This window comes from Eleutherodactylus coqui, chromosome 2 (genome assembly GCF_035609145.1).
Source record: "Eleutherodactylus coqui strain aEleCoq1 chromosome 2, aEleCoq1.hap1, whole genome shotgun sequence".
NCBI lineage: Eukaryota > Metazoa > Chordata > Amphibia > Anura > Eleutherodactylidae > Eleutherodactylus > Eleutherodactylus coqui.
Window position 1 is genome coordinate 14,046,678 of NC_089838.1, and position 72,089 is coordinate 14,118,766.

Sequence of the window (72,089 nt, forward strand, 5' to 3'; positions counted from 1 at the left end):
GCTGGGGACACAGTGACATTATGCAGGCTTAATGGTACATGAATGTTGATGGCTTATTCATCCTCAGCAGCTCATTTTGGCCAGGTGAGGGCAAACTCCCAGGTAAGTATAGAAAGCTTCTCAGTGTGACAAGACGCCAAGGGAGGGGGGGCTCAGGGATTATGGCTTTATTTACAGCAGCAGATATGGGTGGGAGAGAGAGGATGAGCGAAATCCTTGATGCTGTGGGGTTGCTGCCTGCTGGAGGTTCAAGAATGGAAGGACACAAAGAGAGGGCCCTATTACTACTAGGGCCACTCCTATGATTGAGCCCAATACTGGGGACACTGTTGCTATTGGTAGAGCTACTGGGGGCACTATTACTACTGGGGCCACTACTGGAAGAAATATTGCTATTAGGGTCATTACTGCAGACACTGTTACTATTGGGGACCCTATTACTACTGGGTCCACTAGTGCAGATACTGTTACAGTTGGGCCCGCTACTGGAGCGCTACTAGGTCCGCTAAAGGGGGTACAAACGCTAATTGGGGCCACTAGAATAACAGAGGTCAAAACATAGGTTGTGATAAGCTTCACCCCAAACCATACACCCTTTTACCTTGGTAATTTTTTTGTGACAGAGGTGGTAACCCTCCCTCCAGTGCAGAGAATCTGAGTGCATCTATTTCGCTAATAGGTCAGTTCACCAAAGCATATTATGGGTTCACTTAAGGGCCGGTAATACAGACTCAGGATATCATACATTCCTATGATGCTGTGAGTTTTGTTCGGTGGACCTGAGGTCTGTCATAACAACTGTGCCTATAATGCACTTGTGTGAAACTGGCCACGAAAGGAGCTTGGATTTCCACGTGGCACTTGAAGCACATTTTTATGGCGTTTCTGCAGCATTTTTGATGTGCATGTTAACTGCAAAATGCCTCTGTTTTGCTGTGCAGTTTCTACAAGTAAAGCCCATTGAGACCATTTCCTTAATCTATAGAGAGCACTTGGCTAAAAACTGCATCAAAAAAAAGTGCACCATTTCATGTCACATTGTGGTAAAAACCGATATGGCTTTCAGGCCGAGATATTGACATGCGATTTAAAAAAAAACATCATAGAAATTCCATAAAACCACAATACAAGAGCCGTGTGGAACCGCAGTGGTGGAGACTCCCATCTCTATAAACTTTAGAAACTCCCTTTTCCTTAGAAGGGTCCCCAAATATTAAGCTCATCAGAGTTTATCCCACACTGGAGCCCCAGCTGGACTGATGGATCTTTGTTGTGATCATTAATTAGCTAATAAAAAGGGTGGGAAAGGAGAGATAATGGCTGGAAACTAAGCTGTCAGTCCAGCCTCGCAGGCAAGATCACACGGGACACCTTTACACGGGACGATTATCGTTCTGGTTGTTCTGGCTCCTGCTCCAGGTTTCTGAACGAGCGTCATGCAGAAACTGAAGGACACTTCGTATTGACCGGCCGCTACTTACGGCGGGGGAGAATAGAGAGAGAACTCTCCTCCAGCCGCTCCTCCCTGCCGACCGCGCTGTCAGCGATCCAGCGATACTCACTTCTGTGTAACAGTACCTCAGAGAGGATACACGGGGACGAATGTTGGGCATCGTTTGCCTCACAGCTCGTACCATGTAAAAGTGCCTACAGAAAGCGGTTTTATGCTTCTCACATGCTACTCTTCAACTTTGCAATTACAGGGGCCACAACACAAAATTGAAATCCATTTTCTGGGTCCCCCAAGGGCCTGTGCACCATACCAACATGTAGCACATCCATGCCTTCCTATTCAAGTACACTATTGTTATTTCACTATAGGACACCAGTATTTAGATGTAGCACCGGATCAGTCTTTTTAACTACACCCCATGCGGTGGATATAGTTTACATTTGACAAAGTATCTCATACCATACTTATTGAAAAAATGACCAAATATGGGATTGACGAGGCAACTGTTAGGTGGATTCACAACTGGCTGAGTGATCGTACTCAAAGAGTGGTCATAAATGGGTGCCCATCCAAGTGAAACAATGTATAAAGTGGGGATCACAAGGCTCTGTCCTAGGCCCAGTGTTGTTATAGATCATTTATAAATGATCTGGAGGAGAAACTGATCAAATTTGCAGATAACACAAAGCTAGGAGGGATAGCTAACACCAGGGAAGAGAGAGAGAATTCAAAAAGATCTAGAAAAGCTTGCACAGTGGGCGGCAACTAACAGAATGGTATTTAACAAGGAGAAATGCAAAGTGTTACATTTGGGCAAGAAAAATGGAAAAAGCACATACAGAATGGGAGGGATTGGGCTAAGCAGCAGCACATGTGGAAAAGACTTGGGTATACTAATAGATCATAGAATGAACATGAGTCAACAATGTGATGCAGCATCCAAAAAGGCAAATACAATTCTGGTATGTACTAAGAGAAGCATAGAGTCTAGAGCACGTGAGGTCATTATCCCCCTCTACTCTTCCTTAGTCAGACCTCATCTGGAATATTGTGTCCAGTTCTGGGCACCCCACTATAAAAAAGACATTGACTAACTGGAGCAAGTTCAGAGAAGAGTTACCAAGATGGTGAGCGGTCTGCAAATCATGTCCTATGAGGAACGGTTAAAGGATCTGGGAATGTTAAGCTTGTAAAAAAGAAGGCTGAGAGGAGACTTAATAGCGGTCTACAAATATCTGAAGGGCTGTCACAGTGCAGAGGGATCAGCCCTATTTCATCTCCATAAGGAAAGACTAGAATCAATGGGATAAAACTGAAAGGGAGGAGACACAGATTAGATATTAGACAGTGAGGGGGATCTGTGAGTGGAACAGGTTACCACGGGAGGTGGTGAGTTCTCCTTCAATGGAAGTGTTCAAACAAAGGCTGGACATATATCTGTCTGGGATGATTTAGTGATCCTGCACTGAGCAGGGGGTTGGACCAGATGACCCTGGAGGTCCCTTCCAACTCTACCATTCTAAGATTCTAGGTTACAAGCAACTTGGTTTTGGTAGGTTTTATATTTGGACCTGCTGGATTCTTGGTCAGATTCAAAAATGTTCAAGATTAGTGTAATTTTTTGACAACAGACACATCACAAATTGTCACCCTGTTAGGACTCCCAGCAATCAGTCGTTATCTGTGGAAAAACCTGACACCAAGGGTTCAATATTCCTGCAGCACCTCAAGGGAAATAAGGCATTACGCAGTACCCATTCATATCAAAGAACTGTCTGTGCAATGCCGAACAGGATGGGTCCTCCAGAGCAAAGACACTCTTTGTAAATACTCACCACTCTGGTCAAGAGATGAGGATCCTGAACAGGATAAGGATCTCCTCTATTAACTTGGAATTCCCTAAGAGTGTACATTAAAATGTGCTTTCTAAATTGGAAGCCTCTTTAACTTGTCAGTCTTCTAATGATAATGAAATTACTCTGCTGCTTTTCTCCCGGTCTACACAGCAAAGCTAATAAGCGATCCACAGCATACAGGAAAGAAAACCTGGAAGCACTGTCTGCTCTAGTAGTCAGTGTGAAAGCTGACCTATCTGAAGACTTTATATTAAAAGGTTCTGATCAGAGGACCTCCCTTTATTAACTCAGAGTTCTATAACAGAAGTATATTATCATTGTTTTTCTAAAGTGGACAACCTCATTAAAGTGGTTAGGCCAAAATTGACTTTTATCACCTATCCATCGGATAGGTGATAAAAGTTTGATCAGTGGGGGTCTAACAGCTTAAACGCCCACAGATCCCAAGAATGGGGGTTCCTGCATCCCCCTCCTCCTCATTGTAGGCTCACTAGTAGTCACTACACCTCCCGAGGTGAGGAGGAGATTGAATAGAGAGGCGGTCAAGCGTACATTGTGCCGCTTCCATTCAGTAGGATTGCTGGAGATAGCCAAGCACTTGTACTTGTCAATTTCGATCAGCCCCATTGAAATGAATGAGCGGCATTGTGCATGCTCGACTGCTGCTCCATTCAATCCCCTCCTCATTACAGGGTGTGTAGTGAGCATGCAGAGAACAGGAATGGGTGACATGATCGTTGGGAGTCTCAGACCTTCCCCATTCAGACATTTATCACCTATCTTGTAGATAGGTGATAAAAGTTAATTTTGGGAATACCCCTGTAAGAATGTTGGGTCGTAATAATGCAACATACTTGGAAATAGAGATGAGGGAGCATACTTGATAAGGCAAACTACTCGAGCGAGTAGTGCCTCATTCGAGTACCTGCCCGCTCGTCTCTAAAGATTCGGCTGCCGGCGCGGATGAGCGGTGAGTTGCGGGAGTGAGCAGGGTGTAGCGGGGGGAGGGGGGGGAGAGAGATCACCCCTCCGTTCCTCCCTGCTCTCCCCTGCCGCTCCCTGCCTGCCCCCCGAATCTTTATAGACGAGCGGGCAGCTACTCGAATAAGGCACTACTCGCTCATCTCTACTTGGAAACCATCTTATACATTTTCCCTAATTATTAATTCAGAACTTGTGGCTACAAATGATCATTTTATATGGATCCTAGGGGAATATTACATGTGTAAATACGTTATATCTGCTACCTTAGTGAGCCGAAGACTCTATTCCTCTGCTGCATTCCCTCTCCATAATTGTGTATGCATTGTAGCGATTTGTATTTTTCTTCATTATTCACATAATATTGTACTTCAGCTGACAAATGTTGCATAAATCTAAGCAGACATTGAGCAAAAATGCTACAGATGACTGAATAATCCAGCAATTAGCCCAAATATGGGTGACCAAATGGGACAAGACTCGCCTTTTTGTGCTTTCCGCTCAGTGGTCAGGTCTCTGCTGTACTGGATTACTGTGCAGACGGTTCCATAGTGCCTGTTGTACTTTCCATAAAGAAATGGACTTCAAGCACCTGGGAACTAATGAAAAATATCTGCTGCTTATAATACTGGAGTCGTCGTATATGACAGAGGAGCCTTAGCTCTTCCCAGAAACCAGACCTCAGGTCTGACGGCTACTTCTCTGCCATCTTTGGCCACTGTTGTGTTGCCATATTGTCACTGCCTGTTGTAGTGTTTGCTTAAGGGTGGACACCCACTGGCGATTTTTTCTCCACTGCGATGCGAGAAAAAAATCGGCATGACGCCGGGATATCGGCATCACGCCGACATATCGTCAGTCTTTTCAATGGGGCCAGCGGCAGCAGCGCTAGCCCCATTGAAAAGAGATGGAGAATGCTGGGGACTTCTGCCACAGCTGTGACAGCTGTGGCTGGAGTTTCCTTCATCCCCATAGGGACCGCAGGGATGAAGAAATCCTCTGCCACAGCTGTCACAGCTGTCACAGAAATCCCCGGCATTCTATTACATTGCTTTCAATGGGATCGGCACTGCTGCCGATCCCATTGAAAGCAATGGTTTCAGCCAAGCCCCGCAGAATAATTATCGGGGAAGGGCTTGAAATATAAGCCCTTCCCCGATAATCATTAATAAGTGTGTAAAAAAATAAAAAAAATTATTACTCACTAGAGATGAGCGAGCACCAAAATGCTCGGGTGCTCGTTACTCGGGACGAAATTATCGCGATGCTCGAGGGTTCGTTTCGAGTAACGAACCCCATTGAAGTCAATGGGCGACCTGAGCATTTTTGTATTTCGCCGATGCTCGCTAAGGTTTCCATGTGTGAAAATCTGGGCAATTCAAGAAAGTGATGGGAACGACACAGCAACGGATAGGGCAGGCGAGGGGCTACATGTTGGGCTGCATCTCAAGTTCACAGGTCCCACTATTAAGCCACAATACCGGCAAGAGTGGGCCCCCCCCTCCCAAAAACTTTTACTTCTGAAAAGCCCTCATTAGCAATGCATACCTTAGCTAAGCACCACACTACCTCCAACAAAGCACAATCACTGCCTGGATGACACTCCGCTGCCACTTCTCCTGGGTTACATGCTGACCAACCCCCCCCCCCCCCCCCCCCACAGCGCACACCAAAGTGTCCCTGCGCAGCCTTCAGCTGCCCTCATGCCACACCACCCTCATGTCTATTTATAAGTGCGTCTGCCATGACGAGGAACCGCAGGCACACACTGCAGAGGGTTGGCACGGCTAGGCAGCGACCCTCTTTAAAAGGGGCCGGGCGATAGCCCACAATGCTGTACAGAAGCAATGAGAAATATAATCCTTTGCCACCACCATCAGGAGCTGCACACGTGGGCATAGCAATGGGGAACCTATGTGCCACACACTATTCATTCTGTCAAGGTGTCTGCATGCCCCAGTCAGACCGCGGTTTTTTTTATAAATAGTCACAGGCAGGTACAACTCTGCAATGGGAATTCCGTGTGCACCCACAGCATGGGTGGCTCCCTGGAACCCACCGGCGGTACATAAAAATATCCCATTGCATAGCCCAACACAGCTGAGCGCAGTGTATGCTTCAAAATATGAAAACCAATTGTTACGGCACTCTGCCCCCCCGAGCGCCAGATGGGGTGCCCTGATCTTCCCGCACCCCACTGTCCCTGCCTACTTGCCTCGGCCCTGGCTAACCCCAGGCGGACAACTGGACGACGGTCCCTGCCCTGGCTAGGGACCTGGCGACTGACAAGAAGCAAGCTACCTAATGGGGGGAACAGAGTGCCGACAGGGGAGGCAGATGGAAGCGACCAACAAAACTACCAAGCTGGAGATGGAGCTCACAGGCAAACTGACAGGATACTGGATAGCAACTAGTGCTGACTGGGCCAGACTAATCTAGAGGCTAACAGAACCGGGAAGAGCAGACAGAACAAAAGGGAACCAGAGGGAGCTGACCGGCAACTAGGGACTGGCTGAGGAAACCACAGACAGACTGACTAGGTGCAAGCAGAACCAATAACTGGCAGTGAGCTCACTTCACTGCCAGTCTTTTAACCACAAGGTTCCGCCCAGGGGCGGAGAGTGGGAGGAGGCAACTCCACCCACTGCTGTATAAGAAGAGCGGAGGAGTGCGGGCGGCACCCTACGGGCGGACACGCCCACGCCGCCGCCCACCGGCCGCCCCAAGCTGCCGGGATAACCTCGACACAGGGCTCCAGGCCGCCGGAGCTGACGCCGGAGCGACGCGCGCCGACCGCGGGACCCGTGCTGCGCTGTATGGTAACACCAATCCAGCTACAGCCCAACTGAGGGACCTTAAATACGCTTACTAAAGAATGTAACCCAGCTGACGTGGATTCACCGTGTCACTGACTGATATGGCTTTGGGCTACTCTGGAGAACTGCTCTAAAGACGAGCTCACACGGGCGCATTCCAACTGCGGAATCCGTGATCGGCATCTGCATGGAGGATAAGTAGCAAAACACGTGCATTGAAAAGCATGTAAATTCATTTTTTTGCTCACGCTTGAATTGCGTGTTCCACGAGCGGAGGAAAAATCACTGTATGCTCCATTTTGCTGTGTATTCCACGTGGACGGCCTCCATTGAAGTCAATGGATGCTGTCTGAGCCGCAGCCCATATGCTATTAATATTGTGTATGGGCTGTGGGTACCCGCATCATCACTAAGTGACGGAGCAGGAAGTACAAACATTCAAAAGAAAAACCTGCGCATTGCAGAATAATCAAGTACGCAGCGTTGCCGGCCGGGCTCACACCGGCGGACCGGACTCTGCATGCGGGAGGCCCTCAGTGGACTCCAGCCGTGAGCCCGGCCGATCACCTGTGGGGCCTCTGGTTTTCTTACATACATTTTTGAGGGATCTGTTCTTAACAGCAGGGAACTCCCAGATTGCATCCTCAAGAGTAGTCTCAGTGCAATGATAGCTGACCCAGATGGGTGAAAAGGCACCGGAGCGTAGTACCAGGGCATCAGGCTAGGGCGTAGTCAAGTATCAGAAAGAAGTTGGGACAGTAAATACAGTAAACCAGGCTGGAGGTCAGGGTAGGCAAGAGGTAGTCAGAAAACAGGCCAAGATCAGGACAGGTAGAGTAAAGGAAAGCTGTATAGACCGACAGGACTCAGGCATCTTACCATGCGGGAAGGTACCTTAAATAACTTGGGAAGGGCTGTGATAGGCTGCGGACAGGAAAGCAGGGTAAGCCCCTGGTCTTTTATGAGAGGGACCAAGCATGCAGCCAAGTAGATAACACATAGAGAGCATATAGGTTCATCCTCGTTATTATAGTTAGTATCCATTTCGTAGACCGGGGTGCAATTAATTGACAGGAAAGAGTTAGACTTTTAAGTAGCGCACATTTAGAGTTACTGCCTGGAATCCATCAGACTCTGCGATCAAATCTCACCCCATGAGTTCCACGAGAAGCCGCACCAGCGTATTTGCCAGTGTTCTGACACGCTATCGTAGGTGCCAATGCCCGCCATTGGTGATGGCATGTATTGTAAGGCAAACACTTCACAAACACATACAATTGTAAAGCCCATGTTGGCCAACTGTGATCATCCACAATGGCTGATGGCGTAGTACATGTGGCTGGTGATCCGTCAGGTTGGAAAATTTCAGCCATTGGTGGCTGAAAATAAAGTGCAGGACATTATTGGCCAATCATTTGCCATTTTGCACAAGTCCACTGCATCTTCTAATAATGTTTTTTAAGCCTTTTTGCCATTTGGCTAGTTGACTCTGGCTTGTTGCTAGTGGTATTTTTTGCACGGACAATCGCAAATAAGGGCTAATCAACATCTTATGTGTATAGTAGGTGTAAGGGGAGCCTGTCATCACTTTTGAGCCCCATAAACAATACTAAAGGATTGTTCATAGCATTATTTGTCCCCCATTCACTGTACTCTGGATGTTTTTGGGGTGGGGGTACACTAAGAGTAGTGATGAAACCAGGGGCGTAGCTAAAGGCTCAGGGGCCCTGATGCAAAACGTGAGCTGGGGCCCCCCTCTATCTGTATCTGTACCCGTACCCATACCTAAACCATGCTGCACAGAGACATAACTTGAAGCTCTTGGGCCCCAATGCAAAACCTGTAACAGGGCCCCCAACTGTAATGCTTTATTCATAGTACTGGGCTCCCTGTATGGAGAAGAGAGGCCTTATGGGCCCCCTAAGGCTCCTGGGCCCGGGTGCAACCGCATCCCCTGCATCCTCTATAGTTACGCCCCTGGATGAAACTACTAAGATCCTGCCCACTGAACTCCAATATCCCAGGGTCTGCTGTGCTGTCTAGAGGTAATCTTGAAGATGTGCCAACGGCTAGGAAATGAGCAAACGTATACCCACTGTTATTCGGAACCTAATAGAATACAAACAACACCTCAAGAAGAAAAATCCAGAAAGCTTCTTTAATATTCTTATCGGCATCACATCCCCCATTCACAGGGGGAAGATTTGTTGCCAAAACTGATTATTTTTTTGGGTTGCACAAAAAACACAATCAGTCCAACAATGGGAATCTACTCATTTATTGACTGATCGGTTGCAGCCAACAATCGGGCAGCACGTGTTTCTATAAATGTTCCTAAATTGGGTTTTTTCATGATAGGCCTTACCTGTCATCCAGCAAGTCCAGCCATGGCTTGTCCCAATAGCCAACTCGGCTATCTCTGGTGGTCCTATTAAAGGGAATTGGGCAGCGGTGCCCATGCATGTCGTCCACTGCCCCACACTTCAGGATTGGCCATGGCTGGACTTGCTGGATGACAGCTACAGCCTGCTTTGAGACAACCTTTAAGGCTTAATGTCCACAGGTGACTACGAGCAAGATAAGATAGAACATTGGGAATAAACAGCAAAACATTATAGTACATTCTGTTATTTGACATGAATTTGCCAAAGTTATCATGTACAATTAGCGACTTCCTCTAGAGAGTGGCGCTGGTATTTCAAGGGCGGCATTCACCTGTTGTTCTATGTAGGACTTATCTGGTCACGGTGAACTCTGGAAGGTCTGTAAGTTTAACATAGTAAAAACTTCTCACCGAATGACTTGGATTACGAGGCTTTGGTTTGTTAATTGAGCTTGTAGTATTGTCCTTGAGAAGTTTTTTTTCCTGGAGACACACACACACACACACACTGACACACACCGGGGCTATCTGTTAAGCAATTTGTACTATTTGAATTCACCTAGTGGCTTCCACTTTGATTTTTGCACTTGAGTCTCTTTGAAATGCAAAGCTGTCTTTCAATGCAAATCCTAGGCCTACTGGCCCAATAAAAGGGTTTAGACAGGGAGGTGCCTATCAAAGTGATTACTAGTAGGCTGCCAAGGAAGGTGAAGGGAACAACAGTCAACCAGGAAGAAGTAGAGCAGAGTTGAGAAGAAAACTCTCATGACACAGCTGGGAGGCACATTATGTGCACTGGACTAATCTTGGAAAATGTATGTGGGTTATCTTTTGGATAAGGACAGCAATATGTACTCCAACCCCGTCCGGCACACTAGTCTGAACCTCAATCCCCCAAATTATGTTCCGGCACCTCCGCAGTATTCTGATTTCGCCAGCTATCATCACGTCCCTGGGATTAACAGTGATCCACTTCATGGGCAACCTGGTGGCACCTGGAGCTCCCCGTATGGTCCTAGCCGAGATGATTGGCACTCTTATGGACCAGGACCAACAGCATCTTCGGCCAACCCTGGACAGATTGGATTCAGCCCACCAGATTTTAATCCTGTTCAGCCACCAGGCTGTGGGCTTTTGCCACCGCCTATGAACAGCACTGCGCCTCCTTTGTCCCCTAACGGACAAAGGCGAAATCCTTACGAATGGATGAGGCGTAGTGGAGTTCCACAGAGTAACCCCAGTAATGGTGAGTACGTTGGTTATAAATATTGGTGACCAATGGACCTACATTTTTGAAATGGATGATTGCTATTATTTTACTTATTTTATTAGTTATGGCCCATGTCACACTTTTATGACATGAAGCCGTGAATTATATATTTTTTTAAAATTTGGGAATTATTTTGGAAAAAATGCTTTTAGATGAATTTTTGTAATTTGTTGCCATTTTTTTTCCGTAATTATATTTTTATTTATATTATTTATAGTGTTTTATCTCATTTGATCTTACTCCATAATGGTCTTATTGTTATTGGTTCTGTTTATCTACTCTTCCTGTAGTGTTACAAGTTACATTCACATACAGAAAACTTTTTACGACTTTTTATCCTCTATCGGGATACTCTTGAAGCTTTTGTTTAACCCATTTTCTATTGAACTACAAACTTCAACTTCTAAGCCTCTTCTATAACGCATTGCATTAAATAATATTACTTAGTTGTTTACTTTTTTATGCCCATGAACACATACCCTGTCTCCCCGAAAATAAGACAGTGTCTTATATTAATTTTTGCTCCAAAAGATTTAACTTTTTTACATGTATAGCTGCCTGGACACTATTTAAATAGCTTTTTTTAAATTAACTGTAACTAGGTCTTAATTTTGGAGCAGGGCTTATATTTCAAGCATACTCAAAAAGCCTGAAAAATCATTCCGCATTCTCAAAAAACATTAAAAAAAAAGCCAGGTCTTATTTTGGGGTAGGTCTTATTTTCAGGGAAATGGGGTATGTATCTTTCTCGGGATGTTAACATTTACAGATATGTAATAGAAATGTACTAAAAAGGTCGACAAATATAAAAAAATCAATTTATCATTTGTAAGTGAACATCGCAGTAGTTTTCGTGATGCTTAACATGGGATAATAATAATAATCTTTATTTATATAGCGCCAACTTATTCCGCAGCTCTAAATGGAAGGCAGGAAAGATAAAGGTTAGGCGGTTGATATCACTGCAGTAAATTTAGACCAACCTAGTGAATTAATTAATATGTAGCCGTTATATGAAATTGTGCTGCCCACATCGGTCAAAAATGTGTAATTCTACATGATAGGCTCCATTCACAAAGAGATGGTCTTTTTCTGCGGATTCCAAACCAGAATTTTAGTGCAGATTCTATGCTGAAATCTGTATCAGAATCCAATGTATTCTGCAATCCCATTGGGTTAATGGAGAAAAAAAAAAGAATTGAAATGTCAATTTCCATTGAAATGGATCACATGAACAAAGCCTTAAAGGAGTTCTACTTTTTTAAATAACCTCCTAGCAGAAGCAGGTTCCTTTGATCTTGAGTTTCTTATGGGGGTCCTTCTACCAGGATACCCAGAAAACAGCGTTTTTTTAAGTGGCTGGCAATTCCTCATATCTTTTGAAGTATTGCTTGCAGGGGAAATGACACATTATACGGTGCCCATTGATGTCAATGGGCCATATAGTTAATGTATGTATGAGCTAGGTCCTACGGAGGGAGAACCATTTTTTTTTAATCTCTGGCTCTTATTATTAGGGTAGAGACTTGAGTGGGTGACTCCCCATTATTACCTTTGGATATTCCAATAGGGCACACGGATACGAATTGTCTAAATTCCGTAAATTGGTAATTAATTGATACAATGTGAAGTACAACAAGTACAATAGCAGTGGTGGAGCTGTCTGACTATACCTTATGTCTGCAGATAGTCTTTACATCTATGGGGGAAACAAGGCTCAAACAGGTTGGGGAGTGAAGATGAGCGGCTGCTGGAATGGTTTGGTGGCCACTTCTTCCCCTCTGTCATAATAATCTGCATAGATGGATCCAACTCGCAATAAACGTAGCATGTAAAAGTTTACAAGTTTCCTCTCACACGGGAAAAAGCCCTGTATTTACTCATGTTATCCAGGGCTTTTATGGCTCATGTTGTATACCAGTGTTCAGGACTAGTGTTGAGCGAACTGACCCAGTAGAACTCTGTGTTGAGTAGAACTTTGCTTCATGCCGACCTGAAGTTTTAGCAAACTTTAAACCAAAACAAGTTCTATTGGTTTGGTTCACTCAACTATAATCCCCTTACTTGTGAATGGAGGAGGGCTCCCTCGGTCGCTCAATGCTCAGTGTTATCATTTTGTACCAGCAGACTGCTATAACAATTTTAATGTTACCCATTAGAGATGAGCGAGTAGTGCCTTAGCCGAATATCTCCCCGCTCGTCTCTAAAGATTCGGGGGCCGGCGACAGGTGTGTTGCGGCGGGGGGGAGAGAGGTAGAGAGAGATCTCCCTTCCGTTCCTCCCCGCTCTCCCCCGCCAGCCCCTGAATCTTTAGAGACGAGCGGGGAGATACTCGGCTAAGGCAGTACTCGCTCGAGTAATGTGCCTTAGTGAGTATACTCGCTCATCTCTATTACCCACACACATAAGATAGCTATTGGCCAACAGATATCTTGCTCAACACCACCAGTGTGACCTATCTTCTCAAGAAGAAACCCAACTGCTAGATCCTATATCTTCCACAAAATCTGCATCATGGGAGCATCAGGAGGTTATCAGACATATAAGACGATTGGCCAAACCAGTAGAAATAGAAGGTTTTGACCAATCATAATCTAATCTGTATGACCAGCCGTATTTTGGAACTGTAAACCATTGGGATCTTCAGCCAGCTAAAGACATTCAATTGCTTTTGGCCGAATAAACTATGTTCCACAACCCACCCATAACCTTAAGGTAGCTTTAAACGGGACGACTCCTGGCTGGGTATTCACTCGAAAGAGTGAATTTGATAGATAGTCTTCCAGTGTAAACAGGCGAACCAGGGATAATCTGTTAACTTCGGTTTACTAAAAAAACAATCGCTGGTTGATCAAAAGTCGCCTGGTATGAGGTCATAGTTGTTCGAATTTGAATGACTTGTGAACAGATTTGCATGAAGATCCCCTCTATGATCGATATCTCGTCAAATAACTAACGAACAACCATTTCTTTGTGTGAAAGCAAATGAATGACTGTCATTCCTGCTCTTCGTCAGCTTTTCTGAGCGACTTTCGGAACAATAGTAACTCCATGTAAAGGTACATTTACATGCTTAGATCAGATAAGGGATAAGTGGCCAACATACACCGCTGCTACAGATTGTCTGGGGAACCAAAGATTGGACATGTTTAAATCTGACCTGCCCAGTTCTTGGTTGGGCGTTGGGCCGTATACACAAGATGTACCTCCGACCTCAGTGAAATCAATGGATTCACGGAGACAAACCCAATACGTACAACCAACGTTTGTCATGCTTCATATCGGCACATTCAACCTTTTTATTTTCCCAACTCGTTTGCTTTAGGTACATAGTTAAAAAAAAACACCATTATAGGTTATTTTTATAGTATTTGTATTATTATTGGGATGCATGCTAGTGATTTCATCATATTAAATATTCCAATATGTTGATTTGTCTCGGGCTTGGTCCCTCATTTATGGTGTTGGGCTCTGGAAACAGCAGCACTTCCAGGATCACAACGCTCTTACATTGAAGGCCTCTTTCACACGGGGACCCAGGCACGCCATAATCACGTACGTAAAAAACTCACGGCTATTAGACCGATGGTTTCCTACGGGAACGTTCAGATGTTGCGCGTCTAAAATTCCTTCATCTGAATGTTCTTACAGGAAACCATTGGCTCTAATAGCTGCAATTTTTTACACATGTGATTTTTTTTGCGCATGTAGGCCCCCGTGTGAAAGAGGCCTAAATAGGTTTCTTTTTGGTTGTTTTTTTATTGTTATGGGGCTAATTTGGTCTTAAGTGTATTGTGTCTCTGCCACTGAAGGTAATTCAGGTTTGACAAGGGGAAAGACAATAGTTTGATAAGTTTTTTTAAGATAGAGTAAAGTAGTTAGAAAAAAAAAGTTACCGATGAATTGTTTGAAAACCCAGCATAAAATCTAATTATGATAGATCAACAGTTCTACAATGTCCATCCTGTTCCCTAACAATAGCTTTCACCAGATCACTGGTATCAGAGCGCAGATAAGCAGAAAAGGTCGTTTTAGTAATTAAATGGGAACAATGTAAATCTAATGTAGAAAAAAAAGTTTATATAAAAGCTCCTGGGCCCCAATGCAAAACCTGTAACAGGGCCCCCAACTATAATGCTTTATTCATAGTACTGGGCTCCCTATATGGAGAAGAGAGGCCTTATGGGCCCCCTAAGGCTCCTGGGCCCGGGTGCAACCGCATCCCCTGCACCCCCTATAGTTACGCCATATTCTGCAGGGAGATTGTCAGCACTTATATTGAGCCTCACTACTAGTGTTTGTCTATTAGTGTGATCCTGAAGCGTTGGAGTAAACTCACGCAAACACGGGGAGAACATACAAACTGTATTTACCCAGGTGAGTGCGATATCGGTCTGAGAAACTCAAACCCATATTGTAGTTGCAAACTTTTGATTTTTCTTGCAAGTGCGATGAGCTTTGTGAGAAAAATGTATTCGATCGCTGCGCGTGCGATTCTCCGGCACGTGAAAATCCCACCTTGTTTCAATAGTAGAAATAGAAATTCGCACTCGCATGAAAATTTCATTTACGTGCAAGTGTCATGTGATTTTTTTTAAATTTTTTTTTTCCCCCTCACATGGGGAATACTTGGCGATTTCTGAACAGAATTGCCCAAAAATAGGACATGCTGTAATTTTTCCACACGGGCGGATTTCTACTGCGGAATCCAGAGCGGGCGTCCGCCTTCGGATTCCACAGCTATAGCCCTTCGTTGCATGCCATGGAAAAAATGATTCTTCATGCACACGAGCGGAAAACAATTGCGCACGGATGAAAAATCGCAGGATGCTCCATTTTCCTGCGGTTCCCGCACAGATGGCTTCCACTGAAGTCAATGGAAGTCATGTGACCTTGCGGTCGGGCTGCGCATTCCTGGGGAAAAGCAGGAGTTTTAAAAAAATCTGGACTGTGCGTGTCCAACGGCGAACCGTGCGGACGATCCGTGGGTACAGAAAGGAAGACGTAAATACAGGCCGGCTGGGCACAAATGTGCAGGCAAATAGAGCATGCAGCTTCTTTTTGGTTTGCGCAAATATGCGCATGTGAACGAACTTATTGAAATCAAGGGGTTCTATTTTCTGCGTATTTCTTGCAAATTTTACTGTTAACGTTACTATTAACGCGCCAGAATTCTAATAGTGGAAATGAAACCCTTAGGCCGGCTTCACACGACCGGATTCCTATTGCGGTCGGCGTCCATGCAGAGGATCCGCTGCAAATCGCACGCATTAAAAGGTATGTACTTTCGCTTTTTTCTTCACACTCGGTGGCTGTGCGCTCTATTTTGCCGCGGACTCTATTTAGCTGCTACTGCAAATGTCACAGAATCTCGGTGCAGGGGGTCCGCAGGGAAAGTACATCGGCCTGTGTGAAGCCAGCCTAAACCTTTCAGAACTGAGCAGGTATGCCGTAAAAAGTTTTATAAAACTTTATTACAGTTAATTAGTATTAATTGGTGCATAATGAACTGGGATCATTACTGAACGGTGATGACGAGCATCATAATAATAATAATATTAATTAGTAGCAGTTACTATATTACTATATGGTTGGCAATAAAGATACTAGTACTTGCCCTGCCAGTTGGGGACTTTATATGGCTTTTTTAAGGCGCTGTATATACTTTAGACCAGTTATTTTTCATTGGCCATTAAACATCAATCATAAATCATTACTGTAAAGTTTAAGCGGCGACGCTGACACTTTACAGCTTATTACAGAGCGGTATGACAGTGGGATAATAATAAAGTAAATGGAACTTAAATATATACACGGTATTGTGCAAAAATTGTAGGCAGGCGTGGAAAAAATGCCGCAAAAGAAAGCTTTCAAAAATAGACGTTTTTTGGTCAAATAGCAAAATGCAAAGTGAGTGAAAAAAAAAGAGAAACCTAAATCCCATCAATATTTGGTGTGAACGCACTTTGTCTCCAAAACAGCTAGGTAGACTTGCACACAGTTTTTAAAGGAACTCGGCAAGGAGGTTGTTCCAGACATCTTGGGGAACAGATCTTCTGTGGATGTCGGCTCGCTCCGATTCTTCTGTCTCTTCATGTGATCTTAGACAGACTGGATGATGTAATATCAGGGCGCTATGGGGGCCATATCATCACTTCCAGGACTCCTTGTTCTTCCTTACGCTGAGGATAGTTGTAGACATTGGCTAGATGGTTGGCACAATACATTTGGAACCAATCAGACGCCTTCTATTTTTGAAAAAAGCAAACACAATTTTCCCACACCTGCCTAGAATTTTTACACAGTACTGTACATTTAAATATTTTTTTTTGGGGGGGGGGGGGGGGGGGTAGGCAGGTGGGTGTGTGGGGAGAGTGGGGGGGGGGGGCAAAGAGGGTAAAAAAAACGTGTTCTGTAATGGGTCCTATGAGTTTTGTATGCACCCCTAATTATAGAAGGTCATGAGCAGCCCCTGGACCGCCCATGCATTTTTATAAAGGCATTAGTAGCTTTTTTTCAATTTCACTTGCCTAAAACATTTGCACAGTGCTGGATATAAAATTACACCTATATAATATCTAAATAATATAATGAATGTAGTAAAGGTTATTTTAATAGCAATTATTTACAGGTATTAAGATAGATAGATAGATATGAGATAGATAGATAGATAGGAGATAGATAGATATGAGAGATAGATAGATATGAGATAGATAGATATGAGATAGATAGATAGATAGATAGATATGAGATGGATAGATAGATTGAGATAGATAGGTAGATAGATTGAGATAGATAGGTAGATAGATAGATATGAGATAGATAGATAGATAGATAGATTGAGATAGATATAGATATGAGATAGATAGATATGAGAGATAGATAGATAGATATGAGATAGATAGATATGAGAGATAGATATGAGATAGATAGATAGATATAGATGAGATAGATAGGTAGATAGATAGATATAGATATGAGATAGATAGATATGAGAGATAGATATGAAATAGATAGATAGATAGATATGAAATAGATAGATAGATAGATATGAAATAGATAGATAGATAGATAGATGCATAGATAGATATGAGAGATAGATAGATAGATAGATAGATATGAGATAGATAGATAGATAGATAGATAGGAAGATATGAGATAGATAGATAGATAGATAGATAGATAGATAGATAGATAGGAAGATATGAGATAGATAGATAGCTAGATAGATAGATAGGAAGATATGAGATAGATAGATAGATAGATATGAGATAGATAGATAGGTAGATAGATAGATATGAGATAGATAGATATGAGAGATAGATAGATAGATATGAGATAGATAGATATGAGAGATAGATAGATAGATAGATATGAGATAGATAGATAGATGATAGATAGATATGAGATAGATAGATAGACATGAGATTGATAGATAGATATGAGATGATAGATACATAATGTATTATACCCACCAATTAAAACGGGATTATCTAATTTCTGTGGCCATGTCCTGATTTTCCCCCAACAACAGATTTCAGGTGACAGAAGGGTGGGGCATGTTGGATTTCAAGGGAGATAAGGGGCGCTAGCGGTGCCTGACACTGAGTTATTTCACTTTCCTTATTGAGAACATACGTGTGCTTGGCTGTGCCTCATGCTCACAAGTGGAAACCAATTGCAGATGAAAACTCTCCATTCTCCATTTTCCTATGGTTCCCGCACAGACAGCTTCCATTGAGGTCAATGAAAGCCATCCGACCGCGGCCCATCCGCAATTGACAGGACCCAACCTCGTTACCAACCGGGGAAGATCATTTATTTGTAACCATGGTTACCTGTAGTCCGGTTTGTCACTCATGATGCCAACGTTCCATCCTCTACGGTAAATCTTTCAGAGGGAATAAAGTAGTCCACGCACACAGAGTGGCTTTTCTGAGCAAGAATCGGGAATGTTTACTTAAGCGATGATAATAAATAATAACAAAGCAGTTCTTACAGTGGTGATGCAGGGAGGATTCCCGGGGTATTTGTACATCCACAGTCATGGTTATCTGCAGGAACTCACTCTCCCAGTAACTCTCTCTCCTGTCAGTTACTCACCGGCTCTCTCGCGCTCTGGCGGTTTCTCTATTTTCTCCGGACACACATGGTTCTACCGCTCTTCTCCTCGGGTCCAGGCTCATGCATACTTCATGGCTAGTCATTATGGGGAGTATTTCAGGAAGGACAGGCCCAAGCAGAAACAGCATACCACCTCTGAGCCTCCTCCATGTCTTCCTGCTCTTCTGTTCTTCTCTCTTATCTCACCTACCTCGATCATCTCTAGCTTCTGTCTTGTTCCCTTGTCCTTTCCTCATAGATATGTGACCCCTCTTTTATGAAACACGCAAAACAAAGTGATACATTTTTCAGACATCACCAAACATTAACCCATTCATGCCTGCAGACATCTAATACACATAAATTTGATGCATTCCATGTTACTGGTGTATCTTGTCTCCACCAGAAGAATGGGTGGAGACAAACTGCACACCCACAAACAAAGCCCAAAACTTGATTTGCTGGCCAGGAGAATAAGTGGAGGCAAAGTGTAAGGCCCACAACTTTTTATTGCCTGGCCCGTAGCCCCCATCGCTGCACTGATTGATATATCAGCTCACAGCTCCGGTCTCCCTGCTGCTATCCCCGGGCCACTGAAGCAGCTGCCGGCCCCACTGGCACTATCCTCGCTGCCCTTCGCTTCCATCCATGTCAGCTCCCAGCTCCAGTCTCCCCGCCCCAGCATCAGCAGCTGCCAGCCCTGCTATCACTTTCCTCGCAAGGGAGAGTGGCGCAGGAGGAGGACAGGTACACTGTTTGCAACACAGATGGGACAGCAGCGATGAGACGGACAGCACAAGAGCCGGAAAGGGGAGAGCGGCAGAGGGGTAAATGACAAGAGGCGGGAGGGGAGATGATGGGCACCCATTCTCCTGGCCAGCCAATCAAGTTGTGGGCATTGTTTGTGGGTTTGCAGTTTGTCTCCACTCATTCTTCTGGTGGAGACAAGATGCAGCAGTACCACTTTCCACATACAAGACAGTGCGCAGGACAAACATAAAACATGCATTCTGAGGTGCTGGAGAGGACCCCTAACTCTGGGCTACTACCAGTGCACAAGAGATGGTGTCACCCACCTCCATTCACTATGGACAGGCAATTGTTCAAACTTACTGCTTTTTTTACATGGCTCAATAGCTTCTTGGGTTTTAGGTGAGCGAAAAACAAAACATCTCCAAAAGGTGAACGATTTCTCACTTTAAGCTTCATCGGTGGCCACGTGTAGATGGGACAACTATTGCTAACAATCACTGAAAATTGTTGAATGTTTTCAGTTGCCGATTTTTCACATTGCGTGAAAAGATAGATCTTGACTAGAGATGAGCGAACGTACTCGGCCATGCCCCTTTTTCGCCCGAGCACCACGATTTTCGAGTACTTCCGTACTCGGGTGAAAAGATTCGGGGGGCGCCGTGGGTGAGTGGGGGGTTGCAGCAGGAAGTGGGGGGGAGAGGGAGAGAAAGAGCTGCCCCCTGTTCCCCGCTGCTACCTCCCGCTCCGCCACGCCTCCCCCCGCCCCCCGAATCTTTTCACCCGAGTACGGAAGTACTCGAAAATTGTGATGCTCGATCGAGTAATTACTCGAAACGAGTACATTCGCTCATCTCTAATCTTGACCTATCTTTTAACAAAAACCGCTGGAAGCTCCCATACACTCCTATGGCAGCTGAAAAGAAAAGGAAGTGGGAGGGAGTTTACCTGCGTCCGGCGCTCCGAAAAGAAAACAGCTGCCGCTATTTAAGCTATCAGAAGTCATTCTGCGGATTTCTGCTGACCGAAGGAATTCCGCGCTGCAGAGTATTTTTCCTGTTATACACCCGTGTGATGGACAAGAAAATGCCAATTAAGTTCGGGACTTGATTGCGCCTATTCTTCATTAATGCGGTTTTACGGCACGTGCGGCTGCCCATAAAAACGCATGCGCTCGTGTGAAAAAGCCATAACCTGTCCTAGATTTCAAGGTTCTGGACACGCTTGATAATGTGTTGTGAAAGAATATGATATTAGAGTTTTGTCCTTGATACATCTTTAACCCCTTAACAACACAGGACATACAGTTACGTCCTGTGCGTTCAGGGATCATATGGAGGGGTTTCAGGAGTCTATGTGCTCCATATATTATGGGTGCCAGCTGTTTCTTACAGCCGACACCCACTGCCTACAACTGCATTCGGCACTCATGCTGAGCGCAGCTGTTAACCCTTTAATTCTGACAGCAGCAGTGAAATGCCCCCTTAAAAGTTCAAGGATCCTGAACGGCCCCGTATGATGAGATTGTGTGATTCGGTTGCCATGGCAGATTGCCAATCAAGCCATGCCTGTGGTGTGGCTTGATAGAATGCTTGTCAGACCCCTTGTATTAGCTCTTCACAGCTGCCAGCCATGGCCCACCCATAATTTCAGCTGCATCCCTAGTACCCTTCCCTTTAACACCCTAATGACGCATCCCTTTTTCTTTTCATTTTCGTAACTTCCTCCCCACTTTCAAAAAATTTTAACTCTTTTATTTATCGATGTCTCTGGCTGAGGGTTTGTTGTTAGAGATGAGCGAGCACGCTCGGTAAAGGCAAATACTCGAGCGAGCATCGCTCTTACTGCATACTCGTCCAAGCAAATCTCTCTCTCTCCCACCCGCTCACCCCCCCCCCCCCCCGCATTAGCTTGGATGAGTATGCAGTAAGAGCGATGCTCGCTCGAGTATCTGCCTTTACCGAGCGTGCTCGCTCATCTCTATTTGTTGTTTTTTTGCGGGATGAGATATATTTTTTAAGTACCATATAATGTACCAAAAAACATTTAAGAATTTCTAAGTGGAGTGAAAAAGGAAAGAAAATTAAATTCTGTTATTGAGGGTCTTGTTTCTATGACATGATTTTTTTTTTGCTGTACTATATTAAAAAAATAAAATATCTCTGGAAAAAAATTAAAATAATCTTCTACCACCACAACTTTTTATTTTTCCATTGATATAGTTGTGTGAGGGCTCATTTTTTGTGGGATGTCCTGTAGCTTCGATTTGTACAATTTTGGAGTAAATACAACTTTTTGATAGCTTTTTTTAAGTACTGTTGTATTATGTCACCACTGAAAGTTAGGGGTGGGGACATAATACAGCAGTGTTGACATTTGGTGACGCCCCCAGCTTCTGATTGGCTGTGGGCGCTCTCTGTCAATGGTGATCCGGCCCCCTGCTCCCCTTTCTCCTGAATTCCCCTTGCTATCAGTAAGGGTGAAGTCACACGAATGTATATCGGCTCGGTTTTTACGCCGAGCCGATATACGTTGTCCTCGTGTGCAGGAGGGGGAGGATGGCAGAGCCAAGTGCAGGAACTGAGCTCCCGCCCCCCTCTCTGCCTCCTCTCCGCCCCTCTGCACTATTTGCAATGGGGAGAGGTGGGGCGGGGCTAATTCTCCCCACTTAGCCCCGCCCCCACCCCGCCTCTTTCCATTACAAATAGTGCAGAGGGGCGGAGAGGAGGCAGAGAGGGGTCCGGGAGCTCAGTTCCTGCTCCTGGCTCTTCCATCCTCCCCCCCCCCCTGCACACGAGGACAACGTATATCGGCTCGGCGTAAAAACCGAGCCGATATACGTTTGTGTGACTTCACCCTAAGTCAGACCCTGCCCTCTTGCTGATCCCCTAGGCTCACCTAGGCCTGCCCCCAGCCCCACTCACCCCCAGCCTGGCCCGTCAGTGCTCCTGGCATCACTCACCCCCTGGCCCTCTGCCTGCTCCGGCTAGCGGGGCTACTGTCGGCCACACAGCTATCACTCACCCCACCGCTGTGTCTTCTCCTCGCCTGCTCCTCTCTTCTGTCATGGGTGCAGGGCCTCCCGGATGCTGACACTTGGTCCTGGCGGCAGGGCACTGACGTGGGGGGTTGGGGTGGGGTTCTGAAGGAGTTTGTCCTGGGCTGGAGGCTTAGTTTAACAGTTAGGCTTACATTATTAGGTATAAACAGCTAATAATGTAAACTTAACGCTGAAACTAACCCTAACCCTCCAACCCAGCACAAACTCCTTCCACGCTGCTATCGGTCTCTGACAATCGGGAGCTGGGAGCGTGAAAAGGGCGTTCCTCCATTTAAGCCCTGTCAAACCCCTAGCTTCCGGTGGAGTCAGGGTACAACAGTACCGTTTTTTAATTCCCTTTTTTCTTGGAAACAGGGTGACCAAAAAAGCGCAATTCTGAAGTTGAGTATATTTTTTTCTGATGTTGAGTTCACTATGTGGGATAAATAATGTGTTTTTTTTTAAATAGATTGGACTTTTATGGCCGCAGCTAAAAAAATTTTTTTTTCATTTTCTTAATTAGAAATATAGAAAAAAGGGGTTAAACTTTAATTACTTTATTTAATTTTTTAATCAATTAATAACATTTCTTTAAACTAATTTTTACTTAGCTTTTTAGTCCCCATAGGGATTGTTTGATTGCTCATAGAGTATAATGCAATAACATAGTATTTCATTATACTGATTCTGACAAGTAGTCTATTAAGCCACACCACAGAAGGTAGCAGGCTGCCAAGGCAGCCAAACAGCACCTCGTGATCTCATCGACAGACCTGACAGCGTCATTTAAAGCTGCGATCAGCATTCACAAAGAGAGCTGGCACACACATTGTATGGAGCGGGATCAGCACCCGATCCTGCTCAATACAAACCACATATCCTCAAGAGGTAACTATATATCCTGTGGCGTTAAGGGGTTAAAGGGAACTTATCAGCAACTATAAGCTATGCTACTTAGGGCCCATTTACCTGGAAAGATGATTGCTCAAAAATTTTTGAGTGATCACTTTGCATAAACTCTTAAGTAGCTAATTAGAGATCTCTCTCTCCCTCTCTCCCCCCCTGCTCACTCCCCGCAACTCACCGCCACCCACATCTTTTCTTCCGAGCGGGCAGGTACTCGCTAAGGACAATGCTCGCTCATCTCTAGACCTGGCGTTAGGGCACTGCAGAACTACATCAGATACCCTGTTGCCCTGAAAATAAGACCTTCCTCCGAAAATAAGCCCATGTTCACAACGTATCTACTCAGTGAACTAGTCTTTTTTGCACGTGTAACGGTGTGTATTTCTCTGTTTTTTTTTCAGTTCGCAGTAGCGCTTGCATAAAAACACGCTAGTAATGCGTCATACTGTCACCATTGACCCCGCCCACTGTAATTACCCATAATTAGTCCACATGTGTGGCATGACTCCATCCTGCGGGGCTTCTGGTACTTTCTGGGTTGGTGAGGGAGCAGCTGAGGTTGGAGGCGAATTCTGATGACGAGGAGGTTCTTTTGCGTTGGTTGCGGTCACACAGATTTGGGCGGTCATGTAGAGGCTGTTCCTAGGAGGCGGCTTCAGCGGTTCGGGGCTCATCCTCTGGTGTCCCGCAGTGCCGCCTCTCATCTACTAAACTGATGAGCATCTCCGCTCGGTGGAGCTTACAAAATGAGAGGATTCTAAAAAAAACCCTGAACGGCTGCGGTGCGTTCCCTGCAATTAGCTGCACACTTTGCGCACCTGGTGACAAATGCGCGCAAAAATAGAACGTTGCATATTTTTTGGCCTGTTGGAAATATGCGCGCAAAAGCGCGTAATATGAGTGAATCCGCGGAGATCAATGGGTTCTATACTCTGCGGTTTGCATATGTCCGCGCTCAAAATCGTGCGCAAATACGCCCGTGTAAAAGAGCTCTAAAACCGGATATAAGGCTTAAACACACGACCGTGACTTCAGATGGTTTAGTTTTCACAACCGTGTTTATTGCGCGATTACTGCGCACAAGAAAAAATAGGCCTTGCCCCTTGTTTCCTCACACGTGTTTTTTTTTTGTGCAAGAAAAGGTGGATCCTGTGTTAGGCCGCCTGCAGACAGCCGGGTCGGATCCTGCTGAAAGAATTCTCGCAGCGGGACCCGACCCAAGCCCCTGCAGGGACCAGCGCGGCACTCACCTGCTCCGTAATTGTGCAGGAAGAAGAACACATCTTGTACTCATTAGACTCATTAGACATGTCAATGGCTGGGAGTTTTGGTGCTTCCTTTTTAGCGTGCGCAAATGTAGATGCCTTGAAAGCGCGAAAAACTACAGTAAAATATGCAAAGAAACAACGTTCCTTCCATTAGAAAACGTACTCCGGTGCGCACACACATACACGTCCGCTCCTGTGAAGCCCGCCTAAGTGTCTGACGGTCATCCCAATCGCTACTGTGCTTCCACCCAACAGTGATGATTGTCCCACCTGCCCACCTTCATCGTGGTGAGTGGCAGGTGCTCGTCATCGGCTCATTCACATGGGCCGCACCTTGGTTGGTTTTTAACCCTTTCCAAGCCACTGTCTGACCTCTGAAGACATTATGATTTAAGGCTGTACAGCTCCAATGTTGGAAGACGTCCGTCAGGGTTCTCTTACTGTATATTGCCGGCCTCACTGCTGTCGGAGCCTATCCAACGTGTCACCTCATGCAGTACTGGCTTTAGCCAGCAGATAGCGCTGTGGCTCATCCACGGCACGCGGTAATACAGAATATTATTATAAATAGTTATGTTTTGAAGAAATACAGAGTTTAAGAAATAAACAGTGGGTTTTTTTTTACGCATATGTATTGGTGAAACTTTTTTGAAACTAATTATAAAAGTGGTGACAATTAACCCCCAAGTGCCCAAACCAATTATTATCATTCAGTCGCTGGCCGGGCGTGTGGGCTCACTGTGTGAAAACTGTAAGATGTAAAAAAAATATAGATTGTGACTAAGGCTGCATTCAGACGACCGTATATCGGCCGGGTTTTCACGCCCAGCTGATAAACGTCGTCTCTCTCTGCAGGGGGAGGAGGCTGGAAGAGCCAGGAGCAGTGTTCTGAGCTCCCGCCCCCTCTCTGCCTCCACTCCACCCCCCTGCACTATTTTCAATGAGGAGAGGCGGGACGGGGCGGAGCTAATTCCCAAAACTTAGCCCCGCCCGTCCCGCCTCCTCTCATTGCAAATAGTGCAAAGGGGCAGAGAGGGGGCGGGAGCTCAGAGCACTGCTCTTGGCTCTGCCAGCCTCCTCCCCCCTGCAGAGAGAGACGCCGTATATCGGCCGGGCGTGAAAACCCAGTGATATACGGTCGTCTGAATGCAGCCTAAATGAAATAAAAAAATTCTTCAAAAATGTTTACCGTAAAAATGTAATTTCTGTGATTAGCCATTTTCTGTTTTTACACGGTATACCTGGGTCAGGTACGTGTTGTGCTCGCTGCTCCTGCAGACTCCCCGCCTTCTGATAATGTACTATCTGCTTATCCAAGGGTGCGGATCGGGATATCAGGAGTTTATAGAATTGATTTTTTTTAAACTTTGGTTTTCCAATTCCAGTCATTGGAATTCCACATTCCTGGTTGTCGGGACCAAAAACTTTGTGATTACATGTAATTTCTGTTGTTCCATAGAAAATCTTGTATTGATCCCAGGCAAGGGGGAGGAGCACGGACAAGGTAAGACGCAAGCTTTTTTTTTTCTTAGAAAGTAGAAGCAAGTCCCCATGAAAAACCAAATAAGCATGTTTTGCAAACTGTAGTTCAAAGGCTCCTGGGCAGCCGGGGAGAGGAGGTGGGAGTTTAACCCTGTAGCTTCAATAGATCTATTGTCTTTGTTGGTCATTAACATTAACTTTGTAGTGTCAAAGGTTAGAAACTGCTCTTACTTTTTATTCTACCCTTTACATTCTTAGCCGATGGTTCATGCACTTTCAGGCTTCGGTCACACAGGCGATTTTTCCCGCGATTTGCGCATGCGATCTGCGATCTTTTAGAACCATTGCTTTGCAATGGTATCGGACACATGGGCGCTTTTTATGCGCTCGTCCGATAAATTATAGGACACAAGAAATCGCAGATCGCGCCTATCTGCGATCTGCGATTCCTTGTGTTCTTTATATGCGCTGAATTCATGAATGGGTGAGTGAGATCTGTCTCTGATTGGTGAGGGCTGTGACCAATCAGAGGCTGCCCATTCAGCAGGCGGGGATTTTAAATCCCTGCCTGCTGAATACTACAGAGAGCAGTTCAGGAGGACTGCCGGCCGGCCGCGGCTGAACTCCATCTGCCGGGACAAGGTGAGTATAGATTTTTTTTTTATTTTTACACATTTTTGGATGATTTTCAGGGAAGGGCTTATATTTTTAAGCCCTTCCCGAAAATTCATCCCGCGCTCTCCGGCAGCCCATTGCTTTCAATGGAGCCGGCTGTATTGCCGGCTCCATTGAATTGCAATGGGTTGTACAGCGCTCCTGTAATCGGCCCGTTTCAACGAAAACGCAGCTAGGAGCAGATTTTTACAGCGATTTTTCAGCCCCAGTCACGCGATTTGCGATGCGCATCCGTCATGCAATCCGCAAATTGCGTCAAAAAACGCTCATCTGACCGAGGCCTTAGTAGGGGTCGCTTTCATCACCAAGGATAAATTCCCGTCCATCTGCCTTTGCATTTCTCCTACAGAAAAAAACCACTGGGTGGGCAATCTACATGGGATTAAGGCCTCATTCACACGGGCGTTAAGAAAAGGCGCGTGAAAAAATTGCATCTATTACCGGGTTTCCCCGAAAATAAGACAGTGTCTTATATTAATTTTTGTTCAAAAAGGTTTACATTTTTTACATGTACAGCTGCCTGGACACTATTTAAATTCACTTTTTTAATTAACTGTTAGCAGGGCTTAATTTTGGAGTAGGGCTTATATTTCAAGCATCCTCAAAAAGCCTGAAAAATCATTTTGCATCCTCAAAAAATCTGGAAAATCGTGCTATGTCTTATTTTCAGGGTATGTCTTATTTTCAGGGAAACAGGGTAGAACCAATAGATTCCTATAGAAACGAGCAAATAAAGGAATTTTAGAAGCGCAAAAAACTCAAACTTTTAAAAGATAGGACATGCGTGGCTACAATGCCCGCATCCAAGGTCCGTGCTGCAAGACAAGATAGGACCTGTTCTATCTTTGGTGCATGCTGTGCAGAATTGTCCATAGACTCCTATGGGAGCAGGAGTTTAGCCGTGTCCGACCCTCCGGAAAGAAGATTAGAAGTCATTAGGAGGATTTCTGGCGACTGAGGGAATTTCAAGCAGCAGCGGTACCGCTACACCAGAAGCACATTTAAAATGTTGCGCTGTAAACTCCTGTTAGTCCCTGCAGGGAAGAGAGGAAGCCCCGAGGGTTCCGTTCATCTCCGTGGGGATTAACAGGAGTTCGGAGCGGGACATTTGAAATGTGCTTCTGGGCAGCAAGTTTTAAATGTCCCGCTGTAAGCAGTGGGAATTCCTCCAACTCTGCTGCTGGGCAATTCCCCAGCAGCGGGGGAGAGTAGGGGAATCCATCTACCTCTCTCCCCAGCATTGGGTTCCCCAATGGATTTCCCCATAGTAGGGAGAGAGAGGGGCAAGGTTAGAGGGATCCACCCTCTAGCCCGGCCACTCTAGCTCACCACCTCACCACTTGCAATGGGGAAAACCCAGGGTGGAGACCTCTAGCCCTGCCCTCTCTCTAGTCCCACCCCTCCCTCTGCACTATGAGGGTTATCCCTCGGGGATCCCCATAGTAGGGAGAGAGAGAGACCAGGGCTATGGGGTATTAACCCATAGCAAGAAGAGAGAGGGTGGTGCTAGAGGTCTCCTCCCTGGGATTTCCCAATTGCAAGTGGTTAGGGGGCGGGCTAGAATGGTGGGATTAACCCATAGCCCTGCCCTCTCTCTCCCTGCTATGAGGGATTAACCTATAGCCCTGCTCTCTCTCTCCCTGCTATGGGGGATTAACCGATAGCAGGGAGAGAGCGAGCGGGGCTATGGGGGATTAACCCAAAGCAGGGAGAGACTGAGTGGGGCTATGGGTTAATCACTCATACCCCAACTCTCTCTTCCTGCTATGGGGAAATCCCGAAGCCCCGCGGGGCTTCATCTCTCTCTCCTCCTGGAGCTACTGCGCTTTTTTAAAGCAACACATTGTTTCAGTAAATGGGCGATTTTCACACGCATGAAGCTCAGGTCTTCTGCACGTGAAAAATCACCTATTCATGCAATATTTAGTGCAGTATAACCGCAATTTCTTTTTGACGCGCCTATACTGCACTAAAATGTCGCCTCTACACCAAACGATATATTGTTTGAGTGAACAAACCATATCAGTGTTCGCTCATGCAGCCTGGTAATACAGCAGATACATCGTTGGCTCGTTCACAGGAGGAATCACTTGCCTGAATTATTTTTTGAACAATAGTCGTTCCGTGTAAAAGGGCCTTGATGCTTTGAAGGGTCTTTATACTCGAAAGGCCCATTTAGACACAACACTCATCGCTCAATTGGTCCATTCTTCTGAATACCCTGCAACTCGAAGCGCTCAGCTGCAGACCAGCTGTGCGCTCCGAGGAGAAAACAGCTGTACGCAGAAGAGAAGCGGCCCCGCTTATCTTCTGTATACCCTGCTCGGAGCACTCAGCTGTATAAGGCCGCCTGCAGACGGCTGTTTGAAGTGCCAGCTTGCCGAGCAGCCGGCGCATGCGCAGACCGGAGTCGGCGGCGGGTGAGTGACATTTCTGTGTAGGGCTCTTCGCGCCCCGCACAGAAATAGAGCTTGCCCCGATTTGTTTGCCGTGCGAGATTTCACGCGGCCGTCTGCATAGGATTGCATTTGTTGACGCAATCCTATGCAGGCTTCCCGCTGCGGAATTTCCGCTCATGTGCAGGCGCCCTAACAGCTGAGCACTCCGAGAAGATAACAGCTGTATACAAAAAATAGTGTTTCCTACTCATCTTCTATATACAGCGTGAGCTTCATTTACACACTAATAAACTGTTAAAGGGGTTGTCCCGCGCCGAAACGGGTTTTTTTTTTTTTTCAATAGCCCCCCCCGTTCGGCGCGAGACAAACCCAATGCAGGGGTTTAAAAAAAAAAAACCGGATAGTACTTACCCGAATCCCCGCGCTCCGGTGACTTCTTACTTACCTTGCTAAGATGGCCGCCGGGATCTTTACCCTCGGTGGACCGCAGGTCTTCTGTGCGGTCCATTGCCGATTCCAGCCTCCTGATTGGCTGGAATCGGCACACGTGACGGGGCGGAGCTACGAGGAGCAGCTCTCCGGCACGAGCGGCCCCATTCAGAAGGGAGAGGACCGGACTGCGCAAGCGCGTCTAATCAGGCGATTAGACGCTGAAATTAGACGGCACCATGGAGACGAGGACGCCAGCAATGGAACAGGTAAGTGAATAACTTCTGTATGGCTCATAATTAATGCACAATGTACATTACAAAGTGCATTAATATGGCCATACAGAAGTGTATACCCCCACTTGCTTTCGCGGGACAACCCCTTTAAGTAGCTGGAAGATGAGCGAATTTTGAGCGATAATCTTCATGTCTACATGGGCCTTTATGCTGGACATGCAAATTAGATCAACGTTGGCCAATACCACCAATATTGTTTAGACCGGCCAACTACCTACAGGTTCCTTTACACGAGGAAAATGGCTCAAATAATCCCCTGCAGCAGCCGTTTTCAGTGACAATCGCCCCGTGTGCACACAATGACAGGGCGCTTAGCGAGAAATCGCTCAGTAGTAGCTAGTCGGTTCTCTGCAACGAAGCAACTAGCGAGCGACGTCTCACTCAGTGCAAACAGGAGTCATTCAGTCTTTCAACAACTGCCTGTCTGCAGTGAATGGAGGCAGCCGGAGGAGATCTCCAGCCTGCTATGCTTCCATTCATTGAATGACTATGCTCCATGAAAGCACAATAGTGATAGTTGTTGGAACGACTATAGCTATCATCCCTTGGATGAGGGCTTCCCAATTGTCCTTCGATGTTCGATGTTGAAGGAGAGAAGGATTAGGTAGTTCGATTTCAACATGCTGGATCTTTTGTTCTTAAGAGAGCTAAACCGCTGTCAGAATAATCTGGCACTGATTTAAGTGCCTTTAAAAGCCCTTAAACATGGGGTAATGATCAGACCTGAATGTCCGTTTCCCTGGTCATCAACGTGTAAAAGTACCAATGATCAGTCAATGAATGAGCAAATCCTCATTCATTTCTCAGTGAGCGAGTGCTGATTGACATGAGTTGTTGATCTGTTCTTGTTACAACAGTATCATAGTAGAACCCTTATGCTGGTCATGCAACTTAGATTAATGTTGTCCAAACCTGCCAATTTTGGTGAGATTGGCCAATTGCCTAATGTGGATGACGCTTCCCAACTCTCCTCTGATGGTTCATGTCGGAGGAAAGAAGGACCAGGCAGTTGAATTTTAACACTTTTCATTTTTTGTTCTCAAGAGAGATAAGCCACTGCCAGAGAAATCTGCTAGTGGCTTTTTGGGCTTTTAAAAGACCCTTAACATGGTCCACTGATTGGTCATAAAGATTCGCTCCAATGTTCGTCTCCCTGGTCATCGGCCTGTGTAAAAAGGTGAATTAACAGTCAATGAATAATGCTTTGTTTTTCTTGTCTTTGGCACATCTCCGCTCCTCTGAAAAAATCCATTCCGAATGATGATGAATGATTGTAGAAACAATCACCTGTCCACCATACTGCAGATTATATACTTTGTATGAACGGAAAGTGAACGAGCGCCAATACTTTGTCGATGAGTGCCTATTACAACGGGCCAATTGTTGGCCTGTCTAAAAAGATCCTATTGCTCACCGTGCACGGTAGATTCAGGTAGGCAAAACCCAAGGATTTTGATGAGATTGACCAACCATCCAATGTGTATGAGGGCTTCCAAACTCTCCCCCAAATGGTAGATGCTCAAGAAGAGAAGGATCAAGCAGTTGGATTCCAACATGCTCGATTCTTTTGTTCTCAAGGAAGACAAGGCCCTTTTACAATGACCAGTGATTGAGCACATATGTTCACTTCAAGGTTCATTTTCCCAATCATCGGCCCTGGTCAAAAACCCGATCATAAATGAGCAAAGGCTGATTGTGCTTTTGTGTGAACATAAAAATAGTCACTCGTCTGTGGCACATCTTCATACATTGAGAACAAAAAATGAAAGGTGTTAAAATTCAACTGCCTGGTCCTTCTTTCCTCCGACATGAACCATCAGAGGAGAGTTGGGAAGCGTCATCCACATTAGGCAATTGGCCAATCTCACCAAAATTGGCAGGTTTGGACAAACGGATGGATATCCTGCCAATGAATGCATTCTGTATGGGGATAATAGTAATGATCGTTCATCCACGTACTACAGATAATCTGCCCATGTATACAAAAGGAACGAATGTTGACCAGCATGCTGATTGACGGTCAGCACCCATTGCTTGTTTTGTCGAGTGATTGCATCTTTAATTCAGCAGCACATCTGCCCACATAACCAGGGGTGTGCCGCCTGATTATAGTATATGGCGGACGAACAATCATATTAATACTGCATTAACGTATTGTTAAGTAGCATGTAAGGCCAGCTTAGAAGGGCCCATACACACCAGGCTACAGCTGATGACTACTGGATGATGTCTACCACAACAACGTTTCGTAGGGTGAAATGTAACAAGCCAACCAATGACACGCCATCATTACCTGAAAAGAAGTCGGCCATCTTTGAAATCTGTCCCATAGTTGCTAGTATTTGATTAGATATGAGTCACATGGCCAATGTAAAAACTATTTGCCTTTCTATATCATTCCTTCCAACAAGACATCAGCTTTTACTATTTGTACTTGAACATATATGGCCACTTTACACAACAGTAATGGCTAATATCAAGTAAATGGAACAGTCATTTATCAAACGAACGTCGATTCAATAGTTGTTCAGCCATCAACCAACTTCTATCTAACATATATGGCCCCTTTAAAAAGGTTGTACCAGAATTACAAGTACCGCTGATTGGTGGGACTCTTACTAATGAGGTCCCCATCGATTCTGAGAATGGGGCTCCATGTCCCCCTCTTTTTCATCACTGTAGGGATGCTTCTCCCAACAATAGTGATGTCACTGCAGCTTGGCTATCTCTGAAGTCACACTGAAAATGAATATAGCGCCAGTACGCTTGCACGACCGTCACTCCATTCAGTCTCCTCCTCACTGCAGTAAGCCTGCAGTGGGAAGGATAGTGACCCTCATTTTCGGGATCGGTGGGATTCTAAGCACCTCACTGATTACCAAGATATCCCCTAGCCTTTGGATAGGGGATAACTTGTAATTCTGGTAGAACCCCTTAAATTGTAGATTCCAATTAAGGACTAAGTATTAGGAGATGTTGGATATTTTATGGAGCCTAGGTTGTTGTAGGACCATCTAAACTCTAGAAATTGTCATTAGACAAAACCTGCCAATACAAACCAACATCCAGATCTTTCTTGTTCCAGCTGATGGAACAAATGTCCATTGGTTGGAAACAGAGAAATCAGAAAGATTATTGTCTATGGTCACCTCAACTTCAATCAATGTTTTGAGCTCTGCATGTATTGTAGGTACCCACAATGCATCCTTTTTTGGTACACACTGATACTCATAGTGTCATTTTCATTAAAATGGACAACCATAGGCAAACCATCAAAAATGACATCATGTGGGGTCAACATTTCTTATTTTGTGGAGATCTTGAGGGAAGGGTTAATAGCCGAAACTGGAAATTATTCTCAAAATGCTACAAGCTTCTGGTTTTCTGATGCAAATGGAAGACAGCGAGATCTTAGAGACTTGTGTGCAGGAAGTGGGAGGAGAGAGACAGAAGTCTTCATACACACCATTGTTCTCCAGCTTTGTTACCAGGCTGTTCTGGGTGGAGATCCAGAAGGAGAAGGCTTTGATCTTGGACACAATTCTTACATTTTCTTGCTCATGGAAAATACAGAAAAAGCAAAAAAAGTTGTATGAGAAAGTCCACAGAGCTCCATCGTACCGGCCGCGGCTACAAGGCTTCCTCTTGATGCAAAAGAGCAAATTTCTCATAGACTGTAGAACATACCAATGCTTGAGCTCGCAGGTAGTGTGGAAGATTCTGGCATCCTCCATAGTACAACCATTTTGGAAAGTTGAACTTTTTAAGAATTGATTTTGAAATGTTATGGAGATTTAACCCCCCACCCAATCCAAAAATATAGTTCATGTAACTTTTCTTAATTTCTAACTTTTGTTTAGTCGTTGCTTACCTACTACCTGTCTCATCTGTGTTCTACAGAGTGAATTACAGATCCTTTAAGATATATTTAATAATAGGACCTGCTCTATTTTTGTGGACATTTGCACACCAAGGACCCCACAGAAGTCTATGATACACTCAATACGCACACAAATGCGCAATACACTGCACAATGCCATGGATGTGAACCACATCTAGACCTCATTAGGTTAAATAGCCTTTTAAATCAAGGTGGGGGAGGGGAGGGGGTGTTGCATGTGAACAGGCCCTGCATTTGCAAAAAGTACAGTACTATGCAGCGATATGCGTAAAAATGTGCATTTGCGCATACCCCTGTGTGAAGGAGCCCCTATTTGCCAACAAAAGATTTTGAGAAATATAGACAAAGGCAGAATAACGATTACTTCACATGGGCGTGTGCGTTTTTGCGCATGCCTTAGAGTAATTAATTGGCGTTATGAATGAGGCTTTTTGCTCACATATTGGCATATGTTACTGTATTTTTTGCACATGTAGGGTATCTGCAGTTGTGGGCGGCAGGTGAACACACCCTGATTTACATGGCTATTGAGTTCTAGATGTGTCCTCTCTTCACAGAATTGTGCAGCGTATTGCGTATCCGTGCATGCACCTCCCATAGACTTCTGTAGGGACTTTTAGTGCTCAAATGCATACGAACTAGAGCAGGTCTGATTTTTGTTGCACGCATGAGAAATGGACGTGCAAAAACAGCAAATGTGTATGAACCCATTGATACACCCATGCAAAGGAGCCCTAACTATTCAGTCAGGTGACTCACATGTGATGTGTTCTCTCATTCACTTTAATCAGCCCAGATCGCCATTATGATTTCTCCCTAACACTGTAGAGCTTGTTGTTGCGACTTCTTTGGCCAGGGGTGCAGCTATAAGGAGTGCAGACGTAGCATTCACACTCCAGCAGTTAAACCTGTGGGGCTTGAAGGTCTCTCTGCTACAAATAAGACACCAGCATTATAAATGGCGCATGATAGATGGCACGCCTGCTACAGAGTTTGCATTGAGCCCAAGAGCTTCAGATTGCACCTTTGACTTTGGCTCACTGTTCCTGCTGCCGATCCGTTCTCTCTATAATATCATGAACTCCTTATTCTACTGTCACCTTTGCAGGGCCACCTTGCTGCTACTACCAATACTGTGCTTGCTAGTGCCCCATTTGCCCCCCTTACTGTACCTACGATGCTGCCCAATGCCCTGAACTGCACACCAGACCCCAAAATCAAATCAGACCTCAGTTCAAGCATAAAAATTTATACAGACCCCAATCCCCTAAATTCAGACCTGAGACTAGACTAAAGAAAAAAAAATGTCCTCCCTTCTGCTGCCCTGGGCGCTGCCTCCATTGCACGGTCTCTGCTGTTGGGCAGGGGTATTGAGTAGTGCTTTGTGTGGTTCTACCACCCCTGTACTCTACCTCCTGACTCTGGGCAACACAACCCTTTGAAGCATCCACTGCCGAAACAGAAGCGGACTAAGAAGCGACCACTGTTGTCAGGGCCGCATATATAAATGAGCGCGTCCATCACTGACCACTAGTCTGGGTTTCCATCAGCAGATTGTCATTAAATTCCAAGGTAGATTTGCCTAATGCAACTCTTAGACCAAATGCCCACGAATGGATTTGTACCGCGGTTCCTGCAGCTTAAATCCGCGGTGGAATTCCGTAGCTATTAGGTTCTATTGAACCTAATAGCTTTTCTGCCAGCCAATGCCGACATGCGGAATTTTACCAAAGATTCACGCAAGCGGTAAAAAAACGCGGCATGTTCTATTTTCCCCGGATTTATGCCGTGGGAGGTCTCCATGAATATACTATTAATGGAGACCGCAAAAAAAACCGCACGTTTTTCCTCGATCACCAGCGTTTTGTTTACCACCGTGGTATTCCCTAGCGTAAATCTGTCGGTGTATCCTGCGACGGTCGTGGGCATGAGCACTTAAAGTGGTTGTCCGAGTTATGACAGCTGTCTCACTGTGTTCCTCAAAATAAGAAAGCAGCTGATACTCACCTCTACCTGCTGATCCCCTGCCAATTCCTGTCCCAAAGTGCTCCATCCACCACCATCAGTCATACCGTACCGCTAAAGTAAAAGTAAATTCGCTAGTGACCTGACAAAACATACCCTATTTTGTTGGGAATATTAAACAACCAAAGAATCTTCACTGAAGTGTTGGGCACTTACCTCCAAACTACCTACTTCCCTCGTGGAGTGTCCGTATGTCAGCATGATGATGTCCAAATAAAACCGGAAACACACGTTTAGTAATTTGCAAGAACCAAATGTACCTCTCTAGGTGAGATGGTAGGATCCCTGTCCCCTAATAACCAGGGAAGGTGGGGCATCTCTGCCTAAAAGCAGGGTGATTGTCCCAATAAGGTCGGCCCCGGACCTGGCTATCATCTGGGACCTGGCTAGGAACCTGGAGAGATGCACTAAACACACAGAGCACGACACTGTTCACACACACTGAACACGGAACAGGACAGTTCACACCTCATGTCTGGCAATCTGCACAAACAGAACACCAACACACATGGTTACACATACCACATAGAATAGGACTGCACATAAAGCACATATCTGGCCACTTGCACAGGCATAACATACGTCACTGTACACACCAACAAACATGGTTGTGCATACAACATATAACAGGAACCCCACCCAGAGCTCACATGCATACAGATGGTAAACCATAACCAGTCCAAGTGTCCTCATACCAGGGGAAAAGATAGTCAGCCGCCATGGTGACATAGGGAACAGTGTCAGGCATCACCCATCTGACACACACATATAACATTAGACGTCTGGAGGCCGCACCTGCTAAGGGATAAAGAGAAACCTGCGGGTGCATGCACCCCAGAAACCACAAGGAAGGGAGGAATAGCAGGTGTCCAGACCATCTTCAGGGAAGGGGAGAGACACTACAGACAAGCATGCTAACACCAGCTCTGAGTGGGATTAACACAGAGATAAACAGTGATACATAAAATGACCAGCAATCTCTTCACAAAAGTTGCTGGTATTTATCTGTGGCAGACGAGATGATTGGCTGGTGAAGAATACCACACCCAGCCAGCTCAATTAACCCCTACCTGTGAAGGTGTGCATGAGGAAACCTGTAGAACCACAGGTCCCAGATGCACAACCTTAACATCAGCTGGTGATCCCCTAATTGGTGAATACGGATAATGTTATCTTATTGGAATACCCCTTTAGTCCTCCTGTTGCCACAGTAGCAGCCGGCGCATGCACAGAGCGGAGCCGGCGGCCGGGGAGTGACGTTTCTGTGTGGGGCTAGAGCATGCCGCGGTTTGTTTTCTGCGCGTGATTTCGCGGGGACAGACCGCGGCCGTCTGCATAGGATTGCGTATAGTAATGCAATCCTATGCAGGCATGTACGGGCGGAAATTCTGCGGGGAATCCCGCCGCGGAATTTCTGCCCGTCTGCAGGCGTCCTAAGGAAGAGGCACAGCATGCTTTACTAAAGTTCCCCCTAGAAGTCGATAGGGGTGCACAAATATGCAAGCAGATGCATGAAAAATAGCGCAAGTCAGCTGGAAAAAGAACATATCTGGAACTCATTAGCCTAAATAGCCTATTAAAATCGAGGCGTGTTTTTCTGCCACGTGCAAATGAACGTGTCCTGCGGGCGCAAGAAGTACAATCAAATATGTCGACACACGCAAAAAACCCTCATTCATAGCGCAAAAGGGTGACCAAGGGCAGCTTCCCTTGAGCGTATGCGCAAAAACGCTTGCCCTAGCATGACATATTTGTGCTGCAAACGAGGTTGGACCAGGTAGATTTGCGCGTGTATCGGCGCGTAGCACTGTACTTTTTGTGCACACAGGGCCAGCTCACACGTGCGACACGTCCCTTCCTTGGTTTAAAAGGCAATTTAGCCTAAGGAGATCCAGATGTGTTCTGTTCCCTGCAGTTTTGCGCAGCGTATTGCTCATTTGCGAATGTATCGAGTGCGCATTTGGGGCCTTTGGTTTGCAAATGTGCACAATAATGTATTTTCCCACCTGTCGTGCAGCAAAAGTGCCATAGAGAGTCTATGGCAGGGGCAAAATATGTAATGGGAACGGTGTGCAAAAACCTCAGACCAGAAAGACAGTTGGACCTTATGAGGGCTAGGGCTTATTCACAGGACCTCGGAAAACAAAATCGTGGCATGTCTTTTCTTTGGGTGTTGAAGACCCTAACAGACATAGCCCGACACTTGCATGCCGTCGATGTGATGTTTCCCAGCAGTAAACCTTTGCAGCCCCGAGCCCCTATTTCATAGAAGTGATGCACAAAAACCGCCTTGCATCAGTGTGAAAAACGCGGCCTGCGTGAAACTGGGAAAATAGTTATCACATTCCACGGAGAGGGTTTTTAACGTGTGCGAACTGGCGCTGCGCGCACCAAGATTACAGTAATATACGCAGACACCATCGCTACATGCTGACTCCGGTTCTCTACACGTACGCATATTTGTCCAGACACTCGCGTGACGCCCCCCTAAGGGCTCGCTGACACGAGCGCAGTGCGCAGGGAGTGGAACCCATTCTTTTCAATGAGTTCATTCTCACCGCGATGAACTCTAGTTTGATGCATTCGCTCACCTAAGGCACCATAAGTGTCTATTGAGTGCGCAAATGTGCTTACAACGGCGCAATTTTGCAGCGAAATCGATAACACAATCACTATTTAAAGGCTGCACAACCTTTTAAATCGCAGCGTCGGTGAGTCCCGCGCCAATGTGAATAGTCCCTGTCAGCGCAGAAGGTACAGTTATAAACACTGATACATGCGCAATAGTGCGACCTGCACGGTGCAAAAAGTCGCATTATGGTGAGCATTTCTGCACCTGCGCTCGTCTGAAGGAGCCCGAAGGGTCCGATCCCAATTATTGCGCATGTTGTGACTTTCCGCTCTGGGGTTCTGTCAGAATCACTGAAAAATATTGGCTTTGACCGACTGCGATTCTCTCCTCCAGTACTAATACAAATGAATGGAAACATTGGGGCTTAAACACGCGGGCGCACGCGTTAGGCTGCCTGTTTAAGGCGGGTTTGAATTGCGTTCCCCGTGGCGATATTCCGGCTGCGGGGAACGCAGTGAAAGCTCTCCATAGCGTTGCTATGGAGAGCGCGGCCCCCCTGTCCATGAGCGGAGAATCATTGCTGACAGCGGAGATCCGTCTGCCGGCTCCTGCTCCTATGGCGGAGATTTGCCGCGGGATACCGCAACACCCGTGGACAGGCAGCCTTAATACGCTCACCGCTGCGGAGCGCGGTAGTGCATGAACCAGGGGTATTATTATTATTTTTCCCTATTCAAACTCTGCGCTATAAAGCGAGTTTGAGAAAAAACGAAAAAACGCAGGAAAATGGCTCCTGCCCTATATATCTCCCACGGAGCATGAATGAGCGAGAATCCCCGGAGTGAAAACAAAACTATTGAAATCACTGGTTTTGTTTCACCCCGTTTTGCGGCTGTGAAAATCACGTCCGCATAACGGGACAAAAACATCCGTTTACGCCCCGAGTTACTAATACTGTATGCAGTATGCTGTAGTTTAGGGTGCATTTGTGCACCAAAGGGTTTCCGTAGATTTCTATAGGAGGTGCGCAAATGTGCAATAGGCTGCGTAATTCCATCTGGACCTCATTAGCCTTTTCCATTGCCCTGCATGCACAAAAACGACAGTAAAACGGGTCATTATGACCCCAAATCCACCTTGTTCTTGGTGCAAATACATCGCGCTGAAGCATGTGCAATGGCATATACGCCCCTGTGAAGCTCTTACACGGGACAATCACCGTTCAGATGCCAGCGATACAGCGAGAGTCTCAACGGTTGTCATTCAGTGTAAATCTGTGCCCTAACTGTACAATGAATGACAATTCATTCGCTTCTCATTCATTGTTCAGTTTCTGCATGCGTAAAGACTAAAGGCCGGATCGGCCAGTGGAAACAGGCAGCGTTCACATATGTGCCCGTTTACTGTGAATGGTGGCGGGCGGGTGTGAAAGACAGGGGGGATCATCACTAGGGTGAACTGTCGGGCATCTGCACCTCATATTCTGCAGGCCGTCTTAGGGCTCATGTCCACAGGCTTAAAATCCGCAGCGTTTCTCCCGCACGCGGATCCGCGCCCCATAGGGATGCATTGGACACCCGCAGGTAGTTAAATACCTGTGGATGTCATTTTTCCCGTCAGGCGCAGATCCGCGTGTGGTAAAAAAAAGGGACATGCTCCATTTTTGTGCGGGTCTCCCGCGAGGACGGCTCCCGCAGGCTTCTATTGAAGCCTATGGAAGCCGTCCGGATCCGCAGGAGACCCGCGCCTGAATTAAACTCACCTGCTCTGGACGATGTGGATCTTCCTTCCTTCCCGGTCGGATCTTCTTTCTTCGGCTAGGCGGATGTGCCCGGCGCCGGGAAGGAAGGAAGATCCACATCGTCCGGAGCAGGTGAGTTTATTCTTATTTTCAGACCTCATGTCCGCGGGGCAGGAGGGACCCGCTATGGATTCTACATGAAGAATCCATGGCGCGCCTGATTTTCCCCGTGGACATGAGGCCTTAGGGCTCCTTTACACAAATACATGCGCAACTGCGTATGCTTCACTGCGACGCATCTGCTCCATAAATGAGACTTTTTTTCTGTGTGCAAAACAGAGAAGTGAGGACGTACCCACTGAAATCAATGGGTTCTATTCTCTGCATAATGCGCAACTTTTACTCGCGCAAATACGTGAAAGAGCCCTTAAGACTAGACAGCCTTACAATGCGCTGGATCTATTGCAGTAGCCCTGCTGAATGATGCGTCTGTCTGGTCTGACTTTATATTACTTTTTAGTTGGCTTACTTTGCAACATTTTTGGCATAGGTTTTGGCATATGGTGAATTTTCGGCACAGTTGTTGGCCATGCCCCCTTTTCAACAAAGGACCGCCCCTTCATTGGAAACAGGGGAAAAAGTGTTTTAAAGCACCCAAAAACTTAGTAAATGTGATGCAAAGCAAACAAGACAATTTCCTGGGGCAATTTGCCCCAATGTTTCCATGAGGGGTTCAGTGTGAATACAGTTTTCGGCAGTTCAGATGGATCCCCAAGACTCAAAGCCGCAGCAATAGCAATAACACTGCGTGACGGGAGCCTCTAGGTGCCGGTACACCTTTAACTCAGCCGTCAGCTGGGCGCTCATGTGTTTTAGGCTCCATTCACACGGGGCAATAAAAACCGCACCAAAAAGCGCATTAGTAAAAAATTCTGTGCAGATTTCTTGCCACATTTTGCTACAAACACAGTAGAAACACTCCGGGTTTCACCGATGCATTTTTTTGGTGCGTTTTTTGATTGCAGCCAATCTGCCCCGTGTGAATGGAGCCTTACATGGGAGAAGGCTGACCCTGTGGACGGCAATTAATTGTATTACGCATGACCGTGGAGGTTCGCAGGCGGTCATGTTTGTATTTCCCGGGGTTACGTGGATACCCGCAGGCCAGGATTTTTCTTATGCATGCTGAATGCGCAATTCGTGTCCGCAAGTGTGAAGGAAAATGCATACCTTTCAATGCTTTTTACCGCGCAGATGCCAATCGCGGAATCCACAATTCAGATACGGTCGTATGAGACCAGCTTCATTCAATCCCCTGAAGGCCCAATGCCCAAGTTCAGATTATCTCTGCAGCATTCGCAGCAATTATATGTAATCCGATCCGGCCGTGGTCATGAGGCCTAAGGCCGGGTCAGATTCACGAACAAGGCCAGGTCGGATTCCGACTGCGAAATCTCGCAGCGGAATCAGACCCAGCGCCAGCCAGAGACCGTATACTTACCTGTCCAGATCCACAGCGAGTGTCTCGGCCGGCGTGTTGGCACACATGCGCAGTGCAGGGCATGATGCTGCCGGCGATGACGTGGATCTGTGGCGACTCGCCGAGGGATGGACTGCTTCCATTGACTGCAATGAAATCCGTCCTTGCGATTTTCCGCACAGAATAGAACATGCTGAGCTTCTTCCCCGCAAGCAGAAAATTGCTGTTGATTTCCGCTCCTGGGCGGGGGAGAATCTTTTAACATGGCATGTCTATGGACGGACACTGACTGCTATGGAATTCCTGGCGGGCGTCTGGCCCCAAATTCTGCAGCGATAATCGGTCCGTGGGCATTGGGTGTTGGGCTTTGCTGACTGTGATGTTTGATGGCACGGGGTCCAAAAAGTTTTCACAAAAAAGAAAAGGATAGAAAATGATGGCCAAGGCTATCCTAGAGCTGGGAGCGCGGTCCGCAAGTTACAGAAACTCTGGCTACACTATCTGAGCATAGCAGAGGAAGAAGCTATCAATGGCTGCCAACCGAGTCCTGAAGGGGCCGCTAGTCAGAAACTCTCAAGTGGCCGCAGGAACGCTATCAGAAACCACTACATCACATCCGCAGCCGGTCAGGACTGCAGGAGGGACTCCACCAGGGGCGTAACTATAGAGGATGCAGGGGATGCGGCTGCACCCGGGCCCAGGAGCCTTAGGGGGCCCATAAGGCCTCTCTTCTCCATACAGGGAGCCCAGTACTATGAATAAAGCATTATAGTTGGGGGCCCTGTTACAGGTTTTGCATTGGGGCCCGGGAGCTTCAAGTTATGCCTCTGGACTCCACTAAGTACTGATGGAGGGGGGAATAATTCTGAGACTGCAGTAGTTAGAAGTTTTGTGGTGAGTTTGGAGAAACCGCTTGTTATATTAGTTGTGTTGAACTCTTCACATTTGTTATTTAGTGATTGTTTTTGCAATCAGCTGAAAGTTTATAAATTTGGCAAATAAACGTCATTTCGGAGGGGGGGGGGGTGAATAATTGTGATTGCACTGTAGCTACAGATAAAGCGGACTATCTCCTCCTCTCAATGTTCTCACTTGACATAATTAGTAATGGGGTTAATGTGCCACAGATTATTACTTTAGCTTCTGTAGAAATCAATAAGGTGGGTCTCAGAGGGCCGCCCAGATTAGACAGATGCCTGCAGCGGAGGGTGGCTTATCACAGGGACAGCTCTAAACCATTAGACATCAGAGGAGCAGAGGTGCCCCATTATTGCTGATAAATAAACAGAAGGCCAGCGACCATTCCAACGTGAAAGTGGTCCGGTGGCGCTGCCCCTCTTACCTACAGGAGTTCAGAGGAAACAACCCGTCTCTGTTGCGGTTTGTAGATTTGTAAGGCAGATGTGGTATTAATGGTGCGGCAATAAACGGATAGAGGCAGTAAGCTGCAGCAAAAAAAAACTCTTTAGGCTGCAGTAACACGGGACGGAAATCTCGCAGAATGACCACAGCTGGACCGCACGGAAATACCGCAAGATTTCCGTGGCAGAAATGCTGCTTCAAAACTCACGCCGTTCAGCGCAGGTTTTTAAGCGGCTTCTCCGCCTGTATTTGGCTGCGGCCGTCTCTCCGTATAGAGAGGACACAGGCCGCAGCAGAGACGGCGATAAAATTGACATGCCGTGGCTTTAAATTTCGTGTGGCATGTCAGTTTCATTGTGGCATGGCCGCAGTGCCTTCTCCGAAGCGTGTAGACAAGATTTTTCCAAATCTCATCCATTTTGCTGCTTTATGCCGGGATAAAAAAATTTTTGCGGAGTTTTGGTGCAGAAAGTCTGCATGGAAATTCCACAGCAATTCTGCCCCGTAAGAACCCAGCCTTACTGTACATATGATACATGTGGATATTCCATGGGTGGACACTCTACAAACATAGTCTTGGACAACTGGACTTTATGCCCCCACAGCGACCGAGGCAAAGCACTGAGGAGATGGAGGGGTTACTGTTAGGGATGTCATGATGGCACTACCAACTCCTCCCCTGAGGGATGTGTGCGGCCCTTGCCCAAGGCACTGATGGGCCTCTCCAGGCAATGCTAGCGTAGCGGTTACCTGAATAAATGGTGTAATGGACTTGAAGAATTCTGTCACGGGTGACGCCACCATTTCTTACTTCGAGGGATATCCGAAGGGAAATAAGAAAGTCCACACGCGGTTAACTTGATAAACTCAGTTGCTGGGAACGGTAAACAACTGGATCGTTACTTGAAGATAGACAGCTTGATACCAGCTCATAATTTTCTGTGGGAAATTTCACACACCAGTGCAGGGAAGACAATAACGGAGGTCAGAGAGGAAAACCCAGGATGACAGTCTAGTTATCTGTATGACTCCACTCCTGGACACACACACTCCAGAGGAGGACAAGAACACTCCACTGACACTCCCTTTTGCGAAGCTTCTAGACACTGCACAGCGGACTTACTCTCCTTCTTCTATTCTCCACACTCACTTTCACTCTCTCTTCCGGGTAGGGGTCTTGGGCATGAACCTCCAGGGTACGGCTCCTCTGCTTCCATTCTTTACCACATGAGGGTTGAAGGTATCCCCATGTGACCGGCACCCACTCTCTGGCTAACTAGAATGGAACTCCTCTACTTGCAGCTTGCGCTCGTATATCTTGCATGCTCACGTGACAACACAAATTGTTACATTTTCCTGACATTAACCTCTTAAATGCTGCAGCTGTGCAATACACATAACTAGTAACAAGAGAATTTGTACAGAGCATCCACACTAAACACATGACATTTACAGCAGTTATTGACAATTATGGAGGAGCCAGATATATGTACTTCAGTCCACTACACCCCCAACACATGGACAATCTCTAACAGTCCTTACAGAGGCCTTATGGTCTCAAGAAGGACAACTATATAAATGATACCATCCCAATTATACATGGATCATGACAGTCTCTTACTGCCCATATTTTAGATAGACCCAGTCACTACGGGGAGTCTCCCATGCACTAATGCTCTATGTCGTGAGCCAAATGGCTCATCTGTGGCCTGGTGTTTGATCTTCTCCCACTGGCCATCTGCAGTACTGCGTTCTCCTTCTTTCATTTTTCGGGCACACTTCTTCTGGTTCCCCTGGAACGTGCTGGCACTCTTCTGGGGATATCACAGTTCAGAACTCCACACATATCATCATCTTCTTTATTATCTTTACTGGAAGACCTTTCGTGGCTATCTGGGCCTTCTGACCCTACATGGCCTTGATATCTCTTGGGCCTTCCAGTACTGGACCCCCTACTGGTACCTGGGCCTCCCACTTGAGCTTCTCCACTGCACTAGGCCCTTCTTGAACAGCCTAGACCACACTGGGCTTTTTGTTTTCTTCTGGGTCTTTACAGTGGTTCCTGGCTTAGCATATGTCGCATCCCTCGGCCAGGGATGTGGCTGTACATATGGCACATGCCACACTGGACGCTGTATCTGACATCTACTACTTAATCTCAACTTGGCTGTTTTACTATCTCTTCAAAATGGCAGGTGCATTTTTGTTAGTTGGTGCCACCTCCTTAATTATTCACTCATAACACCAGTCATGTCACCAACCAAAGGGGGTGAGGCTTAACAGTGATGTGACTAGCATCTTCAAAAGGGACGGAGCCTCTAATACATACAATATAATCAGGAACTTAAAATAAATTACTAACCAGGCCACAAGAAGTTATAGTTGTTTGTAACTACCATCATGATTTCACATACGCTTGTGTGGCGTTCAGACGGAAGGCTGGCCATTGTGGGTGAGACCACGGGGCTCTCAAGATGGTTGTCATGAGTGGCTCTGTGATCTCTCCCCAACAATGGTGTAACGTGGCCCAGTTCGGTCGCGCGTAGTGCAAAATGCACAGACAGATGAAATGATGGTGATTAGTCTTAACGGTGTTGTTACATAACGCCAGTACCTCTGTTCAAGCAAACAGTTGAACACGGTTTTCTTTACTCCCAGAGTCCAACTTTCATTTTCCAAGTATAAAGCAAGATGGCAGACACAACACCTCTGGCAGGCTTCCTTCTGATTCAGCTCTGTTACACACACACACACGTTCTTCTAAGAGACATTTTCTTCCCGTAATCTGGGTGTCCTCAGTCTAAGTTATCTGATACATGATGCCCAGGGGGTACACTCCTGACACGGTGGGTTAACACACAACTCTTGCCTTTCCTTGCTTGTTAGTTACTCCTCCCAACTTGTCATAGCAGGAACCATTACTCTAAGCTTCAGTCCACGGAGGGGAAATATCCCACAGCAAATGAGATAGGTCAACGGCTCTGCACAGGCAGAAGCTAAAGCGAGCTTCAGACTCCCACTGACACGTCCTCCTCCACCGACTACATCTCTGCACCTTCTCCCTCTCACTATTCTAGGCTCCACATCCTAATTTGTCCTAAATTCCCGCAATGCCACACACAACAAACAAGTTAGGTAAGACAGATTTGCCACGACAAAGCTTGTTAGCACTTATATAGAACACAGATCAACACAATTACACAAGACTGTTTACCCAAAGCGGACATACACCTACTCTAAAGACACTTCGACATCTTTCTGCGTCTTATGTCTTCCTGCATTCTCCAGGCTTCTGCCATCGACTGCAGGCCCCAATAATATGCACACATGACACCATTCTGTAAACAATGCAACTACGAAATAACGATATTACACATACACTATGTTAACAAAAATGTTGGAAGACACATAAAAAGTAATGAAATTCAATTTCACACTGTGTTAGGCCGCCTTTGGCCACAATGACTGCAGTAACCCTCCTAGGCCGCTTTCCACCAAATTACAATAGCTGCATGGAGAGATTTCCCTCCGATCCTTGATGAGAGCTTCAGATTGTGATACACAAAATGATGGGGTGTGTTGGGTGTGCACAGATACTGTGTTCTAGTTCGTCAAAGAAGCTAGATGGAATTGAGATCTGGACTTTGGGCTGGCCAATGAAGTTAGCAGATGTTCTGCTTCTCAAACCAAGCCTCAACACTGCATGCGCGGTCATGTTAGTAGAGAGACAGAGATGTATAATTGCCACTGAGTAGGGGATCCCACATTGTCTGGAATGTCTCTGGTGTTAAGGGTGGACTATACTATAAACAATGGCCCTAGTCCTTTCCAGCAGAAACACCCCCACATCATAACAGAACCTACTCCAAATTTCACAGTTGAGACAATGCAGCAGCATAGAAACTGCTCTACAGCTGCGCCCATCTAATCGGAAGATGGTGTACTGTGATTCAACTGTCCACAACACTTACTTCCACTCATTTACAGTCCAAGAACATTGCTCCAAGCACCAGCACAGGCTCCTCTATACATTCACTGCTGTGATGTTGGGTCTGTGTGCAGCCACTTGTCCATAGCAATCCTTTGCGTGCCGTTCCCTACGGATGGTCCTAATGCTAATGAAAGTTCCACTGGCCTGTAAAATCTCCTGAGTGAGGGCAGACAATACGTGTGATACCTTCACAGCTCATGCAAGACTTTACTGTCCACATTTTGTCAGTTTACAAACGTGGCTTTACCGCACAACCAGATGGCCGGTATTAGTGTACCTTGACACCACCAGGAAGCTAGGGGTTTGACAGGGGGAACGCCCCTCTCACACCTCTAGTCCCCGATTGGGTGACGTCAGAAAGGTCCTAGCAGCACTCTGTGTATTGCTTGTTGCCTGCCGTGGACGGTTAGTGTTAGGGACGATGTTCCTTTTAGCCTTACATTATTTGTTGTAAATAATTGCATCTTACAAGATGGAAATATTAACAACTAATAATGTAAGCCTAAAAATAACATCATCCCTAACCCTAACCGTCCACGGCAGCCTGCAAGCAATACACAGGATGCAACTATACATCTACCACTGGCGTGAATATCCAGCCGGCGGCGTGCAGGACATAGCGGAGGTCCGGGATCCGCGGAGAGGAGGTGGGATGGCAGCTGTCAAGTCGGCTGTGAGCGGGGAGATGGAACCGCAGCCTGGACCGGGAAGCGGGGAGAGCAGGCTTAAGTTGGAAAGAGCAGCATGTGGGTGCTTAGCGGCGGACAGCAAACAGCAGGAGGGGGGATTACAGAGGCGGCCACCAAAGTCCAGGCATGGGGAGCTGTTTTAAGAGCCGGGAGGCCAGATGCTGCGTGGGGGAGCTGTATTAACATGCGGGGAACCGGCTGCGAGGGCCACTGTTCACAGCAGGGGAGCCGAGTGTGGAGACCAGTATTAACACCTGGGGAGCCAGCAGGGGAGAACGTCAGTGGTGGGACGGGATAGGAGCACTATTAACACCCAGGAAAGGGGGGCGGGAACAGGATAATTTAACTGAGCTCCAAGGACCTGATGTCGAGCCTTCTCTGCAGCCAATGAGCTTCTGGGGGCGTTACTAGGCAGTCAGTCTTGTCTCCACCAGGACTTCCTGGTGGCATTAAGATACACTAATACCAACATGGCCAACAGTAGAAGCACCTCACCCAGACTATAAGTTATAAGGGGTACTAAAGTCCACCTTTTTAAGAGTCCCATTTATCAATGAGAAGGCAAGGTGAGGAGACCAACTAGCCCAGCTGGTGGCATGTTAACCTTTGCTGGACCCCAGTATTAAAAGGAGCTTGCAGTCAAATGCTCCCCGCCTTATACACCCAATGGGCATACATTCTAACAATGGCTCACCGATCGTCAGCACTTCCCCCTAGAAGCACCGCTTCTGGAGTGCAGTTCCCCACTTCACTCCAAAAAGTCTCATCTACTTTTGTCCTGCTGATTGGGGGATCCACAGGTGCCTCCAAGCAGGCTGCCAAGCAATAGTTGTCATGATCAGCTCAGCTTTTATATGGCATTGTACAGACATTGGCTTAGTATAGTCCAAGTAACATATTGATGGCTTTTTTGAAGCAAAGTGACACAAGTAGGGCAGTGGATCTTAAGCTATTGATTTCAGCAAATGTAATTTAGATATGTATGTAGAAATCAGGCTTTCATGTTTAAAAATGGTAAACTAATATCTGTTGATAGTGAGCAAAAATCAATAATTAAGTGCTAGACAAACTTTACATGGTCTTTTGATCTTGAAGAATGACAATTAACCTCGCTCAACCTTCAGGTGTCACTGTGGAAGTCCAAGCTAGCCAAGTAGAGTCAGTAAGTTGGCTGAATCATTGTACCAGGTATCAATGAGGGCTTCTTCTTACCTGTGGAATACATATTGTACTTGTATGGGTGCTTCTAGATTGACATGTCCCCTTAGCCCAATTGGAAAATGCAAAAAGAGAAAATGCATAAATGGTTAGATACCACAATGCAGAGAAGGATGCCACCTGAGGCGTAGTACTCACCTTACCTCATGGATGATGCACAGTAATGTCTTACGTGTTGAAAGGAGTTCAACAGGACTTGTACTATTGATGACCTATCCTGAGGATAAGTCATTAATAGTTGATTAGTAAGGGTTCTACTCTGGATCCCTGCTGATCCGCTGATCACTGGGTCAACTGTCAATTTGGACAGCACTGGAAGCACATAGAGCTGTCAACACTGCAGTGACCCAGTTTGGTACACCAGGCTCAGCTCATACTGGATTCTGTGCTTGCAGTACCAAACTGGGCATTTTCAATATGGACAGCACTATCTGCTTAAGCACTGTTCGAGAGGCAGAAACCTGGGAATCAACTATTGAGGAGTTATCCTGATGAAGGTCATCAAGACTAAAGCTACTGCAGAACCCCAGATGGACATACACATTAGATAGAATAAGGTTGATGGTTGAGCAACCTTTGAATGAACAATTGTCTTGGGAATGATCTCTTCGCCGATACAGCATAAGACTTTTTAGTCAATATCATAGGATGGTAGAGTTAGAAGGAACCTCCAGGGTCTTCTCATTCAACACCCTGCTCAGTGCAGGATTCAACCATTCAAACTGGCCACATATGTTCAATGATATCGGGTGATGGAAGAACAATATTTCTATAAAGTTTCTTTCAAGGAAAGATTGTTCATGAAATAAAGATCTTGTCATATACATTTTAGCAGGACCTTCTGATCGTCTGCTATGTATGTGGGCCACCCAGTGGATTTCAACTTGCCCAAACCATTTGTTCTCAGGGAGATAAGCCACCTCCAGATGTGTCTGACAGCGACATGCTCCCTTCTTACCATTCACAACACATTGACAATCGAATGAACCCAGCATGCATGTCTCTGGAGGAATAGGGAGGTTGCTGTCAGCCGATCATGTATATGGCCAGCTTAAAAGCCAAAGATCAGTAGTTTATAGCATGAAACATTCGAACACAGCTGACTTCTTTTTGGACAATTACAATATTGTCCAGAGGCGTAACTTGAAGCTTCTGGGCCCCAATGCAAAACCTGGAACGTGGCCCCCAATTATAATGCTTTATTCATAGTACTGGGCTTCCTATATGGAGAAGAGAGGCCTTATGGGCCCCCCAAGGCTCCTGGGCCCGGGTGCCACAGCATCCCCTGCATCTTCTATAGTTAGGCCCCTGAATGTGTCATTGATCCGCTAACATTATTGTTCATTGCTAAAAAGATTTTCCTGGAACTGAAAAAAATTCTAATGGTCAGGGAATGTACTGAAATAGAAAAATAAGTCATACTTACCTAAGATTTTGGGACTAAATTATGACTTGGGCCCTGAAGGGTGTAGGTTACCTGCAGTGGTTCCTTTCTGCCATCCCTCCAATTTGCAGCTTCTAGGTCCTGTTGTTGGCCATCTAAGATTGCCTATGCAATCCTCAGACTACCTATTTCCCAATAGTGCATTAGTAGTTTTAGACTGGCAATGCCCTGTAACTGCTCTCAGATTGGCCAGAGCTGCTCACGTCATCAGCAATGACCAATCATAGAGCAGTACACTATGTGCATTAAGTAGTTAGAAAACTGCTGCAAACACTTTGAACGGCCAAAAACAGAGTCTGGTGGATCAGAGGGGTGGTAGCGAACAACAACTGGGGCAGAACTTTTCCCAAAACTGGGGGATCACTTTCAGTGGCCTCCCGGTACAACTAACGTTGATTACAATGAGTGATTTCAACCATAAGAAATATTCATTGGGTGAAATTTAGATGGGTTTTACAGGATTGAGAAGAAAACTCCGTTCATTGTGCACATGACCAATCAGCCAGTCGAAGCTTTCTAGGGTCATGTGCCGTTCATGCCATTATCACTGCTGAAGCCTGCGATTGGCTGAGTGGCCATGTGTGCAATGAATGGCACAGACCACAGCAACTTCTTACAGGATTGAAGGGTCAGGGATCGAGGCTCCTAAACTGGACCAGGAGACAATTTAAAGGTAACATCCATGTTTTTACAATGCAATCCATGATAAACCTAATGAGATTTCCTTACCACCAACTGGTTCTGTAATTCGTGTCCCGGTACTTTTACAATCTGCTTTTGCAGTTTTCCTGCACTGTATTAAAATGAGTTGAGTCAGATATCTCCCTGATGGCCGCCCATGCTGATTTCCCATCTAAGCTGTAATCCCGCGCCGTAGTAAACCCTCCCCGCCCCTCAGCTCTCCCTTACTTGCTGGGACTTCAGCGGCGTACTGCGCATGCGCCTTGAGGATCGTTACTCCATAGTCACCTGACATCGGAGCAGTGGGAGTAACGATCCTCAAGGCACAACTGGTAAAGGAGGGCTGAGGGTTTGCTACAGCGCCTGTGCGGGATTACAGCAAAGAAAGGAAATCAGTGTGCATGCCAATAAAGAATCGGGGTGCCTTGTGTGGCTGGGAAAGAAAAATCTGAGTCTTTGTAGCTCATTCGAATACAGTGCGGAAAAACGTCAAAAGCAGATTGTAAGGGCATCGGGACACGAATCACAAATCCAAATAGCGATATGGAAATCTCATTAGCAGCCGTTAAAGGTTTATCATGGATTATGTTATAATAACGTGATGACAGGTTCCCTTTAAGGAGGTGAGTAGGGCTTGTTTTTGTTAAATTCCCCGCCCATTAGACTTTTTTTGGTCCTGAAAATCCCATTTAAATTCCCCCCCAAAGCGTTCTTTATTACCAAAATCATCCATTTTCATGAACTTTAGTCTACTCTAAATGAGCATCTTTTAGGTTGGCCAATAGGGCAAACTCCATGAAATAATGAACTTGATTAATAAGTTGATGAACATTGAATATTCTTCTAAGCAGACCAACTTTAGTAGCGAAGGGGACCGATTTAGGATATTGAGTTAATATAGCATACAATATGGAGGTGATATGGGAAAACTATGTCTGCACAACTCCGTTTTGTATGAAATGTCTGACAATTCGACCATTAATACCCTGTAAAAGTGAAAAATGATTCCTTCATAACACGTAAGATGCTTGTAAAATGGCCTCTATCAACTTGTGTAGGCAATGAAAATAAGACAATTGTACAACAAAACCCAATGTGAACTATGCAGTCGTGCAAAGTGTCGATAGTGAAGCCATATCCTTGAGTGCAAAATGCTATACTATGCCTGTAAATGTTATATTGCCCATAATTCACTATTGCCTGGCTGAGTGAGCCGGACATACCCAGGATCCTGGTGGCTCCATGCTCTGCTGGAAAAATAAGAGCTGTCAGTGAAAGCCTACTACAGGGTTGTACAACCTTTTGCCATCTCTGGGTCACATTGGAAGAAGAAGAGTTTTCTTAGGCCAATCCTATAATACACAAACGTATGATTTCTAACGGTGGTTTGTCACGTGACGCCAACACTTCATTCGGGACTCAAATAGTGGGTGATGGAATAATGGTAGCTTTGTTTAAGTAAACTGGAAGTGCACAGATTTACTTAAGCTTTGAATTCCACAGAAACACAACAGTAGTCGTGCAGTAATTTTGGCAGAGATTAAGATGTGGTAATGAGATGACAATCAGCGGCGGCAAGCTCTGATTGGCTGAGACAGTAAATGAAGGGCTGTGATTGGGCATCAAGCCAGCACCGACAACCAATCACAGCACTCTATTGCTGGAGGCGGGATTCTCAAACCTGGCCTATGGCAATAGACTTGTGAGCACAGGGGAAGCCCGCATCAGCGGCAGAGACCAGCGGCCGCAACCTGGACCGCAGCGGCTAGGTGAGTATTACTTTCTTTATTTCTCTATCTAGCCTAGCTGGAACTGAATTACGGGGTAGGGCTTCTATTGCAAGCCCTCCCCCTGAAAATCGGTGAGCGGTAAACGCTGCTAACAAAGCGGCACCAAGTGTTGCTGAAACCGCTGCCCATTCATTTCAATGGGCGACGCAGGGCTGAAAACGCACAAAAATAGAACATGCATCGCTGTCAAAGCGCAGCGTTGGAAGGCGCTGCGTTTTCAGCCTTGTGTGAGCAGCCACATTGAAATGAATGGGAGCCTTGTACAGCGTTTAGTGCTGGGCTGAAAAGGCAGCGCTAAATGCTGTACAAAACGCCCTGTGTGAGGGAGGCCTTAGCTGGTTGGAAAATGCAATTCCCATAAAAAGGGGTTAATTTACTTAGCACAAGGAGACCACATCATTGATAAATATGAAGTATCCCATAAACTGATGAATTGGGCAGTTGAATGAGCAGTTATGTAATCTTGACACCATGATGATTGGCACCAGGGTCATGTGATGGTCATTTTTGCTTATAATGGTGGTCAAGGCAGCTATGGGCCCCAAAATTGAAAACTGTTTATAGCTTTTGTGATAATATAACTTTGTGAGATTCCTGCACTGCAGTAGAAATCATTGGCAGATTTCATGCGACCTTTATATTGATTTCAGTTACTCATGTGACTCACATAGCATGACCATTGTTATGGGAGGAGGATGCTAAGCTGACCTGTTACACCAGGGCCCATGAGTCTTTAGCTATGCATATGGAATCTGCTCTGCTATTACAATCTCTCATAATTAAGAAAAGCAGCAGCAGTATGGAAGACATTTTACAGCAGTACTGAGCAGTGTAGATGTGATTTCAGCAGCTGTGAGACATCAAAACACTATTAGCTGCAGCACTATCACTCGGTGTGTCTCTCTGCTTCAACCTTACTGAATTTCCTCTCTCCCTCTCCATAAATGTCCATGGGCAACATGTAATCTGATCTGTTAGTGAGTTGATAGGCTATCTCAACTCTCAAGACCCATTTTGCAGTGAATTCAGAGTGAGCGAGCAGCTTAAGTGGAAGGGACAAATAAAGAAGATGGATAAGTGGAGAAAGAAGCTTTTGCTAATGAGATATATTACAAGGTTTCTTATATTCACCTATACTACTAGTTTATGCTAAGTTTGTTGAAAGCTCAGGGAAAGTTTAAAGAGGGCAGATAATCCCAACTGAAGAGGTATTAGAATAGAGTAGGCGGCTTTTGAGGCCTTGTGAATTGATTTTTTTTAAGCTTGTGCTTCCATTTAGGCCTAATTATAGGGTTAGGTCACCAAGCCTGTTCACATTAGCCTATTGAGGGGTATATTGACTAATGCTGGTGCCGAATCACTGAATCAAAATGAAAACCACTCCCTGCTTCCTTCAGCCAATCCATGAGATCCCACAGCATTGCACAATTTGATCAACACTTTTATAAGAAGAGAATCAGTATAACTTGTAATTCATTAATTAATGTGTCGGAGTCCAATGGTTGATCCTTCCCCGTATCAGCATGCATAGAAATAGGTGTCAATCACTGATAAAACTGCCCACTGGACCCTTAACCCTTTCCAATCCAATTTGCATGCTGGTTTTCCTAGGGGTCTTACTCTTTTTCTGCCATTATACAATGGCGCTATCTGCTGGCTAAAGCCAGTACTGCAAGAGGTGACACATTGGATAGGCTCCGACAGCAGAGAGGCTGGCAATATACAATAAGAGTACCCCAACGGACGTCTTCCAACATCAAAGCTGTACACCCTTAAATCAGAATGTCTTCAGACGTCAGACAGTGGATTGGAAAGGGTTAAAGGGGTTTACTAGAATTTTAAGTTTTCCCCTATCTACTGGATAGTGGATAGTTTGCTGATCTGTGGGGTCTCACCGCTGAGACCCCCAACGTTCTTGAGAATGGGACTCCCGATTCTCACTCTCCTGTTGCTGCTGGAGTTGCTTCTTACCCCGCAGTGACGTCACTCTGAATGGAGCGCTGCTCATACAGGCACGATCAACTCTCCATTAGTTCAATAGGGCTGATGGAAATACCCAAGTGGGTGCTGCTTGGGTATCTCGGCAGTCCCATTAAAGGTAAATGGAGTGTTGGGGCGCTTACGTGACCAGAACATCATTCAGTCCCCTCCTTGCCATTGAGGCTGCAGTAACTCTGCCGCAAGGAGGACGGTGGACGTGAAATCCCCATTTTTGAGATTGGCAGGGGTCTCAGCAGTGAGACCCCACAATCAGTATATCCTGTGTTTGGTGGATAACTTGAATTTCTGGTACAACCCCATTAGGCCCAGAATTAGTATACGGGACAGTGCCGGCAGCACTGTGACTTCTGGGTTCTTGGATGGGTTATTTAAGTATGATTTGGGGTGAAATTGTAGACCTAATGTTACATGTCTCTATTGTTCTCTTTTAGGTAAGACAAGAACAAAAGACAAATACCGTGTTGTATACACAGATCATCAGCGTCTTGAGTTGGAGAAAGAATTTCACTACAGCCGCTACATTACAATACGCAGGAAAGCAGAGTTGGCAGCCACATTGTCACTAACGGAGCGACAGGTAAGACACTTCCTCCATAGCCTTTATGAAGAACACTTTGCAATCTCTCCAGTGTTCGCAGCATGTAGCATGTTTTAAAGGGGTTTTCCATTTAATATTTTGTACCTCTGTCTAACCATTGGAGCCCCTATCAATCATGAGAACAGGGGTTCCAAGTTGCCCCAGTAGGTAGTGGTGGTGAGGCATGAACCCCACCACTCTATTCATCTTCATGGCACTAGCGAAGAGAAGCCAAGTAAAGCGCTCAACGATTTCACTGGCATTCCCAAAGAGGCAAATGGAACAGCAGTTCATATGTTTGACCACTAGTCCATTGATATGGAGGGACATGGGGCCTACGTTCTTGTGATCAGTGGAAGTCCTAGAAGTCAGATCCTCCATATCAGACACTTATTCCTTATCCTGTGGATAGGGAATAAGTTTTTATATTGGGACAAGCTCTTTAAAAACTATCCTCAGAATATGTCATCAATATGTGGTCGGTGAGGGTCCACTGCTTGGGACCCTATCAATCAATTGATTAAAATGCCTTTGGTACTCAGTAGAGCAGCGCTGCCCCTTTACTGCATACCAGACACAGCTCCGTACATTTCATAGTGGCTGGGCTTGGTATAACAGCTCAATCCCATTCACTTGCCATGGGACCAATAAAAGTGACATCACAGGCCTAAGAAGAGGCTACCACAGTCACGGCGCCATGGCCTCTTTAATCCGTTGATCGGCAGGGGTCCTGGGTGGTTGGCCCCCACTGATTGGATATTGATGACCTATTCTGAATATCTTAATTCAAAAAACTAATTTAAGGGCAAGAGTTATGAGCATTGTACTTATATCTGTCATCTACTGACCATCTGGATGTGTCTTACCCTAAAGGTAAAAATTTGGTTCCAGAACCGAAGAGCAAAAGAAAGAAAAGTAAATAAGAAGAAGATGCAGCAGCAGAGTCAACAGGCCACCACCACCACACCTACACCCCCCATTGTGGGCACCACCGCAGGGATGGCAGGCATTTGTAGCAGCAGTAGTAGCAACAGTAACATGGTTTCACCAACAGCACTAACTATCAAAGAAGAATATCTCTCATGAAGTCTTCAGACCTTCAGGCACTAGGACCACAGAAAAGGCCCTTATCTAAGTGTGATCCGGAAATATGGGCTTCTAAGGAAATACATAAATGGCCCTCACGCGTTTCGCTGCCTGGACTTTTTCCTTTCATCGGGAACTGGTGATAGAAGTTTCTCCCCAACACAAAGGAGATGTGATCTGTGCCCGCTGCTGGACTAGATCTGCCATGTGGTTGTCCTATTGTGTATTTAAAGAAGAAGGAACATGCGATCTACAGCTGGAGTTTTTTATCATGTACATTTGTTTTTAGGTTTTTTTTTCTGCAAATATATTGTAAATTTTCTTAAATTTTCTTCCTACTTTAGAGCCTGTGATAAAAGTCACAGGACCTAATTGTTCAGGACAGGCTCTATAAATGTAGGGTCAGTGTCACAATATGTATGTTTTATCATTTAGTACATTTCTTATTGCTCTTTTATGCAGGTAAAAGTTTGCACAAAATTTATTCATTATTCTTAATGATAGAATAAAAAGTAACAGACGTAACTTCTGCACTCACTTTTGATACACTTCTGCTGGGAAGGGTTTATGTGCGTTCAATTACGGCCATTTAGCTTCAAAGCTAGATAGAGTTAGGTCCATATATCTCCTGAAAACATGGATTTACCTGGACTATGACGACTTTTGTTGCCAAGGTCTGAAGAAGACAGTGAAAAAGATTTAGGGGAAATAGGCCTATAGATTTGATATACAGGGGGCTTATAAAAAAAGATACTGCCCTCTCTATATGTCTCTGCACAGTGACAGTGATTACTGGTGATATTGTCTTTGATTGGCGTTGTTCACTTTCCTTTTTCTGCCCCCTCTGTGACCACACTTAGTAATAGTGCCTCCTCTGTGGCCCCACTTACTAATAGTGCCCCCTCTGTGGCCCCACTTAGTAATAGTGCCTTCTCTGTGGCCCCGCTTAGTAATAGTGCCCCCTCTGTGGCCCCACTTAGTAATAGTGCCCCCTCTGTGGCCTCACTTAGTAATAGTTCCCCCTCTGTGGCCTCACTTAGTAATAGTTCCCCCTCTGTGGCCTCACTTAGTAATAGTGCCTCCTCTGTGGCCCACTTTGTAATAGTGCCTCCTCTGTGGCCTCACTTAGTAATAGTGCCTCCTCTGTGCCCCCACTTAGTAATAGTGCCTCCTCTGTGGCCCCACTTAGTAATAGTGCCTCCTCTGTGGCCCCACTTAGTAATAGTGCCCCCTCTGTGGCCACAATTAATAATAGTGCCCCCTCTCACTTAGTAATAGTGCCCCCTCTGTGGCCTCACTTAGTAATAGTGCCCCCTCTGTGGCCCCACTTAGTAATAGTGCCTCCTCTGTGGCCCCACTTAGTAATAGTGCCCCCTCTGTGGCCACAATTAATAATAGTGCCCCCTCTCACTTAGTAATAGTGCCCCCTCTGTGGCCTCACTTAGTAATAGTGCCTTCTCTGTGGCCCCGCTTAGTAATAGTGCCCCCTCTGTGGCCCCACTTAGTAATAGTGCCCCCTCTGTGGCCTCACTTAGTAATAGTTCCCCCTCTGTGGCCTCACTTAGTAATAGTTCCCCCTCTGTGGCCTCACTTAGTAATAGTGCCTCCTCTGTGGCCCACTTTGTAATAGTGCCTCCTCTGTGGCCTCACTTAGTAATAGTGCCTCCTCTGTGCCCCCACTTAGTAATAGTGCCTCCTCTGTGGCCCCACTTAGTAATAGTGCCTCCTCTGTGGCCCCACTTAGTAATAGTGCCCCCTCTGTGGCCACAATTAATAATAGTGCCCCCTCTCACTTAGTAATAGTGCCCCCTCTGTGGCCTCACTTAGTAATAGTGCCCCCTCTGTGGCCTCACTTAGTAATAGTGCTATAGAGTTAGGTCTATATATCTCCTGAAAACATGGATTTACCTGGACTATGACGACATTTGTTGCCAAGGTCTGAAGAAGACAGTGAAAAAGATTTAAGGGAAATAGTCCTATAGATTTGATATACAGAGGGCTTATAAAAAAGATACTGCCCTCTCTACATGTCTCTGCACAGTGACAGTGATTACAGCTGATATCTTCTCTGATTGGCATTGCTCACTTTCCCTTTTCTGCCCACCTCTGTGGCCTCACTTAGTAATAGTGCCTCCTCTGTGGCCCACTTACTAATAGTGCCCCCTCTGTGGCCCCACTTAGTAATAGTGCCTTCTCTGTGGCCCCGCTTAGTAATAGTGCCCCCTCTGTGGCCCCACTTAGTAATAGTGCCCCCTCTGTAGCCACAATTAATAATAGTGCCCCCTCTGTGGCCTCACTTAGTAATAGTGCCCCCTCTGTGGCCTCACTTAGTAATAGTTCCCCCTCTGTGGCCTCACTTAGTAATAGTTCCCCCTCTGTGGCCCACTTTGTAATAGTGCCTCCTCTGTGGCCTCACTTAGTAATAGTGCCTCCTCTGTGCCCCCACTTAGTAATAGTGCCTCCTCTGTGGCCCCACTTAGTAATAGTGCCTCCTCTGTGGCCCCACTTAGTAATAGTGCCCCCTCTGTGGCCACAATTAATAATAGTGCCCCCTCTCACTTAGTAATAGTGCCCCCTCTGTGGCCTCACTTAGTAATAGTGCCCCCTCTGTGGCCTCACTTAGTAATAGTGCTCCCTCTGTGGCCTCACTTAGTAATAGTGCCTCCTCTGTGGCCCCGCTTTGTAATAGTGCCTCCTCTGTGGCCTCACTTAGTAATAGTGCCCCCTCTGTGGCCTCACTTAGTAATAGTGCCCCCTCTGTGGCCTCACTTAGTAATAGTGCTCCCTCTGTGGCCTCACTTAGTAATAGTGCCTCCTCTGTGGCCCCGCTTTGTAATAGTGCCTCCTCTGTGGCCTCACTTAGTAATAGTGCCCCCTCTGTGGCCTCACTTACTAATAGTGCCCCTTCTGTGGCCTCACTTAGTAATAGTGTCCCCTCTGTGGCCCCACTTAGTAATAGTGCCCCCTCTGTTGCCCCACGTAGTAATAGTGCCTCCTGTGTGGCCCCACTTAGTAATAGTGCCCCCTCTGTGGCCCCACTTAGTAATAGTGCCCCCTCTGTGGCCCCAATTAATAATAGCGCCCCCTCTGTGGCCTCACTTAGTAATAGTGCCTCCTCTGTGGCCCCACTTAGTAATAGTGCCCCCTCTGTGGCCTCACTTAGTAATAGTGCCTCCTCTGTGGCCCCACTTAGTAATAGTACCTCCTCTGTGGCCTCACTTAGTAATAGTGCCCCCTCTGTGGCCCCACTTAGTAATAGTGCCCCCTCTGTGGCCCCAATTAATAATAGTGCCTCCTCTGTGCCCCCACTTAGAAATACTGCCTCCTCTGTGGTCCCACTTAGTAATAGTGCCTCCTCTGTGGCCCCACTTAGTAATAGTGCCTCCTCTGTGGCCCCACTTAGTAATAGTGCCTCCTCTGAGGCCCCACTTAGTAATAGTGCTCCAACATGCTAATACCAATACATTTGGTTACTTTAACTATACAGTACTTTCATGGATTATGTGTTTATGGATTTCTTCCATAGCAGTAATGTTATGCTAAGGCTTAGTAACATAGTATGTTAGGCTAAAAAAAGACAATGTCCATCTATTTCAGCCTGTTACACCCCAATATTGTTCCATAGAAAGGCAAAAAATCTCAACAAGGTAGAAGCCAATTTTTCTAATTTAAGGGAAAAAATCCTTCCCCGAATCAACAACCCTTCTGAAGTAGCCTATGCTGGTGCAGTCAGCAGCTGCTTACACATTCTCATGCTGCCATTTACTCAAACATATGTATGGCCCATCAGAGGATTCAATGATTGACTGGTCTACCGTCGTCAGCGGGTTCAGACGATCTCTAATTAATGGGTATGGCCAGCCAAATAAATCCTAGTGTGACCCGTGTTACAGGCTGCTATTACCATACTCTTCTCCACATCCATCACATAACCAACCAATAACTCATCACCTCGGAGTCTTCCTATTGTTCTCATGAATCATAACTTCTGTTCAGGGAAAACACAACAAGATGTGAGAACATGATGCTACTTTTGTCTCTAGTCTGTACAGTAGACCCTTTATGCTGGATTCCCATATGCACTCTGCTTCCTATTCACATCTCCATCAGGGCTTCCGGTGCAGATCTGGCATGAAACGCCAGACACAAAAGTCGTGTATGCAGGACTTTTGTGTCTGGTAAAAATTCTGGACAGGTGCAGGAACAGAACAGACCCCATTGACTTCAATGGAAGCTGTCCGAGCCACGGCCCTTCCGCAATTAACATTGCGGAAAGGCCGTGGATCCCTTGTCATCGCCTAGCAATGGTGCAGGAGAAGTAGGAATAAAAGGAAAAATCTGTAGTGCGCATGTCCGACAGCGAGCCATGCGGACCACCCGCAGTACAGATAATTCAGTTACACGCGGACGCTGGCCGGGGACAGGGTTAGATTCCGCTGCAGGCTCCCACATGCGGAATTTGACCCGTTCCTGTGCAGCCGGCCTCAGAACGATGGAGAGGGATGGGAGAACGGCTGCTGCATGTCCCTGCTGCTGGAATCCCTGCACAAACTGTAAGTGTATCTAAGGTGTATAAGGTGTACACAGTATATATATATATATATATATATATATATATATATATATATGCGCAATGTATGTGTATTTAATGTGTATGTGTATTACATGTGCGCATATACTGTCTTTCTATCTGTCTTGCGAACTCAGACTGTAAAAGGTCAGCTTCATTTTTGGCGAAATTGCCGCAGCCATTCCGCAGCAGTATACCCGTAGCAATTATGCTATGAACCCGCAGGGGTGTAATCTTCACCAATGAGGCGTGGGTTTGGCCACGTTTTTAATTGCAGGATTTAACTCCTCAGCATAAATAGACATGCTGCGCAAAATGTCTGCACCATAGCAATTTCTTAAATTCCCTCCACACTGTAAATGCTGCAGTTGCAATCAAAATGATCCAACCCCCCCCCCCCCCCATCACATTAAATGTGTATGAGTTACTGTATGGCTGCAGCCATGGATTATGATCACCTTTGCAGTAATTTATTTGTTGCAAGTGCATTTGTGTGGAAGTGGCTGCCTGTTCGTTTGTCATGCACTCTATTCAAACATCTGTCACAGGTGTTTCATTGAGAGTATATAGTCACGTATCCTGCTTTCCCTTAATTCATTTGGAGGCCCTTAGGCTAAAAATAGGTGTTTTTTAGAGTCAGAAAGCCATCCAATAAGGCTCACCTGGATGTGGCAGATGGGCCCACGTGTTTTGATCAAAATATGAGCTAAGAACTTAGCATTTTTATGCAGATAGTATAAACCACTGTTGGGCAATTTTACTCAGATATTAAATGTGTATGTCAGACAGGCGGATGTGGATCTGTCTTGCCACACACTGGGTTGGCTTTAGGCTAACTGGGGTGGCAGCACCTGTAGAACCATACTTGAACCTGGGATACTGGTTTTGCTGCGGGCTCCCCAAGCCATTACATGCCAGCTGATGCTACACTGAGCCTAGGTGCAGTACCTGCAGGTCTAAACAGATAGGTAGTGGTGAGACAGGCTTGAGTCAAGGCTGGCAGGGGCATAAACAAGGTCCAGGTTGGGGCAGGTGGCAAACAAAGCAGAGTTTAAGAAACAGAGCCAAGGTCAGGCAGCACAGAAGTCTGGAATAGCATGGGTTAGAACCAGGAACACACAAATGGAGGCTTTGTCACAATGGTATGAGACTTGTTGCTCAGGCATCCTCCATGGGGGGGGGGGGGACTAATATAGCAGTGGAGTGCAGGTGATTGGCTGCAGAAGGACTAGGGGGGTAAGCCCTAGCCCTTTAGGAAGGGTGACGGGAGTGTGCACGAGCTTACAGGCAGCAGCCTGGGAATGAGCAGAGAGGCGCACACCTCTCAGCCGGTGACGGTGACTGACCGCGCACCCCACAACCGGTGACCGATGCTGCCATGCTGTGACAACGTATGGGTGCCAAGCACGTTTCTATCTCACAAACGCTTGCCTTCAAATACCGCAGCGCACATAGGCGGATCTGGTGAAATAGACAATGAGCAGTGCTACATATACAGCCACTTCTATCCAAAGACAAGCATCCTATAACAAGGTGCAAGGAAGCTTAGCTGGATTACTAACTAGTGAAAGGTGTAGAAGGCATGGGGCAGGTGTGATGACAGAGTAGATAGCAAAAACAACAGGAGGTCAAAGAACAAGGCCAAGCCCTTGTAAAATCTTTGGATTCTGACTAGCGTCCCAGAATCTGGTCTAATCAGTGTTTATGACTTACAACAGACTGAATATCCCGCTGCCATAAACTTGAAACATTCTGAGATATCGGAGGCAGCAGCTGGCAGAGGGGGGAGCGGACAACAGGTAAGTGGTGACGGACTAAAGTTGAAAAAGTCAATGCCCTAGCGAAGAATAAGACTGAAATTAATTATTTACGTGCTGGAAATGGGTAAAACAAGAAACTCATTCATGTGAGATCATTTATGGAAAGGATCTAAACGTCTCGGCTGGTTTATCACTACAGATCCCAAATAGTGAAACATTTTCCAGTTTTCTAATCTGTTTTCATCTTCCGATTATAGATTTTTTAAATTCCATTCTTTCCATATGACTTTCTTGCTTGGACTGCAATTAGATGGGCCATAGACGAAATGGACAGCAGGGGACCCATTGACGTCTGTTGGAGAGTGTTGTGGGCATGCTCTGTGACATGTGCAGGGTAATGGGAGGAGGCGAGCTGTGACCATCACCTATTCTGAATGTTGGATTCTGTGTTATCTACACTCTTTGTCAAAAAATAAAATTCAAGGGCCTAAAATTTTTGGTTTTGCTGTAAAACCCGGCATGCAGTTACACCTCAGGCAGATGTACAAATGATTGGAGCTGTGGTGTGATTAGATGAACGGTCTTGTCACCTAAGACTCAGAAGTGGTTCCCACCTTGGCCGGCAAAAAGGCTCTTGGAGGCTCCTTGTGTGTAGTGACCTCTTCTTCCGCTTGTGTAGAGCTTGTTGACCACCAGATGCCTCTACGACGCAATTGACAAGATTTTGCCCCATTACTAGAGTTTGAGAAGGAAGGGGGGGAAGAATGAAAAACTGGATAACTGTATTAATGAAATGCCCGCCAGCTGGGCCATTCTGAGCAGACTGTTAGGAGGTGTTGAGACCGGTGGATGTGTGAGGGCTCACAAGGCATTCGGGCTCAGGACTACTCTACAGACCACCAGTAAAGAGGAGCGTATGACAAGACTGTTAGGAGGTGTTGGGAAAAGTGGATGTGTGAGGGCACACAGGGTGACCAGGCTCAGGACCCCCCTGACAGACCATCAGTAGAGAGGAGTGTCTGACCAGACTGTTAGGAGGTGTTGGGAAAAGTGGATGTGTGAGGGCTCGCAAGGCATTCGGGCTTAGGACTACCCTACAGACCACCAGTAAAGAGGAGCATCTGACAAGACTGTTAGGAGGTGTTGGGACCAGTGGATGTGTGAGGGCACACAAGGTGACCAGGCTCAGGATCCCCCAACAGACCACCAGTAGAGAGGAGCGTCTGACTAGACTGTTAGGAGGTGTTGGGAACAGTGGATGTGTGAGGGCACACAAGGTGACCGGGCTCAGGATGTCCCCTACAGACCACCAGTAGAGAGGAGCGTCTGACCAGACTGTTAGTGGGTGTTGGGAACAGTGGATGTGTGAGGGCACACAAGGTGACCGGGCTCAGGATGTCCCCTACAGACAACCAGTAGAGAGGAGCGTCTGACCAGACTGTTAGTGGGTGTTGGGAACAGTGGATGTGTCAGGGCACACAAGGTGACCGGGCTCAGGATGTCCCCTACAGACCACCAGTAGAGAGGAGCGTCTGATTGTCCTGCAAGCATGAATAACTCCAACTTGTTTCACCATTGTTCACCATCCAGAGACAGGGGACGCCATTGCTACAGACAACTGTATCCAAGCTAGAGCCGGTACAACAGGGTACTAGAGCCTCCATTCCCACCCATATCACATCTTGTATCCAAGCTAGAGGCGGTACAACAGGGTACTAGAGCCTCCATGCCTGCCAGTATCACATCTTGTATCCAAGCAAGGAACGATACAACAGGGTACTAGAGCCTCCATGCCCACCTGTATCACATCTTGTATCCAAGCAAGGGGAGGTACAACAGGGTACTAGAGCCTCCATGCCCACCTGTATCACATCTTGTATCCAAGCAAGGGACAGTACAACAGGGTACTAGTGCCTCCATGCCCACCTATATCACATCTTGTATCCAAGCAAGGGGAGGTACAACAGGGTACTAGAGCCTCCATGCCTCCCCGTATCACATCTTGTATGCAAGCAAGGGGAGGTACAACAGGGTACTAGAGCCTCCATACAATGGGTCAGTTTTCTGCATAAATTATATATTGCTTACTTCTATCAGCGTTACAATCACACAGAAAAAGTTTCATTTTATTCCGACAACTTCTAGAGGAGGGATGTTTTTTTCACAATGAGCATATATATAGGTAAAGAAAAAAGAAAAACGATACAGCTCACCGTTGGACGTTCACACATGAGAACCAAATGTCTTTGCAAAATGTTCCACTGGTGCACAGATGTAGCAGGCCGAGCCCAGTCCCAGAGTAAAGGTCCCAGACATTTGCATTTGTTATGGAACATGATTATGGTGATCTGTCCAGCATTACAAGCAACCAAGATAATGAAAAAATAATAATAAAAAATAAAAAAATTGGCATTTGTCAAAAAAAATGATTTATATAAAAATACAAGTAACCAAAATAATAAAAAAATTATATAACATTTTTTTTATAATAAATCAAGAAATAACATTTCTCACATATATAGGTGCCACCTTTCATTGTAATCCTGCCTGTGAGAATAATGAGATGACTGCTAAAAGGGATACATCATCACTAGCTAACAATGGGCCAAGCCCTATAAAGGTCCCTTTACACGGGATGACTGTCATTCCTGGGCTTTTACAGAGAAGCGATCGTCATTCTTTGAATGGAGGCGGAGAGGGCTGGAGATCATTCCAGCTGCCCACCTCATTCACAGTCGCTCATCAAATAAGCAATTACTTGGCCCGATAGTCGTTTGTTATTTAGGTGAGCTAAAAACCAAGTGACTGACAAATGAGTGATTTGTGGGGCACAGAGGGGGCACTACTATATTAGAGCAAGAGTGAGGAAATGATTACTGTACCCTAAACTAGGCACAAAGGGGGCATTATTAACTTTTGGGATGCTACTATCCAGAGGCGTAACTTGAAGCTCCTGGGCCCCAATGCAAAACCTGTAACAGGGCCCCCAACTATAATGCTTTATTCATAGTACTGGGCTCCCTATATGGAGAAGAGAAGCTTTACGGGCCCCCCAAGGCTCCTGGGCCCGGGTGCAACCGCATCCCCTGCACCCTCTATAGTTACGCCCCTGCTATTATCTTATGGAGATAGAAAGACAGCACTAATATATTGTGGGGGGTACTATTACTATATCAGCAGCCTTATTACCAAAATGGAGCTCTATTCCCTAATGGGGGCACAAAAGGCTACTGTTACTTGGTGGGGACACCAAAGGGGCATTATTCCCTTATTCGGCACTACCCTGTTTCCCTGAAAATAAGACATAGCATGATTTTCCAGAATTTCTGAGGATGCAAAATGATTTTTCAGGCTTTTTGAGGATGCTTGAAATATAAGCCCTACTCCAAAATTAAGCCCTGCTAACAGTTAATTAAAAAAAGTCAATTTAAATAGTGTCCAGGCAGCTATACATGTAAAAATATTAAACCTTTTTGAACAAAAATTAATATAAGACACTGCCTTATTTTCGGGGAAACACGGTAGTACCTTACGGGAAAACTTTAGGAGCGCTATTTTATTGTGGAAGGGGGGGGGGGGGGGGACAACAGAGGCACTAATACCATATGGGAGCACCAAGAAAGCCTTATTGTCAAAAGGGAGCACTATGACCGTTGGTAGCCCCTGCTGAAATGGTTGGGATTGACTGACAATAGAGGGTGAGCTTTGATGAAGAAGGTAAGAAAAAGAGAGAGAAGTTGCTGCTGATACAATATCTTGGTTGTTTAAACAGTCAGGGCAAAGGTCCTCCCCTATGTGCGATCCTCACGAGGTGCGGACTGCAGCAGGTGCTGTCGGGAAAAGGCAATAAACACGAGCCCTCTAGTCTTCACCCTGCCATCTCATACATAAACACATGATGTTGTCTGGGGGAAGGGTGCTGCTGACCTTACCCTTCCCATAAGGGAACATGTGACCCTGAATCTTTATCACCGGCGGAGGTAAACTGTGGCAGTGAAGAAACACAGAAATGCGTTGTGAAAGGCGAACTCTGAGCGCCGGGCAGAAGAAGGAAATGTAGGCTCTAAATCAGCATCGCTTATTGCGTCACGCTGAATCTCACAGATGCACTTAGACCCGGCGTATAAATCAATTATTGAATTCCACTTCATTAAGTTGTTCGTGTCACGGCCCTAATCAGACCGGTTACACTGCGAGAGGGGAAGAAAAATGTCAGAGATTAAAGGACAAATATACAGAACAGTCAATAGTGGTTACTGTCTGCGAAACCTTCATACCAACAGCCTGGTCATATGATAACATCCCCTGAGCCACATATACTGAGCAGCTAGTTTATTAGAGATCCACACTTTTACAAGGAGGAAACCGAGACCCTCTACTAGTGCATTGAACCACCTTTGACCTTCAGAATCATAGCAATTTGTTGTGATATAGAGTTTTTTATGATAGGCCACACCCCTTTTATGATAAACCACGCCCTTTATGTGCCTACACAGTAATAGTGCTCCTCAGTGATGCCCTCACAGTAATAGTTACCCTTAGTGACCCCATAAAGTACTGGTATACCTCTAAATAGTAGTCAGATACCAATTCTACTCAGTGATAGTGATTACAGTGCAGTTACCTCCAGTGATCACAGGTGGAATCTCCTTTGATTGGAATCATGCATTTTTCTATCTGAGCTCAGACTACCATGAAGACTTTTTCTAGCGACTACTCATCTCTGCCCACACTCCTCATCCTGCCACCAGCCTAAATGAGTCTCTCAGTACCCCCATAGTAATAGTGCCCCCTCTGTGACACCCATAGTAATTGTTCCCCTTCTGATGCCCCACAAAGTATTAAAACACCTTCTATGGTCTGAACATACTAATATTGCCACCACTAAGTTGTAGTGGCCTCTGTATGGCTTCCACAGTGATCCTCTATGTGGCTCCAGTTGTTACACTGCCCAACTGCCGAACTCCTGTATAGAAAAGCACTTAATCAGCTGCTGCATTGACCGCTATGTACCGTACACAATAGCGCCAGCCACTGACAGCATGCTGGTCTATACACAGGCTGACTCCTCCCCCCAACTTCAGAAACACTACTCATACAAGAGCTGAGAGAGATGTCAGCCCCTGTGTAGAGTGGCATGCTGTCAGTGACTGACGCTATTGTGTAAGGTATAAAGCTGTCATTGCAGCAGCTGATGAAGTGCATTTTTGGTAGCGGAGTCCAGTGATGGGAGAGTAGGACATGCAGTAGGCTTCCTGAGATCATGGGACAGATTCCCAAATTCAGAACTGTCCCACTCTCTTCCGACAAACAGTTAATTGCCCACCATGAAACACTGTGCTCAAGTTTTCTCCAATACCCACAAAATTCATATGAAGATTCTCTACTGCTTGTCTGAAGCTTGTGTCTGTGTTGCTGTCCAGTAAAAAGCAGAGCTGGAAGGTTTTAAAGAACCTTCAGCTTCTCTCAGCTTTGTGGTCATTTATTAGCTGCTGCACACACGATTGCTTGAAAGTGTACATTATGTGTCTGTTACGGCACTCTGCCCCCCGAGCGCCAGGTGGGGTGCCCTGATCTTCCCGCACCCCACTGTCCCTGCCTACTTGCCTCGGCCCTGGCTAACCCCAGGCGGACAACTGGGCGACGGTCCCTGCTCTGGCTAGGGACCTGGCGACTACCTAGATGGAACTCACTAATGGGGGACAGAGTGCCGACAGAAGAGGCAGGTGGAACAGACCAACAGAACTTACGAGGCAGAGTAAGGCTGGAGATGGAGCTCACAGGCAAACTGAAAGGACACTTACAAGCAACTAGAGCTGACTGAGACAGACCTGACTAGAGGCTAAAAGAACCAATAACTGGCAGTGAGCTCAGGTCACTGCCAGCCTTTTAACTTAAAGCCTCCGCCCAGGGGCGGAGAGTGGGAGGAGCCGACTCTCCCACTGTTGCATATGGAGGGTGGAGGAGAGCGGGCGGCACCCTATGGGCGGACACGCCCACGCCGCTGCCTGCTGGCTGCTCCACGCTGCCGGGCGAGGCCTGACAGCAGAGCTCCGGGACGCCGGAGCCGACATCAGAGTGGCGCGCGCCGGCCGCGGGACCCAGCGCCGCCCTGCATGGTAACAGTGTCTTTAATTATAGCAGGACAGAGTAGAGGACAGCATGGCTGCAGCCATTCTGCCCCCCCCCTTTGCTTCTCGTTGTCCATCTCTCTCCACTCTGACTGAACTCACCGGCTCACTCCATACTCCCCCTTGGCTTCCACCTCCTAAGACTGTTATATTTTCTACCTGCGCCACTCAAAATGAGCCGAAGACCCCCTCCCTCCGGGGCTTATCACAGCTCAGCAGCTATGTGATTTGTGATGGTGAATTGCCTAAACAACTTTAACTTTTTAGTTCCCTATCCTGACTCCCTCTTCTTACTAAATGAAGTCTGGCATAACTACCCTTTGTTAAATGAACTCATAGTTAGGACAGTCACTCTTAACTTGCAGGTAAAGCAATTGTATTCTGTAGTGCCAGTCCAGGTCACTACAGATTCACGCTGCTGGCACCAAATTCTAACCTCCCCTCAGCACAGTGAAACAGAAATCTGGATCCATCTGACCAGGAGATGTTTTTTTGCTGCTCAATGGTACAATTTTTGCGCTCTTTTGCCCGCTGGAGTCTCACTTTTCTGTTTCTCTTAGACACAGCCATAGCCATCTGTGTAAAGGAACAAGTCCAGACATGTTAGTTGGAGCATCAATGTTGTATCCAGCTTCAATTTGCTTCATTGTGCACAGCCTGTTCATCAGATTCTTGACATCCTCCTTTAACCCCTTTTGCCAATGTGTTGTTTCTGTCCACAGGATTCCCTTTCGCTGGCTGTTTTTACAGTTGGGGGCATTATTACTTTCTAGGGGGCACAACAGTAGGCTCCTAGGTCTGTGAATTTGCCAAGTAGGGTTGCCACTCAGCAGGTAACTCACCAGCCTGGACAGTAATTAAGTCCAAAAGCTGGTGCCGGTATTTTTTATTGGCCATATAGCTGGGTGGTAAAAAGTAACTGTTTGCTGTAAGCATCTCTGGCCAGGCAGCAGCCCCACACCATAAAGTATTTTACTCCATAGCTCTGGTCCAGCCACTGCTGCTATAATCAGAGACTGTGACCCCTGACATCTCCCCCCAGTGTCTGAGTTCCTGCACATCCTGTACATAGTGCAGATGCCTGAGGGAGAGGTCACAGTCTCTAATTACAGCAGTGATGGCTGACCAGAGCTAGAGAGAGAGAGTGATATACTTTATGCTGTGGGACTTCTTCCCAGCGGGAGGGATTGTACTACAATTACAAGCTATTCCCTATCCATAGGTTAGCAGAGAACTTTCTGACTGATGGGGTCTCCTGCTGAGACCCTTGCTGATCTCAAGAATGTCCTGCTCTGCCTGTCACTGTGGGGGGCGCTTCCTCCCTCCACAGTGATGTCACTGTAACTGGTTTGCTAGCCGAGCATGCACAATTAGTGTTCCATTCATTTCAACCATGATGACGGATATACCTGAGCGGGTGCTGCTTGGGTATCTCTGCAGTCCCATTGGAAGTGAATGGAGCGCTGGTGCACTTGCAGAACTGGGCTCTAATCAGTCTCCTCCTCATTGCAGTGAGGAGAATGGGGGACACAGGACCCCCATTCTCAGGGTTGCCGGGGGTCTCAGCGGTGAAACCCCATCAATAAGAAGTTATCCCCTATCCTGTGGGCACTATTATTACTGGGGGTACTATTACTATTGAGGCCACAACTGTGGGCACTATTACTATTGGGACCACTTAGGTGGGCACAATTACTGGTTGGGGCCACTAGAATAAAATCAAATTTTATGTTGTGATAAGCCACACCCCTTTTTAGCTTGGCTGGTATTTTTTTGTGACGAAGATGGTAACCTTAGTGCCAAGTAGACGTCCGCACTGCTCAATGTCAATGAGTAACATGAGACTTGAGTATTAGCTGGGTAGAAGGCCCTTAAGTTCAGATAACACCTTTAACGTCTCCTGTCATCATGCTGCAGGCGAACTAACCCCTTACTCCAATATTCACCCGTAGATCACTGCTGATCGCTCGGGCTCCTGACAGTGATCGGCTCATCCTAGGGAAACCCTTACCAAGTATCATATTGATAAATTCTCCTGCTCTCACATTAGCGCCGCACTCATTGTCCATTGCTCCGTACAATACCCAGACAGAGCCCCATCCCTCAGCAGCTGCTTCACTTGGAAGGTGTTAGAGACTCTTCTTCACAACTTCTTTAATTAGATTTTTTATGCAAATTTCTAAGTGGTAGAAAGTAGATGGAAAAGGAGCCGACAGACTCGTTAATAATAATAAGATATAGCGGGATGAGAAATCGTAACTACAAGGTAAACCGATACATGGGAAATCATAGGATTATTAGGGCTCTAAGGGTAATTAACATAGCTCAAAGAGATGAGATTTCATTCATTACTGCATCCTAATTAATCGTTCTTATTCACCAAGCCACAGACAGTTTAATATTTCATCTAATGTGGCTTATAATAGTGAAACTAGTAATGTAGAATGTTACACCGAGAGTTTCTGTATGGAGAAGGTGGGCATCATTGGTACCTATAACTAGAATGAAGATTTAAGAAAGTGGAAGACAAGAGAGACCAAGAATCATTGGGATCTCTGTGCAATGGGGCTGCATTCAGACGAACGTATATCGGCTCGGTTTTCACGCCGAGCCGATATACGCTGTCCTCGTGTGCGGGGGGGGGGGGGGGGGGATAAAAGAGCCAGGAGCAGGAACTGAGCTCCTGCCCACTCTCTGCCTCCTCTCCGCCCCTCTGCACTATTTGTTTCAACAAATTGAAAACATGCCAAAAAGTGAAGAATTGTTGTTACAAGAACAGTTAATATGTCTGAGTCTGAGGCCAATCAACCAGGCAATTAGCAAGCACTTGCTGCTGTTATGGTAGTTGCCTCGGATTCCATGCTTGCCGCTGCTCCAGTTGCCACCGCGTCTGCAGGTGCTGCTCCGACAAGTCCTAGCACATCTGGGTTAGCGCCATTAACCATGCCGTACTGTTTAGGTGC

At 46.1% G+C, this 72,089-nt stretch overlaps 1 protein-coding gene across 1 annotated transcript; it reads left to right on the forward strand.

Annotated features, from left to right (window-relative positions):
• The first annotated feature begins 10,302 nt into the window (after positions 1-10,302).
• CDX1 (caudal type homeobox 1) lies at positions 10,303-56,801 on the forward strand. The gene is made up of 3 exons (XM_066590388.1): positions 10,303-10,735; positions 55,434-55,579; positions 56,453-56,801. The coding sequence occupies exons 1-3, from the start codon at positions 10,303-10,305 to the stop codon at positions 56,663-56,665; spliced, it is 792 nt and encodes a 263-aa protein (XP_066446485.1). The 3' UTR covers positions 56,666-56,801.
• The last annotated feature ends 15,288 nt before the right edge of the window (positions 56,802-72,089 follow it).

Excerpts from the sequence above, each read along its gene's own strand:
- CDX1 (XM_066590388.1), top strand. The coding sequence starts at position 10,303 with ATGTATGTGGGTTATCTTTTGGATAAGGACAGCAATATGTACTCCAAC. Across the intron at positions 10,736-55,433 it reads ACAGAGTAACCCCAGTAATG|GTAAGACAAGAACAAAAGAC; the intron begins GTGAGTACGTTG and ends GTTCTCTTTTAG. Across the intron at positions 55,580-56,452 it reads TGTCACTAACGGAGCGACAG|GTAAAAATTTGGTTCCAGAA; the intron begins GTAAGACACTTC and ends CTTACCCTAAAG.